This window comes from Diadema antillarum, unplaced genomic scaffold (genome assembly GCF_040938485.1).
Source record: "Diadema antillarum isolate AM-2024a unplaced genomic scaffold, OU_Dant_1.0 scf00000109, whole genome shotgun sequence".
Lineage (NCBI taxonomy): Eukaryota > Metazoa > Echinodermata > Echinoidea > Diadematoida > Diadematidae > Diadema > Diadema antillarum.
This window is the reverse complement of record NW_027270998.1, coordinates 1063903-1114484: the sequence shown is the minus strand read 5'-3', so window position 1 is coordinate 1114484 and position 50582 is coordinate 1063903. Positions and strand designations below refer to the sequence as shown.

The 50582-nt window shown below is 38.7% G+C and overlaps 1 protein-coding gene across 1 annotated transcript; it reads right to left on the bottom strand.

Moving 5' to 3' along the window:
- Positions 1-6129: 6129 nt before the first annotated feature.
- Positions 6130-45121, bottom strand: LOC139719358 (uncharacterized). Its single transcript, XM_071630772.1, has 5 exons — positions 44686-45121; positions 24552-24657; positions 17414-17537; positions 7727-7901; positions 6130-6623 (listed from the first exon to the last, which is right to left on the bottom strand). The coding sequence occupies exons 1-5, from the start codon at positions 45119-45121 to the stop codon at positions 6130-6132; spliced, it is 1335 nt and encodes a 444-aa protein (XP_071486873.1).
- Between the last annotated feature and the right edge of the window lie 5461 nt (positions 45122-50582).

The following is a 50582-nucleotide window of genomic DNA, read 5'->3' as shown; positions in this document are numbered from 1 at the left end:
CTCCACACTCAACAGAGCGATGGTACGGTTGCATCATGTAATCTTCTAAGAACATTGGGTTATAGCGTGTGCAAGCTGTACTGTGCTTGTGAAGATATGGACTTTCGTAACTTAAGAGAAGGTGGCATTTCAGAGCCCAACTGCATTGTTTCGCAACATCTGGATCCAAATGCTTTAAACATGTAATGAAAAAGGGTTATGCTGTGTTGTGCATTTTTTTTTTTTTGAAGTTTGATTTATTTTGCAGGGAAATTCACTTGTAAGTGCATTTCATTAAATATACATAGGGCATACTGAAGGAATGGCATTGTTTCAGGAGAATCTAATGTTAACGTGGTAGTCATGTTTTCCACAGTATTCTATGTTGTAAACATGAGTGAGAGTGGTGTATTTGTTGCAACCATTAATATAAGATAAATGCTCTCCAGTTTTTGCCACTCTTCCATGTATTTGTCATAACCTACTTTGGACAGCAGTGTTACAAAGTGCATTTTGGTCAAAGACCTGCATCATTGTGTTGGTACCCTCTATGTTGGACTGAACAAACTTTACAGCTAGTACTCTGTATAGAGGATAGAGTTTGAACCTTAACTGAAGCTCAGAGAAGTGAACCAAAATGGAATGATACTGAGGACAGATGAGTGTGTGAAAGAAAACAAGAAATGCTTTGGTGCTGTACTCTCGCATATGTGATGGTTCAGTCTAGTTTTTGCAAAATGTGAGAAATCGCTTTTTTAATCATTCTCCTTCCTCCTTTCTTCCTTTTTTATGTGGATTGTTCATCACACACTCACACTCACACATACAGACACAAACAGACAGACAGACACACACACACACAACATACATGCACACACACAAAGAGTCAGTACAGTATTTATGTGTCACGGACATCTGATGATTTCTATGTCATGGAACAGAGAGTATCATTGAAGTGGATACTTATCAATTCTCGTTTTGTTTTGTTTTTTGTTTTGTTTTTGTTTTTGTTTTTGTTTTGCTTTGAGTGTAATCTCATGGGCAGGAAGGGTGCTGTAGATAAGACACATTCAACAAGTAACATTTATTTGTCCCACATCATTACCAGGTTGGTGCTCTTTGAATGAAATACAAGGTCGCAAACTTCCAGCGAGACATTGATTTTTTTTTTCTCATGAAATTAGCATTCTTTGTGAGATACTATTTCGATGCATATTTCTTGGATTTTCGACAGCATGTCATCCTGTGTTAATGTATGAAATACTTAAATTTCATATGATTGTGATGAATCAGTTATATTACAGTATTTGTGCCAAACTATCATGCAGAATTTGACGAGTCATCAATTATTGTTTGTGTACAATTTGTTTGTTGGTTTCATGGATATGTATATATTATATTCATGCGTGATAGATAAGAGCTCATAGAGGGAAGATCATATTTGTAAGCAAATACGTGTATATGTGAGAGAATATGAATAGTTATATGCACATATGGAGAGTAGGGCAATAGGTGATAGATTTAATGTGAAGACTGAGATAGAGAAAGATACATCCACCAACGTGAATATATGTGTATGATATATACATATTATATGTTCATATATAAACATATTATATTTTCATATATGAATATATATTCGCATTAGTGTATGTATCTTTGTATTTCTGTGTGTGCTTTTTTACAATGTATATGGAGTTAGGGGAAAGACATTATTCAAACAAACAGTAAGGATTCATGCCAGTGCCTCATGTCATTCCTTGTTTTAAAATGATGAATGCTTTCTGTCTCTTCAAAACAAGATGCAAAGCCTTACAGAACATTAATACACGTAGGTAAGATTAGTCGTAGCTCCTACAACAGCTCCAATGCGATTGCTTGCTCACCCTGCCAAACGTACAAGTACACTTACACTCACTTTTTTTTTTGCTTTTCACACACACCCACACACACACACACACACATGCACACACACACCATACACAATACATGCACACACACCACACACAGTACACACACACACACACACACACACACACAGAGGAGACCGACTAGTTACCTATCGCCCCTCACCTCAACATAACATGCCATAATTGATAACTATATTACAATCATTTTACGTACAATTTGATTTAGCTCGGCCAAGTGGCCCGTCAACACGCACTAACAGCCCATTAACTTCAATGATGACACGTTTTTTCATTCATGCACGTCCGCACTTTTATTCTCCAGTACCTCAATTTCATTTCTTCTGCTGCTGCTTCTTCTGTCATTTCCCCTTTTTCACTTTCCCTTTTTTCTTTCACTTCAACTATTTTACATCAGCAAGACGTCCGTGCCCAATAACGGAACAACCCATCAATAAATTAATTTCACAAACATCAATTACTACCACAAACGTGTTGGACTCGGCAAAGAATTTTTTGTACGCAGAATAATACAAAACATCGTTCCAAGAGGGCATAGTGGAGATGCTCACCCCGAAAGGTTGGCGGGGTAACATAGAACATACCATATCGTCTGCATACACACTTGGGGAAGATACTGAATATAATGGTTTGCATGAATTCGACATATCGTACTTTTCCTCGGTCCATCAGTTCACAATTAGAGTTTGGCTAGCCCCTCTCTTCCTGCCGTTAGAATATCAGGCAGAGAGAGATCGAGGGGGGGGGGGATGGAGTCGTTTTTTATTCTTATTGACATTATTTGAAGGGGAAGCTTTCTGTGAATAAGGTTCTACGATTTCAATTTGTTGGTAGCCATCGTGATTGTTTCATCTGAGATGACATCACAGAAGGCAAGGGGAAAAAAGGGTTTGTGCTTAGTGGATGCAGAAAAGAAGATTAATTATAAAATGTATTATAAAAGTGTGATCATTTTGATCCAAATAGGCCTATTTCTGAATTTGTGATGTGTGGATATTTTCATATTAGCAGAAGTCATCATTAGTTTAACTTCAGGGGACCTTTTAATCATATCTTCTTAAGTAAGATTGTTTGGCACCCTGATGTAAATACCTTTGCTACAAGCCACACGTCAGCCGCTGACACAGAGTATGAATCGAGTGTGGACCCTTTGTCAATTCGTAGTTAGCATTATGACGCACAAACACACATTACAGAGTTTGAATAAGCTTCGCATGATGTATACATGCTCGCAAAAAAAAGTACCCTCTACAAACTGCGGAGACATCGCTAATTCTCCGTCAGTTAATTTTCTTTGAAGTCCACGGTATTTTTTTTTTTAGTTGGTTAAAGATGTCGTGTACTTTCATGTTCTGTTGCATGTCTAGAATTCAGCGATAATCCACTTTTCTTCCGATTGTTCAACTTGACACTCAACTTTCAGAAGCAAAAAAAAAAAAAAAAAATCATATGTAAAATATTCACATGAGACCCGGTCTCTTCTAGACATGGTTGATGCAGAAATTTTCTGCCGAGGGGTGGACTGACATGTTGTCAGCACATCCACAAAATCAGGATTAACAGATAGGCCTAAGTTTAGAAGGTGTTCTTATTATAACCATATTCCAAGTCAGCCTATCAAAACCTATTCATATTTACCAAGAGATCAACTTATCTTGCCGCTTCATACCTGTCTTAACTCCACCGCGCCCGTTGCCGCTTCGATGCCTCATCTTTTATTTTTCCTGCGTGCTCTGTGACTTGGCATGATAACGTCTAATTTGCAGACGATCTCAGAGCCGCCCAAATTGAATTGAGGCGCCCCTGCCCCCTCCCCTCCCTCCCCTTAAACCTCCTTGCCGTCAATACACTGCAGTGCGCCCCAAACAGAAGAATGAAAATCGAGTTTATCGGAGATAGAGATGGAGGGAGGAAGAGAGAAAGAACGAAAGAAAGAACTACGGAGAGAACGCCACGCAGTCACGCCAAGCTTGTTACCATTAGTAACATTCCCGACTTTCACACACATCGGTGAGAGTTGCGGGAGCGTAGGAGGTATCCTTTACGCATCGGACTAGTGACGTGTAAAAGATGATTGTAAAGGGAATAATAAACTTTATTTACATCTCCTCGTCTGTTTAATTTACCAATATCACATCGGGAGCACGGCTTTTTTGGCGGTCGGTGGTCTCCATTCAAGATCGGTCGTGTCGGGACTCATTAGGCAAGCCATGCGCGAAGATCCACCTCGTCTGGATGTGTTCACAAAGAACCAACGATATCATTTTTTTTATTTCATTACCCTCTCCAACAACTACGCTCTTTCCTCCGATGCTATACCAAGCACAAGTTTCGGCGTTACACGATTAACTAATTATCACATGAAAGGCACCACCGCTCACAGTGGGACTCCACTCGAGCTTTGTCCGGCGACATTCCTTTGTCATTTTTTTCTCTCTCCTCCTTTAACTTGATCGGTCATTTTTTACGATAAGCAATCTTGCCAATATCAAAGTGAAAGTGGCCAGTATCAGAGACCACGTGACTTTGTACGTATCTCCGTATTAGACGTTGTTTAGTGCAGTTTGATACAAGGTTGACATTTTCTCGTATGGAGAGGAGAAAGGTTGGTTTCTTTTGTTCCTGTAAGAATTATTTTTATTATTACATTATGCTACAAGACATGGAAAATATCTGTCATTGTATCTAATAACGTTATTACTTTAATTTACTATGTGTAACTCGGTTATACTTGACTTGTTATCTACTGTGTGTAATTCTGTATAACTTTATAATTATATGGATAAACAGCGAACCAAGAAGATGGAATTCCATCAAGGTTCGAACCCGAGACCTCCGGGTTGCTAGGATAAAGACCGGTGCTCTTACCGACTGACCTATGGAAAGTCCCAGTGGTGTTAGTCCCTGGTCAGTTTCCCTTTGTTTGCTTTTATTCTCTATCAGAATAACTTGTTTCTTGATGGCTTGAAGAAGGGTCAGTCCCGGTGGTCAATTAATATCCTATGTAACAATATGCCCTCAAGCTCCCAGCATTGTATGAATGCTCCGTTGTTGCGATCACATAAATGAGTTGACACGCTGATTGCTATGACCTCATCTTAAATAAAGGTATTACAATTTGATGACAAAGTGAAAGTGTAGGCTGTGAGGTCATGATCACGTGGTTGCTTGCTCCACGAATATCATCGTTACAACTTGGTAGACCATTCCCAAGGGGGAAAAACACGCACAGACCAAGAATACAATATTGGAGAGGGATATCGACATTGTATCACATACAGAGGAATGAAACAGTTTGACCACTATAACACCCATAAGCAGCGCTTTACATACTCACATTGGCAAGAAATGTAATATTTGCGTAAACGTACTTCTCAAATTCTCTTCAGAGTAAGAACTAAATCTATATTTACTTTATACAAGTGAAAACTGTACATATCATTTATCTAAAACATCTCTGACAGTCTTAATTACATAACGTCTAATTCTACAGTGCGTATATAATTTTGGCGTGGATAAATATCAAACAATATGAATATGATATATACAGACAAGGAAATATACAATTCACATAAGTACAGACAATATTTGCGGAATGGTCAATTTGTAACAAGTGTGGTCATTTCCGCATTTCTTTCCATCGATGTAGTTTATCTTGTTCTCATGGACATGCACCAGCAATAACAGGACATAAAGTCAATTTTACAACAGAAATCAAAACTTGAGAAGCCAAATGAGGGCGCTTTTTCTGGAAAGCACAAGACATGCGCAAGTGGTGTAAGAGAACTTTTTGGAGGTAGTGGCTTCCATGTCATGTGACTCACATTCATTTTGTGTATTTCATAAGCTATTTAGTCCTTGATGTTCGTTTGCAATTCAGGTTGCATAAACGTCCATTTTTTAGCATTTCACTGCGTGTATTACCAAATTGTCGTTTGTATAGTGACAATATTCAGTGGAAAGTAAATTTTGATATTCCAACCGATATTGCGATCATCAAATCAAGGAATATACGAATGGCAAGAATGCATGGGAAAATCTGTGTGTAAGCCATTACAGGGTAATCGCATCATAGACTCCATCAATCAATCAGTCACCGTATATAATGAGAATCATAGTCAAAAGGGTTCGTTTGAATAGAAAGTCATGACGATCTCCACAAACCGACTGAGTCAGCCATTCTTTATCACGACTTCTGCCGTCAATTTTGAACTCTACAGTTTCATGAATCCACTTCAATTTCGTCACCTATCTCGTCGTCTGCATTGTCATGGCTTTCATCACTCGACGAGGAATCTTCCATCCACTTTCTCGGTTGTTCATCTTCGTCTCTGCATCCCCTGTTGCCATGGTGACGATCGTCTGGCGAGTGGCACTCCTCGTCAGCTGACCACACCCCACTGTCTCTCGCATCTGCCGTGGCTTCACGACCGAGCTTGGAGTCGGACACGTCGTGTGGGTAGTGCTGCGCGCATTCGCTGCCGTTCGATGCGCGTATGCTATTGTTGTTTTGGCTGAGTAGCCTCGCGCTGTGTTCCTGCGCCTTTGCGCGTAGTGACGCGATACTGTTCGACCGAATCTCTTCGGCGCCGGTCATCTTTGTCTCACCACGTGATGAGGAGTCGCTCGCCATCTTTCCGGGACCCTCCCTTGTTCCTACTTCCGAGTTGTTGCTTTCCGGCGTGCCATCAGTTTCCAGTGATTTTTTATGCATGCCTATAAAACACGAACAACACAAACAAGACAAGTTACAAATTAGTACAGTGATTATATTTTGTATCAATGCCGAAAGGAAAATAATGATTATTCAGTTGTCATGCATGGTTGATTCAATTACTAGATGAAAAATAGAATTTCGAGATATTTCTTAAAAACCACCTGAGAAAGGGACAGACTAATGAATCTTGGAAGCTTGGTGACATGAAATACGTGACTCGTAAATTCATACGCTGAACAGAATAAAAAAAATTGCAATACATGTACTACATTCAACGTTTCTTTCTGACTTTCGGTCGTCTGCTATCATTTTTTAAGCTGAAATATAAGTGATTATGCTACTAATTATATTGGGACAAAGGATGTTTTAGCCAAAATTTGTAGCTCTTTCTTGATCAACGCAATTTTCGCAAATTTTCGTCAACATAATAACGTATTGTTATCAATGCTTAGATCTAAAAGATATAGGCCCTACATTCATGTATCAGAAGTAGCTGTGCAAAAAAAAAGAAAAACAACAAACAAATAGATATTCTGCTTTTATTCATCAAGCCATCACTAGGCTACCAAAAATGTATACAGCCCGAAAGTTATGGCTAAATTAAGATATTTCTTGAAATTCTAACATAAAGATTCTCCTGTGTCTGTATGTGTGAGTGTGTGTAATGTGAAGTTTTGCACGAAGTGTATAATCGGGCCTATCAATCTTGTTTGCGTCATTCTCTTTAGTCCTCACTATCTGAAGAAAAGGAGGGAGAACAAAATGAAATAAGAATTAAGAAGAACAAGAAGAAGAAGGAGAAGATGATGATGATGATGATGATGATGATGATGATGATGAAGAAGAAGAAGAAGAAGAAATAAGAGAAAGAGGAGTAGGTTGTGGCACAGAATGGTTCTCGAACACTACGATATGATTATCATATTAGCGTATGACAATCATTCTATCAATGTCGCATTTTACAGTGTGAAACGGATGATTAATTTATTGAGTAAATACTCCCGCGCCAAATACTCTCGCTTTTGGGTTGTTCGGAGTCTTTTTTTTTTCTGCTTAGATACGCCCAGTTACCCATCGAGTGATGATGACATGATGGATGTACCTAGGAGCCAGGGGGCGCAGCTCTCGCCCTCTTTAGCCGCCTTGAGGATGCTCTCCGGTAGGGGTAGCGAGTGTCGCACCATGGCCCCGTACAGTCCGTACTCCGCCATCACGCTGCTACGGCCCCAACACTTCTCCTTCTTCCTCCACTTGGCCCGCCGGTTCTGGAACCACACCTATGGGATGCGACACGAAATAAAGAAGTCAGACTTTAATTTCATTTTGATTTTGATTTTGATGAGATTGGAATGTATGCATTGTTCTTCAAATACGACAGCGAATGGAATCAGGATGAAAAGCATTGTACAAATTTTGTAGTCCATTCTCATCACGTTGTGTTCATTGATATACCAGGGCTCGACATTACCAGTGGCCTGGTAGCCCGGGGCTACAACAAAATGATGTGGGGCCACCAAATTCCCGAAAAGGCTATCATCTGGTGGCCCTATCCGACGACTATAGAGTCAGAATATATTGTTATGTTTCCTTTTATTTCGGTCTGCTATACATTTGTTTAGGAGCCACTAAAATTTGAGATTTAAAGATTTTAGTGTCCTTATTTGGCCATGAAAGAAATAAGTTAGTGTCGAGCCCTGGATGTACACTATAGAATGTCAGTAGGAAAACAAACTGTCCATTAAAGTGATGGAAAAGAAAGAGGCCCTCATAATCAGAGTTTGACCTGGATGGCGACCTCATTTGAAAAATTAGAAAAAAGAAGAGATAAGAAATGCGATACAATGTATTTGGTGGGAAAGAAAAAATATATCACTAAGACAAAAAAGGTGAATACGGGGAAATGGATTTCTGGTCTTTCCCTTCCCTTGTGTCTATTTACAGATTGTTATGTCTTTCTTATAATCATTATTGCATCATAATGATCGTGGTAAGTGCAGATCAAAGTAGTGCATGGTCAATGAATAATATTACGATAATTCATGATTATGATGTTGACAAGGACTAACAACTATGATTGTGGTATAAGCATAGTGCTGATGATGATAAAAATAATGATGATATTGACAATGATAATTTTGAGTGAAAAAGATAATTTTAGGGGGCTAAATGGGAAAGAAGTGTAAGAAAGCATGAGCATTTGCAATTATTCTGAAAACAAACAATTCGGCCAATGAACATAAACTCACGTCCATCGGAAATAACTCTTTTTTTTTCTATGATACATGCAGCTCTGGCGATAGCCCGCAGCACTAATAACACACGCACACATACACACACACACACACACACACACACACACAAACACACAATTTGGGAAAATTTCATTCAGTTTTTTTCCTTGTACAACACCTAACATCTTAGAAAGGATTCTGTAATTATATAGGCTGTACTTTCATAAACTTTTTTTTTCAGTTTTTTTCTACAAATTTCACAAATTATTCCAGGTGCATAATGACGCAAAAATTGTACCCTATAACTCTTTGCTCTCAGCAGGATTAGTGACCAAATCATGCAGAGGGTTTCAAATAAGGAATGCTAAATGAATCATCAAAAACAACAATGCCTCTGATCGGGTTACTTTTAAATCTGCAGAAATGACGCGATTGCTTTGGATTACGAGCGACACTTCCTTGCATATGATGGATATAATGCGTTCGTAATTACGAAACATTTAGGAGGGAGCGAGAAAGCTAAACATAACACAAAAGGTGCCTGTCATTTCGCGTAAAGTTGCAGTCACTATAGTCTGTGTGCGCAATTGATTGTTACGTCAAAGCACAAAACCATTCACTCCTTTTCTTTCAGGTTAGATTTTACTTTAAAGTGAAACGTGGTAAATAGTAAAGTAAAATCAGTAGTAACAACTAATCTGATTTCCAGACCAAGCACTTTTACATAGATTATAGACATAAAATGAATGTATGTTTTATGCTACACCATGTTTACGCTGAATCATATTCACAACTACACACACATACAGTCATGTGCGATTATCATATGAATATGATTGTGTAATATATGCATATTATATGTCTCCAATAATAGATTTGTTATGTGTAAAACAAAGTAAGTTTTGATGTCAGTCATCTTATCAGACGTTAATCCGTCAACATCGCTCTTCAAGTTAAGAACACAAAAGAATCAAAAAGTTTGGACAGCTAAACTTCATCAACCTGCATAGAAATAGAGAGTCACCGTTTGTATATGAAATGCTATTATCGTCTCCGCATATATAAACTCAGCCACTTTATTGCCAAAGATGATTATTGTCTTTCAGTATTGGAAAAAAAAGGCTGTTTATTGATCAGTGTATAGATTGGAATCTTCGCCGGGGTTCTGCAATAACTGGTCGAACAAAGAAAGTCATAAATTAACCACTGTCCGTTGATCGATAGATCATGATCGATAGATCGGCAATTACGAGTTTTTATCAATTACTCCACATCTAAAGCTGATTGTGTCTAGCACGCCTACCCAACTTACGCAATCCTTTGATCATTGTACTCTTCGTACTATTGATAACGAACAAGGGAAAGAAAAAGGACGGAAGAATGGAGACCACAATATAAACGGGTACCTCTCAGATGCAGGTATGAAATACGCAATTCAGATCACAGTCTTGTCGTTACTACCACAGTGAATGGAAACGTGGTACATGAGTGTCCTGCATTTTTAAACGCACGGTCCGCCTGTCTCCGCAGAGGTTCCATTCATTCCCGCACGCTCCTTCGATGGAGTAGCTACCATCGTCACTCTCCACCGCTAATTGCCTCCCAATTAAAAGTCAAACACGGCAACGTGTACGTTGCCTTCGCCAGGTAAGTTCCCGATGTTAGATTATTCATAAAGTCATTGACAACGCAGCCTCGTCATTAAAATGTTCAACAGTTTGGTTTCATTGTTACAGCAGGCGTTCTGATTGAAAGGGAAATGGTTGTAATTGTAATTGGCCATTCAGGTTCCTCATACGGTAAACAAGGCGAGAGAAAACGTTGGTAATGAGTTTAATGATCGAAACGGCACGCTTAAGGCATCCTTCTCTATCTTGGCGAGAAACCGAAACTGTTGATAAGTTAACCAGAAAATGAACTACTCTTTTGGTGAATAATGTAGTCGTTCAAAAAGCATGATTCATTTTAACGGAAACTTGATCGGCCAGGAAAATTTTAAAGCAAAGTGGCCATTCATGTTCCAGCGTATGTTTCACTGACTTCCCGTCATCTTATTCTGTGCTCATGTGTGATTGTAAACTGTGTACGTGTTATGTACATGTATCCACGTATTTGTGTAAGTTGTGCTCTCTATATATTCAAAAGTATAGCTCTCTCTCTCTCTCTCTCTCTCTCTCTCTCTCTCTCTGTGCGTGTGTGTGTGTGTGTGTGTGTCTGTCTGTCTGTCTGTCTGAGTTTGTTTATCAGGCCTCTGTTGACCTATTCATCCATGAGGAGCAAATGTTGGCTACACAGCATTTCGTCAAGAAATGTTAGATCTGCAACCGAGATCAAATGCAATGGATTAACTTGAAGTTAAAACCGTAGTAATTGAAGCGGAAGTAGTCAGTCGCAATTAAAGCATTGGCAGAAGCAACATTTTAAGTTTAATATGAGAGGTAGTTACAGCATCGGTGGTTAAATAGATCACTATCGCCTACACTATGAGATGCCACAAACGCCAACAAAACGATGGTAAATTAATAATAACTTTTACCGGAAATCCTCTCAAAACATATTGTTTCGGAGGCCACGGTCATTATACTACTGACTCCGGTAGCATTGCTAGATAGGGACTTCTTTTTTTAGGTCAAGATACTTATGGACCTATTGCACTGCAATTCCCTCGATACTTTCCTATTAGTACTACAAGTGGTAGCTGTACATGTATAGTTAAAGTTGCAATAGTAATAGTTGTATAGTAGTAGTAGTAGTAATCGTATAGTCGTAGTAGTAGAGTAGTAGTAGTAGTATTGTATAGTAGTAGTAGTAGTAGCAGCAGCAGTAGTAGTAATAGCAGCAGCAATACATTGCGGGAGAATCCTGTAGAGGTGGAATTGGTGATCGTTGTAGGGTTTTTGCAGTGATGGCAGTGGTTGAAGCAGAAATTGGTGACTATGGAAGTTGCAAGATATATAGGTGGTAGTGGCAGAAAACAGTAATCATGGTAATAACAGTAAAAGTCAAGTACTGGAATTGTAATATTAGTGGCGGTGGTGGTAGTAATAGATTTAATAGTCTTGTGATACAAGGAGTATATGAGCAGATAAGAAAGTGGTATCTTGCGTCATAGATAATCTTCAAATCACAATAGGCCTGTATACTTTCCACAATTTCCGCTCCACAGTATTTATTTGTAGGTCGCTTATAGATAGATTCTGGCCCTTTTTAACCTTTCTCGTGTCAGTGTCAGTTGTTTCCTTAATCCTGGTCATGCCCATTGTGGGAGCCGGGCGCCTTTGAATGTTTCTACAGATAAATGGCACTATATAAATGCTGTTTCATCATCATCATCAAGCAAAGATCAGGCTAAGACTTTGTAACAAGTGTAAGTGTCCAAGCACAATAGATATTCGAGTAATGTTCATTCAAAATAGTTCCGTATTCGTCAACTCCTGCTAAGTTTGTTTGTTTGTTTTTTGTTTCGTTGTTGTTTTTTGGTGCTTCGATCATGCGTTGTGTCGATTTCGGCGCAAACTCTATAATACTCTATTACAATGCACCTAAGAAAAGGGAAAATCAGTACTTGCGATGGTTCAATTATTGAAAATAACTATATGGAGTTTAACCATCCCTCTTTCCTTTTCCCATCAACCGAGACCACCTCTCTAACTCTTGTTCTGATTTTCTCCAATCACAGTTATCTTTTTTTACTTCTTCACTGCTTATATGGATTACCTCTTATCAAATTATTCCTAATTCGCGCAGTTATGACGTCTGCGTCATCGGTGCTTCTTCACCAACATGTCGCACACGATGTTGAGATCGTGCTCGGCCAGCGGAGCAGCAAATTTGTGTCCGGATAACCTCTTCGTTACCCAATACATCAATCCAAACTCTCCATCCCCCGTCCCCTCCCCGTCCCTCCCCCTCGTCCGTTCCGTCTGTCGCTGGGGCGATCTTCACCTTCGCTCCATATGCATGTCTTCCAACGAAAACAGACAAATTTGCAAATTAAATTTTCGGCACACACAATGTAAACAAACACAGCGCAGGGGAGGATGAAAATGAGCTGGAGGAGATGGAGGAGGGCTGTAAAGCGGGGAAATAAAAGACGAAGATCCCAAGAAGGAACGATTTTCTTTATCTCTTCTTCTTCTTCTTCTTCTTCTCCTTTTTTTTTCTCTCTCTCTGAGGGGAGAGGTTGTAACGAATTAGACGCCAGGTCCGAAGGAAGGTACGGTCCCCGAGCAAACACACCCCAAGCGCAGCGCTGAGACAACAAGCATGATCCGAGTTGATTTCCCGAGCGAACTCTCTCGCCATCTTCTTTCTCTTGGAGTCAAATTGTTTTTTGGGCTTGAGTTATTACAACGAGTTAATCAAGCGCCCGAGTCGGACCTCATTACGACAACTTCGCGTCATTTACTCAAACACTGGAAAATTGTTCATTTGTCAAATTAGGCCCCAAATTGGAAATTAAGTACGTCACGCTCGCTGTGCCTACGGATTAGCTTTTTTCTTTTTTTGGTCTTCCTTTTTACCTTCTTCCTTCTTTCGTTCTCTGTGTTCATGTAACCACTGGGTAGCTCAGGAGGATCCTGCGCACAATTCAATCGCGTCTTTATCTTTTTTCCAGCACGACGGGCCTGATTACAGTCACGCCTACGCGCGTGCATTTCCCGCAGACGAGGACTGCTGGCCTCGAACCTTAAAACTAAAGGAATCCCCGAGGCAGCGTGCGAATCATCAGCGAGTCTCTCCGAAGGGCATGATTTCAACTGTCCCTCAGCGCCTGACTGAACTTTAACGCTTGGTTATCCTTGCGATTAGGCATTAACATCCAATCAGAGACCTTCCCCGATCTCTCCATCTCTCCTCCCCTTCTCCCTTTCCCCCTCTCTCTTTATCGCTTTATCTATCTTTCTACCTATCTTTTTCTCCTTTCCTCTCTGTATCTCCTTCTTTCAGATGAGTTTCCCCGTCGCCTGTATTTTAATGCGCGCGGGACTAGGATGCGCTACAAGCATCGAAGTTCCGGTATAGTCCGGCCCCGTTGCCAAGCAGCAACATCCACCAAAGCCCCTTATCCACTCCCACTCCACCCCCTGCTTGCCTGCCTGTCCAACACCATCATCACAAACACAAGAAAATGCCTTTGATCAAAATCAGGTCAGAGACGCGGGCGCACACACCTTAGCGCCATTTTGATAATTAATTTGATATTAAGACCTAGTAATCAGCTTAAATCCCGATTGGTAATAAGCCGTCCCGGGGATGTCATGCTACGCCGAACCAAATCACACAAATGCGCAGTCAACACCAGGGGAAAGGCGGCGGGGAGGGTCGCAGGGGAGCTCCGCGTAATTCCGGCCCGAAAATCGAATCCCGTCGAAAACTAGTTTCTAGTTTATACATTTGCAGAAAATAGGACTTTTGCCCTATCACCTTGTCCGAATCTCTCTCAGTGACAGAAAGTGACTATTTCTTCTTCTTCTTTTTTTCTCCTCCTTCTTCTTCACCCGTTTTTCAGTCATCACATCCGTGCATTATTTGAGTAACTCCGTCGAGCGTCGAATTCGGACACCGAATCCAACTTATATGAAACGATTCTGACCTAGTTACATATTGCATTTTCATAAATAACATTTAGCATTACGTCAAACCCAATCCCCGTCATCTCACGACTGTCACACTTTCCATTTCAAAAAAAGGACATTACCAGCCAGATTACACACCAATGAGTGATGTCACTTGCGAGAGGTCATCAAGTTACATTACCCTTTGTAAGGGTGCATGCTACTTGAAAACTTTTATGACCCACCGTGGAACCTTTTCACATTCTAAAGATGACAGAACGTATAAATATGACATAACATCTCTCAAATACGAGATATTCCGTTTTATTCAGAGGCTTGTTTCGTAACATACCTTAACATATACCTTGGAAGTGGGCGTAAATTTAAACCAAACTTATTTGCCCCTCGGTGTCGTTATAATGTGAAATTAATAACTTATTGGTAAGCGCTGTGCAATAATTCACCTCTGCGCTCGTGTTACTGTGAAAACTGTCTTCCCCAAGTAGAGTTATTACGGATTGAAAATACAATGTCATGTACTGTGGAGGAAACCTGATTCAAAAATCGACTGTTACAACTTCATATACCGGTTTAATACATTGGCATGAACTTGATTAATATAAGCAAAATATGAATTGATGATTTCTGCGTCGAGTTGGTTTTTGTGTGTGTGTGTGGTTTTTTTTTTTTCACTGCAATTGATTGAAAGATTGCCCTTTATCGACGTAAATAGGTCTGGTCTTGTGAATATAACGCCTGTCTGGCAAACAGGAGCTGTTGGTTAGAATCCCAACCGAGTATGTATGCCCATGATTAATTTTCATGGATACTATTCAAAATACTGAATAATCGGGGTGTATTTACGTCGATGAAGGGCAATTTGTATGTAACTTGCAATAAAACATACAAATCACTTCATGTTTAAGGACATTACAAGTATTACAGGAATGCATATAATATGGAAGATCTTTGACTTGTTCTATTATAATGAAGACATGATGGATTCTGTGTAACACTGAACACAATGCAGACGATTGCATGTGAGATATGTATTCAATTATCTCTGGATCATTTCTTTTTCAAGAAAGAATTGACGTTTCCATATCCTCAAACAGTGAATCTTTGTCAGCTGTTTGTGAAGAAAATTAATGTTTGGGGCGTTTTTGCTTCAGATATCAACTTGATGTCCACATCGAAATGATCACAAGATCTCAGCAATGTTTGATTCTCATTGGAACATCACCTTTGTTGTTGTTTTTTTATAGTTCATGTCGAATCATGGAACAGTAGACAAGTTAAACTTTATATCAGCTTCATGGAACATATACGTGTACATAATATGGTGAGTGGGTGCAAAAACTGCTGTATCTAGAACTCCTTTCATTCTTTAAAAAAAAAATCAAAATCAAAAGCAATGGATTTCCTTCTCCGCAGCGCTGATATCTTGAATCACAGTAAAATTTTGAAAAGGTAAAGTACTCCTTCCTATACCTTTTTCTTTTTTGGCAAAGAAAAGTCATTCCGTCAAAAGATTAGGTTATCATGATGTGTTCGTGTATGTTGGGTTTTCTTAATCCTTATTGTGAAGATGAAGGTAAAAAGATGTTTGTTTATTATCAGAAGAAGGATTTGACAGATAAACAGTCAGAATTCTCAAGGAAATATCGAGAAAAGAACACACACTCGCACATGTTAATAAAACAATTCTAGTTTTCTATCATATTGTGTTGTCTTCATAATGTCGTGATGGTGATATGTGATACATTTTATTTTTTCCTACCTGATATGGTGGAAGAGTCTTAGGACTCCTATAGGAGGGCTGCTCATGTCTTTGGAGTCATTGCCATCACGTGCTCTATGTATGCGCAGATTTAGCTCAACTCTTTCCTGCTGGAAAGAACACAGTGTCTCACAGTGTGAACACATTGTGAACACAGTGTGAACACAGTGTGAAATCTCTTCACACTGTTAAATTCGAGCGTTCTAACATTGTGAACACAATGTATTGTGAATCGTCAATTCACAGTGAATCATCAACTTACAATGTGAAACACAACTTTACGATATGAATTGTATGTGAAAAAATCACGCCACATTGTGAAATCATCTTCACATTGTTAAATTCGACCGTTTTCACAAAGTTGACAATGTGAACACATTGTGGACACACTGTGAGACACTGTGTTCTTTCCAGCAGGGCTTGTTTCAGACAAGTGACTCTAAAGGCTTGAATGCAGTGGTGGTTGTATACCTTCCATCCAACCTTTTAAATAAATTAGCCTTCAACAGAAACACTGCAACTAACACCCGTCAGAGCTGGCAGTCTAACCAGGACAAGAAAACGGCGCCAAGCTGGACTCCAAAACGCACCATCCCAAAGTCAAACAATGAGTAAGACATGACATTCATTTATTATTTGCAATAAGCCAGTTCGGGGTTCAAGTTTGCGCATGAGCAGAAAAAAGTCATTTGTACTGAGAGACAGGCTGGTTTTTAAATTCAATGAGATCATATCAGCATCTGTGATGCAATGATTATTCATGTAATCCGTATTAATGGTGCCTGCCAGTAAATACACCTGACAGCATCAACGTTGCAAGATTGGTATTTGGCAATGTTAACAGAAAAAAAAATGTTAATGCATTCAATACAGACAATGAAATAGATGCTTCCCAAAGTTTTTTTTTGTGATTGACGAACAATACTGGTCACTAGATATTATACGCAGATTCATCCTTTGTTTGAATACGAGTTCCATAAATTGCTATGTTGGGCAAACTGATGCATTATGCCGCTTTGAATGTGCCTAACCAACTAACCAACTGATAAAAATGAAAGGTCATTTGTACCCATGTGCACATGAGCTATCTCCGAACTGGCTTATTGTTACAGTTATATACGATGTACTCAATCCCGATCTGAAACATTTTGGTCGGGGTGAGTTTTGTTCTGCACTCTCTGATGCCCTATGTTGGATGGTGCTACCTCCCTAGTACTCACCTGTATTCTGTCCTCGGGAAGGTCTGTCTTCAGCGCCAGTAGCTCCCGGGCGTACACGTCGGGGTAGTGAGCCTCATTGAACGCCTTCTCCAACTCATCTAACTGGTATGACGTAAAGATAGTCCTAGTTGGACAAAAAAGAAGAGAAAAAGAAATACATGGAGGAGGAAATGACGTATTGCAAGAGCATGAAGAGAACAAATAACTCACGTATACGGTTGCAAGGGGGTTATTGATCTGTGGTAGATTTATCCAATAATGGCCACAGATCAATATGATACTGTGATTCAAAGGACACGAAAGTGCACGGCACAAACACAAGAAAAGCATAGTTTAGAAAAAAAAAGTATCTTACACAGAAAGTGTATTAAGTGTCTGACAGGTTCTTCTTTTTTATTGACTGTTTGTGATATTTTACTTCACATGATATATGACAGATATCATTGGAAAATGACAATATCATGTACACTGAAAATATGCAGACAATATCGCAATAACACAAAGATATATCGGAATGATCGATTTTGACCAAGTACGCGCACACACACACACACACACACACACACATACATGTATATATATATATATATATATATATATATATATATATATATTCATTTATGTAAATAAACATATAACATTATATATATTATATGTTTGTTTGTTTGTGTGTGTGTTACATCAGTGCTCCGAGTGACAGAATGGATAGCGCTCCTGCTGTATAATGACTTGCATTTATCTGGATATCTTTGTTAGAAACGAATTCGGACTTTAGAATCATTACTACGACACCGTGTGCATATTTCTTTTATTCTCATAGCAGTGACTAGCTCGATTCATTAATATTTCAATTAATCACGGTGACACCCAAGCTTAGTTTGAATTTTGAACAAAAAATAAAAGCGAAGCAGAAGGAAAAACTGTGCGGGAAACCCACTGGCCCATCGTTTGCTTCATCCTTGCCCCCCAACGAACGTTTGGACATAATCCACCGGAAAGGGAATTGGGTGTTAGCGAAACGATTAGCGAGATGACATTCTTGCAAACTTCAGGTTTCGAGAGAAAAAAAGAGAACGTAAGGTACACCCGCATTATTCATGATTGTACTCCACGACTAATCACTCAAATCTAAAGTATCGAATTTTGATGAATTCTAGATGCCCCTCCCTCGAGAGGAGGGGAAAATAGGCCCGATGGGGGTGGAGAGAAGTTCTCACGTTACCCCTTTGACAGATGGCTGGTCATAACTTGGTTACCAATCGCACCCGGGCGATAATTTTGCGTGTCTTTAAACTTTCTTGCCGTGACATCGACCCGCTCACCGAGTTGCCACGGGGGCCTAGCCCATTGGATGTCTGCTCTCGACTCCGCTCGTGACATTGGTCTTGGGATAGTTTTCGCGCCCATCCGGACGCAAAATGAGATCACTATTTTGGCTCTTCACCCCCCTCCTGATTGTGATAATTATCGGGCGCATCCTTTCGACCACGTGACATGCGCCAGGGCTGATGATAATTTCAGCAACAGATCTCTGTTGCATAGGAAAAATCAGAGCAAGAATTGTCATGATCGCACGCACCGTATCCAATTTTGGACCCTTTATACCAGTTACAACTTCACCGAATACTGTAATTTTCAATTGAGAGGGAAAACGTTGTCTTGTACATGAGAGAAGTACAGATGATATACAATGATATTTTCCCACATATAGTTGAATTGTTATTGACTATATTGCACGAATTTCAATTAATCATTTCAAACAGAAGGTCATGATAAACCACAATGCAAGTTTCAGGCTGGTATAGGATTATGGATCACTGCAATGTAGGCCCATGTTACTTTGTTTGTTTTTTTACTTTAGACACGTTATTTTTACTTGGTGACTCCTACCTCACAAAAAGAGTTTAAATCATTAGCATTTCGGATCGTTAGCAATATCTTTGAGTGTGTGTGTGTGTGTGTGTGTGTGTGTGTGCACTCATTCTGTGCAATTATAGCAACTACACGTGGTGAATTCTCGCAGCATTTTACTCTATAACTCTCCCTATATCCCATGAACATTTTGTATTGTCTATTTAGTTTTCATCCCTATTTGTTTTCTGGTAATATAGGGCCTTAGTTTTGCAATCTGATCTCTATTAAAGCAATATTTCTGTATATTTTCTAATAGTACATGGCACTGTGCAACGTTTTGTCAGTATGAGACATCGTGTAAATGTCACATTCCCGTCTATAGTGAGTTTATACCTAAAACAGCTTAATCAATAGTCAATAGTCAATCAATAGTAAAACATCTTACTTGAAAAAAAACCCAACAATAACAATTACAGCATTGTATGTAATTACCTAATGAAACGCGCGTTAAAATAATAGATGCTGCCTGATGCACTTCATTTACTATCTCTCAAGACTCTGAAAATTATGTATAATATTACGCTGGAGGTGTTTATAAATCACTTGTAGTAATTGAAAGGGATTTGCCTATATACCAAGTAGATTTTATGTACACGAGACACCATGTAATCCGATCATATTCAGCACATAAGCATCATAATGTCATCATTGAGAATTGAAATTAGTTGGAACTTCAATTTTTATAGATTTCGATCACGTAATAATGATTTTGAGCTGTCCTCGACAGAGTACCTCTGTTTTATAAAAAACAACAACTTATATTGATCATGTCAATAGGTTTATCGTTTAGCATTAGTCTCCTATACAATAATCATACCAGTTTTTATAATGTGAATATATACATAATCTCCCTTCAATTCGTTTCTCCGTTTTAATTGAAAGACTGAAATAACATCAATCAGTATCCTTCCTTCATTCGCAGTGTTCCTACCAATGGGATCAAAGTCTTCGCATACCTCAAATAGTACTCTTACTTATGAATCCTTGTTTGCCTCACGTGATCACTGGTGATAGATTGAGTTCAAACATTGAAAGCAAGGAAGAGATTAGCCTTGAGCAGCATTAGCAAGAATTCGTCATTTGCATTGATCCAATGTTTGTTGTTTGTTTGTTTGTTTTGTTTGTTTTTATTGTGCAGAAAGACCTGAAATGTTGTAGGTTTATTTTTTCTATATGATAACTATATTTCAAGGCTATTTGTGGCTTTATCACACCAGACACAAGGGTGTTTACAATGTAACGTTTATGTTTCTTAAGTAATATTTTCATGCTGTTGACTGCGTTGTGCTTGCATTATATGCATAATTTATGGGTGTATATCTGAGAGTGTAATACATGACTCATGATAATAACATGCGTAATTTTGAATGCACTTCGAATACGTGTAAGTGTTTAAGACATTAGTATTGGTGGAGGACAGAGTAGTTGCATTTTGCTACAAACAAACATTGCCTGGGAAGTTAGATACTGGTGGTCAAAATGTTTTATGCGTGTTTGAGTTGTGTGTATGTGTGTTGTGCGTGTTTTTCCTTTTGAGTATTACTCTATCTCTATAGTGCATTTTCAGCTTCATTTCCTTCTTTATTTCCCTTTCTCTCTCTCCCTCTCCCTCTCCTTCTTCCCCTCTCTCTGGTCCGTCTCAAAAAACATAATTCTGCCAAAGTAGCCTTGACGCATACAGCAATCACATCAAATCAAGTCGTCTGATTTTATTATCTCATTAGTGAGAAGCCGGAAGAATACGCCTTTCTTCAGGGAGCACATTTGAAAAGCCCGGTGTCCACAAGTTGGGCTATTCACCATTGTGAAGAAAGTACTATTACCCCCCTCTGATCGAACTAATTGGTTTACGGCTTGCTTCTCATTGCTCGTTACAGACATCAACTCCTTGCAGCGGACGCGTAATGGACAGAGGGTGTCTCGCCAAGTTGACGCACGCAACATCCATGATTGCGTTATGTGTACAATTTGGTATTTGGTAAACTTGGTGTACAGGAAAAGTGTGATGATACAACAGAGTATACCGTCGCTCCATTTCAACATGCAACAAAGCAACGGTCGAGTCTGCTCGCTGGGGAAAACGTGAGTTATGAGAATTCACCAACTGTGCTTTGGCGAGTTCGATCAATTTATCTTGTTTTGGGTATCTTTTCTTTTCTTTTCTTCATGCAAACTACAAGCTTTCATACTGATTGATGAAAAAATAGTCTTTTATATTTTTGGATCAGAAAATGATGATGTTCATTTACTTCTTTTTTTATCGTGAAGTTATTTGGATAGCAATCAACCTATACAAAGATCTGATGATGGTTTCGAAAAATAAGTAAAATAGAAGTCTAATTATTTTGTAACTTTTTCGAGCAACGTTGCTCAGACTAACAGCGCTTAATGTGCTATGTTTACGTGTGCTTTTCCAAAAATGGCATACAAGTATCCCGGAACTGTCGTTGCCTCTATGAGAGTCCGAATCAACTGCCAGCAACGGAATGAAGATTTGATTGGCTTTGTTCAGCACGTGGATAGTGAATGATACAAAGGCATTGAAAAAAGAAATGATAAGTCTGAGAAAAATCTTGGTCAAATTCACCTCACATGAATTGCAGTTTAAAAAAAAAGAACGATAACTTTGGAAGCAGATGGTATTGTTCGTATTAATATCACTGTACATTATATAGTGACTATACAGTTTGGAAGGTAAACGTAAAGGTGACTCCACCAGCAAGGGGAGGTAAAGGCGAGGTAATATAAAGAACCGTTTATAGCTCTTCAATATAATTTCAGATGTCTCATCTATTTTTTTTTATTACATTTGTTGGAGGATACCACTTAACATTTTAGTGTATGGCAAAGTATCGTTGAATTGTGGATTGCGTCGAAAGCATGATAATGACTTGACCGGTGGAAAAACATTCAATGACTGCACTCATTAACCCTTATACCACACAATATTATCACGACGAATGAATTAATTACCTGCTATATGCATTGTAGTAGCAGAATCAAACTTGATTTAATTAACATCTTGAGGTCTACATGCTTGCAATCGACAAATGTTGTTATCCCTTTAGCAACTGAAGATTCCGTACGCAATGGCCTATTGTTAACTAGAAGGTAGAGCAATATTACCCTTATTTCGACAACTTTCTAAGTTATGTAAAATAGCTCACTGCAAGTTTATCTTGTCTATTATAAGTGATGTTTATATAATTGTATTTGAAAGCCTATTCAGACTTTACCAAGAGAATTGCGGGTCACAGAAGTAATTCTGACATTCTTTTGTTGACTTTCGACCTCTTTCAAATAACGTAATTGTATATTCTATATGAAAAACAATAAAATGATAAAGCATAAAGCTATACAAAAGCGGACGGGCGGTTTTGGGCGGTTCAGTTACTAATGGTTATGCTGTTTTGCATGTTGTTTTGTTGCTCTTCTGGAGAAAACGGCGTAACATAATAATAAACAATGCTAATTATCCTCCTCAGATTCAATGACCACGGACCACCTGGTGAGATCAGATTGAACACAATTTTCGATTTTTTGTTCTAATTTTCCATAGTTTCTTTCAAAGACAATGCCGGACGACATAAAGGACTCTCTAATTTAAGACTTTTAAGCAGCGACATTGTGGTCAAGGGAGTAATCAGTACGGACTACGTGTGTTTCAGAGTGATAGGAAAAAATAGAGTACTAATTATATACTGCCATTCCCATGTCCGTAATTGCCAATTTAGAAGCCAACTGTAATCAGACCGGAGATGCATGTAAGGGCCGATTAAAGAGTGTTCCGAAATATATCCCTTTGACGATTTAAATGGTAAAACGTTACAAAACACTGATACTAAATATAATTCACCAAAGAACTATAATGAACCATGGTACCCATGTGCAAAGCTGTGTTTTGTGCGTATACACAATGCCGATCTTACATTCTAAATAAATGCTTTGTTCCCAAAACTCATGGCTAAAAGCAAATATTATCGTGATTGATTGGAGAAAATAAGTTGTTGAAGTATTGAGTAGGAGAAGTAACAAGAGTACCAGTGACATCGGCGGAAACTGAAGGCTTATTGATGCTATTTCAGTCCCCATAGAATTGATAATACCGACGATGGCCACAACTTTTCCCTATATTACACAATATTAGCCTTCACACTATACTCCTCGTTTCCTGCACGCCTCCATCACAATAAGTTATTAAATAAAGAGAAACGACAAGAAAAAATATCCTTAGAAGAAATCAAAGCAGGTACCATCGTTCATGGGCGGACGGAAACCAGAAAGTCTTCGATGTCAGTGGAGACTGATTAATCAAAGCCGACTTGCTTGTCGAACCTTTGACCACCGCCCCTTTTGTCATACGGCGCTCAGCGGTCAACAAGTTTGGGATGTAATTTCAAAAATTATCCAATTTTCAAATCACGCGCTTCTCAAGTATTCCCCGGCAAACATCTCAGGATAATTACAAAAAATAAAAAAGCAGCAGTTCGTCCGTTTTCTTTTCTCGGCAGAAGGAAAATAATCAATCAATGTCAGCAAAACATTTTATCTAACCTTTTCTCCCTCTCACTTTTGTTTCGGCATACATCTATAGGCTTGAGCTCATGCTTGATTTTTTTTTCAGTGAACATAGTCGACATCAATTTAAGGTGTTGAATAATACAAAGCGTGATGAACACCATATCTAACGTTCTTCTTACATCCTATGCCACGTATAATGTTTCCTATAATTGGCAGGGAAAACACAGAAAAGTTCATATATCATGTAATATAATCATATTAATACATAATATGTTTTAAGGTCTGAGTTAATCGTATCAATGAAGAACAGAATCATTATTCTATGGGTACCTTGTATGGGTATGGCTGTTAATGCCTTAAACTCACAGAGATGTAAGGGTCACATAAAGAGAACAGGACTAAATTTGAAGAGTTTGGTGGCAAAACGAGTCAACTCCACTCTTGTCAATTTGCAATATACGATTAAGCCTGCAGAAAAAAAAAAGAAGAAAAAAAAAGAAAATATAATGTATATAGAATATTTGTGATCGTAACTTTAAGAATGTTCCTTGTTATGCAACAAGTGAGGTAGGTCTTCCATTGGAAGGTTTTATTTTGCACTTTTTGATGAGCGACTTACTTTTAAAATGTTATGAAATGACGCTAAACCCGTTTTTGAAAACAAACTCTTCATTTGTAAACTCGTACCACACGCTGAACTAACCTATGACGTCTCTTCTTTCTTTTCTTCTTTCCAATCCCGTTCACAGAAGTTGGTGACTGCTGGCTGAATATACTGCTTCTTTCGACGTTGTCTTCCATCAGGATATCTACGAGGAAAATAGAGAGATCATTTGAGATTATTTGACTTTTACTCTCTTATTCTCCCCCAAATTTAAACACGAAGAAGATATGACATTTAAAATAAAATATTTGTTTTCATTGAAAGTCGACTCAACAATAATTGATGAATAAATCTCGCAAATAAAATCAATGTATAAGGATTTCATGAAAGAGAGGCAGAGGGGTTTGAGAATAAGGAATTCAAATTGATAAACCTTATTCTAAAGCAAGTTTTGTAAAGCTAATGACCTAATATTAGCGCTTCAAGAATTAAATAAATCATACGACGGAAAATGCAAACAAAAAGATGGTAACAGCTATATAGCTAATAATTAACCTTCATTACTGTAAGTTATACCTTGAATTACCGTGTGTGCATTTGAAATTGTTGATGCAGATCTGTCTTTGCTGTACATATCGCATCTAAAACCATCTAAAGCAAATACAAAGCTATCACGTCTGAAGCAGCGTGTATATAACATTATGTGCTTGTTCTGTGATTGTAGCTTGTGTTCGTATTCATCGTATTCGTATTCATTTCATTTGCTCAGTATTTTCTGTTTTATCAGTGACTGTAATAACTAGGTCATGATTGATGCCACATTTCCTAATTACTTATAAACTATAAGTACGAAAATTATTTTGACAAAGAAAGGAGATCATGAAAATATAAAACTCATAACGAGGCAAATAATGCAGAAGACATGTGCGGACAAAATATTCCAAATGAGCACACAGTCATACAATCACACACACACACACACACACACACACACACACACACACACAAACATGATACATATTTTCCATGAACAACGTCCTGTCAGTTAAAGAAAGAATTGGTGATAACTTGTAATAATTCTCGTCTATTTACATTGTAATTACTTTCTTTACCAAAAATAGATTATACAAACATAACTTTTCAGACATAAATCATATGTTAGAATGATGATGCCAAATAAGAATGTCACAGCTCAAAGTGCCAGAGGTATACATTAAACTTTAAAGTATCAAATGAAAAACGTCAGAGATAAAGACACCATGATAGATTTATTAAAAAAAGAACAGATATTTAGTGTTGTAATATAAAGAATAAGAAAATTGAAAGGAAACATCATTCCAGCTGGTGTATCTTAAATCTTTTTTTTTTTAGATACACCAGTTGGAATGCTGATTATAGTGTATAGTAATCATTGTGTATTGATGCACGCCATTTATCTCATTCATATTTCAAATGCATCAAATGAGACGAGTATAGCAATGGGTGCTTATTTTCTAACATTTTGAAATGAATATATTGTCATGACGTAACAGATGTGAAATATCATATTTTGTGTGTGTGTGTGTGTGTGTGTGTGTGTGAACTAATAGGAAAGATACGGGAAACGTTACTAATTACGACCAACTCAGTGATTAAGTAAGATAAACTTTAATGAATTATAGAAATGAAATACAAGTAGAGGAAACCTATAAGTGAATTTAAAAGATATCGGACTTATAGCGACATTCAATGTATGAATGCTAGAAAATCTGTGATTCATTCGATTGTATATGGATGGCACGTGTGGCTATAAGGGCAACTGTCACAGTTCTTTGATACCCGTGCATAATGTATGCAAACTTGCATGCCTAAAAGATACAGCATACACTTGTGCATTGTCTTGGTCTTTTATTTTGTTTTCGTTTGTATCACTCCGCGCTAGAACACCTATAGGTAAAAATGATACTATATGCGTATTAAATTTTGGATAAAACATTTTTCCCCTTTATCCGGTACAAGTGATTGGTTGAAAAAGCTTCACGTGATTATTTCATGTATTTTCAACTTTTTCCTAATGTTGGTCTGTCCTACACTCAGTGGACTACTATTTGGAAAATGACGTCACTTTTTATGATGACGTTTTCCAAGTAATACACTATTTGTGAAATGATGTCACAAAGCAATAATTGTGACATCATGCACTGCTTCGTTAGGTCGCTTTGTAAAATGTCACAAAACAATAATTGTGACATCACAAAGCGGTTCTCAAAGCGCGCACTTGCTTCGTATTACATAATATACGATCGCTGTAGGATCCCTCCACACAAGATCGAGTCTCCTACCCGACTTTTCGCCTCATTTTCCCCTTTTGTTTTAATGTTTATCCATATTATAAACAAAAATATACTCTTATTTCGAAATTCTGTTTAAAATCATGATCCTCGATGTCCCCCAAACTGCCCCCAAACTATTATTTTCATAGAGCACCTCTGTCCATAATTTTAATGAGAGACTCTCAAGGGCTAAGTATATTTTGATACAGTATAACACATACTATGACATGCATCTTCCTTTGATAATTCATACTTTCATGATAATCTTTTATGCTTGTTTTCTTTATAGTATCCAGTTCATTTCATATGTATTTATCGCAAGACATAATGCCTGTTTTGATGTCATATGTTTTTCATGAAGTCAATGTATTGTAGTCACTTAACATCTAGACGTTTTTCTGCACGTGCAGGGTTGCATTTGTTGTATACCTTATCAATAATGGTTTTGAGGGGAATACATATTACAAGCTCTACTTTTCAGCTTCCCCTCCATATTTTGATATATTTTTCAGCAATATGCGGTAAATATTGTATTTATCATGTTCTATATTTATCGTGTTTATATCATATTTCGATGTATGGAAAATATGTATATTGCTTTCTTTCATGGTATATTCTATACACTGACACTCTTTGTTGAAAATAACTGAAATGAAAATGAAATGAAATGAAAGTCGACACAGTAACAAATATTCCAGAAATGTATAGCTGAGTTCTCTATTCACAAAGTAAAATAGGGGCATTAATTGACATTGACAATACATCATGAACACGTAACCACGTAATTCTTAGCTCCTTGTAATTTCTTTCTCTTTAATTCAAGTGATTACTGTCAGTTGTTTCAAGGTTCTGTCAAGGCCGTCTAAACGTCTGCATGCGTTTCACGGATTCTATTCAATGATACTTAATTGTATCGTTCGGATGAATGCCCCTTCAAAATTATTTACTTGTCGTTGCATGAAATTTATGCACATGAAATAAGAGAGGGCCCCTGAAACACAAAGCCAGAGTTTGAAGGAAAGAGAAAGTGGTTGACCACCCATTTTGAGAAATATTTTTTCATTGATAATTCGCGGCATTTTCCAGGAACTATTGATTCAGGTATATTAATTAAAACAGTCGTGTCACCGTGATCAAAGTGAATATTTACGACAACACAATGTCACTCAACGGGAAAGTTTTTAAGTAGGTCCTATATCTTTTGATACAGTATCTATAGCGACCATGTCACAAGGACACGAAAGAGTGAAAATAGGCTTAACAAAATATTCATAGGTCATTCCCCTGCCCTGGATAACAGCAGGGGAAGCGAGTGAATTCATCAAACGTGATAAAAGGGAACATATCAAATTTGACAACACTCTGTCCATCTCGATCCAGGAGGCACTTCTCTTCGTTACACGTTCCCCTGCGTACAATAATCACCATTTGTCATTACTTTTCGCCAGATATTCTTGATTCGTCTGTCGAATATATTCTGCCTCCGCCTTTCTCTCCCGAGTCTCCGCCATCATTCACGTGGTTTGGGAATGGGTGTACCTGTCGCAGGCGTTGATTGCAATTAATCTCATACAGCTTTTGTGCCCACCTAACATCGAATTAGTCCAATTTTGCATGCGATGCCCCGTCTTCAGGGACCCCATCCCGATACGACGGGCAAATTGGAATTGTATCGCGAGCAAAACCCGGCGATTGCAAGCAACTGCAATCCGGGCCCCGTGTACCGACTGTTAAAAAACGCGACAGGATGGAGAACAAGGGTTGAGTAAGACCCACGAACCGGTTGCTCGTGTAGAGATTGATTCGACTGGGAGGGCTAGATGGGGTCCGCTTACTCCGCACCACTTGGAACGACTGGGATCGGTTTCTAGCCCGCAGCGGAGCCGTGTATTGCGATGTACGCCGTACGAGAGCTAATTTTCGAAATTGCCTTACTGAAGCTGAAATCGCAGTATCGGTGCTAAGCGTATATTGCATTCGTGGGCGCCGTGTGCGCTTCGTAGACGCGCGCACATCAACACACACACACAACTCACACACATGCATACACACAACACAACACACACGAGACCGAATTACTCTTATGAAAATGACTTGTCGGAATCGGCAGCGCACGCCAATTAGCGCGTTTCGACCATTTTTGAAATCCGATCCGCCCTCTCAGATAGGTTTGCTACTGGCATGAATACGTTTCAGTCTCAAAAACGGAAAAAGTCGTTCTTTCCCCTGGCCCTCCCCAAATGGTTCAATTAATGTTAAAAGCTTCCCATTGAAAGGCCCAAAACCGATTCCCTCCCAGTCGCATCACTCAAAATTACTGAAGAATCTTTGGAACCTTAAAAAGCATGTGTTTCTGAAACAAGCGCGATGCGTCATCCAGATGGGGGAAAAAAAGAAGCGGACAATGTTCAGGGATCGCAAGAATAGTTTTTCAAACTGTTTCTTCGCAAAACTCCTGTCGTAATTAGAGGCAAGGTGGAAATTGATTATACATGCGAGTAGAGAATCATGCTGATATAGCGATCACCCACGAATGGCTTGTCTGAGCGGGCCTGGACTGCAGAAATCAATGCTTGCGTTATGAAGCCACTGCATGTAAGGGAAGAAAACGGCGTCCAGATGAAATTTGCGGGAACCCGAGCCTAAAACTCTGCTGGTTATGCGGATTAGGGTCGTAAATTCGCTACAAGTGGCTCTACATGCTATCAGGTTTGGGCATTAGTTTCCCGCCATTCGATTTCTACACTGTTATTTCATCCGCTTGTGTACGCTTCTTCTCGTCTGGCTTTAACTCACATCTTCCTCTTCCGCGTCTTCATTTCTCCGATCCTCACTCTTCCCCCCTCTCTCCCACTTCATCGGCCCATCTGTATAGCGTCAGAGTCTTTTATTTTCCCTTTTCTAAGCTCCCAACACCAAGTTCGAAGCTAATTCAATAATAAATCCGGTCGAAGAGAATCTAATTATCACTACATGTTTCAGTGGCATAAAATGTCTTGCCCGGGAGGTGGGGGTAATTGGGCAAAATTGTCGCAGCAATATCGTATTGGCTGTTAGTGGTGTACGTTAGCGTAGCGGGACCGAAGCACCCGATCTCACCGGCGGGAAGTATCGAACGCCTGTGACCGCTTCCTTACTCACCGCTACACGCAGGAAAATTGTGTGACGAGTTTCGATTCTTTTTTAGGGTATCGCTTCTCAGAAAATGACTTCTCGACTAGTAATGTGCGAAAAACGGGATTGAAACAATTTAGATTGAAGAGCGGTGGAAATATTAAGTGGTCATTCATCAATTACTGCACCCAGTTAACTCTTCGATGCACTTTTGAGAAAAACGAAAATATCTCGTCGAAAACATACGTATCTTAAGTGATACCTGCACATGAGTATAACCTCGAAGAATGCTTTGCATTAAACAAAATAGCCGATACAACACGTACATTTCTCATACTGCCTTCACAACTCGAAGCATAAGCATCTTCACCATTGTGTATAACAGATATGTACTAATCTTATCCGACGTAGATTGCAAAAGATCACAACAGCATATTATATCATAATTATTTCCGACTACTGTTATTCGTTTGAAAAGGCAATAATTCATTCACCACGGATCCAGATGTTACTCTCTACATCTAAACATTTTATGCGAATTAATTCAGAGGGACTAGACATTCTAATGACTTGGTAAATCTTTACCACGAGAGATAGGCAAAATAACTATAAAAGTTCGTTTCCTTCTGACTAATTCTATTCCTTTATTCCTCTGAGACTGAGTTTATCATCTGGTACGGTTAAACCAAGAGAAACTGTCTTGATGTACACACTACTTGGTTAATTATGACCACGTATATATAGAGACTATAAACCTTGTTTAAGGTCCGCATGTTGTAGCGATGCTTATTTTTTTTCCTCCTTACCTCAGTCGCTTGCTCACAGCCCCTGAAAATCGAATTTAAAATCCTGGGCCGTAATATTGAGATTAGTTTAATCATCTACATGTTAGCACTCACTGAGGGTACGTTCCCACTCATTGGAACAGCAATTTAATTATCCCGATTGCAATGAGCTCTCGTTAGGCAGAGCGTCTTCTCGCCCGTGTCCTCATGTTAGAATGATGATATCCTAACAAAGATTGTGTGTATTTACGTGCTGCCGTCTTCTGCTAAGGCGAGTTGGTTGCCAAGAGGAAGCGAAAAACTTTAGCTTTATACTCCGCCTCAGAAAGATGAACAATCTATTGTACAATAATGTTATGAAAACTGTTGACGCGCATCTTCCGTTCTTATTTTGACATCGTCATAATTGGAATATTCAAAATATGCTAGTTTCCAAAATATCTTGATTTGTGTCCTTGCGACAAACTTACTGAGAAAAGAGAGCAAAATAAAGCCGCCTATAGACGTGTTAATACTTTGATAGACTTGAAATTGAAATAAAAATGCCGATAGGCATTATAAACCGATCTAACTATACACGCTGTCGGACGTGGACTAAAGGAAGATGTAAAACCATTGCAAAGGAAAAAGATAAGGAATTAGATATAGAAAATGTCATTAACAATAATTGCAAAGCTGAATGCAATTAGCTAATTCTAATATCATAAGTATAGTGTATATGCCCAGTCTAAGGCAACGAAATTACGTCATGGCGAAGGTTCTTGCAAATCGATGTGCTTTGTGATCGTTTGTGAACGAGGAGAAAGTAAAACAAAGACATTCCCGATATTGGTGTTTGCTTCGGAAAATCATCACATGTAATCAATGTGACTGAACATCTAGTTTCTGAATTCCACCCCCCCCCCCCCCTTTATGACCACCTTAACATGCTCAACCCATTTTTGTGTTGTTGTTGCCCCTTGACTCACGGAGAAAATTCACAGCGAACGCTGCAATGAGAGTATTAGCAATCTCCCAAAGCTACAAAGCAGGGTGCGTATACTAATCGGACCACGCTGCATGATTTTGACAACAAACTTTCTTTTTCTTTCATTTTTTGTTGTTAGAAAGATATTTCTGAGACCTTTCTTTGTCGCGTAAGAGTCAACTTCAGGGATCAGATTTTCGTAGTAATCATGACAGCACATTCGATCTCCTAACTACAGGACATTATATACTCCGTATTCATTACGAGTTAATTTTTCATGAGCAGTTCCAGGACTTTCTCCCCCCTCTTCTCCCCCTCCTTTTTTTCTCAGTGCAAGCATACGATAAGACGGTGTTGGTTGAAGAACCTAATCCAATTTTGCCACGCGACTGTCACTCTCGTTGCGTCCACGTGTGTTCGAGTACACAATTCATTGTTCGCCGTAACACAAAGTGTTGCATGCGAAAGCATGCTCGCCGGGGCTGCGCTGCTTGTATTATTAGTTAGTTTCTAACTTGGTTATGCAGTTGGAGGTGTCATGAGGAATCAAAAAAGCTTTTCCTTGATGGTTTTCATTTGGCGATAATCCAATTTGAGGGTATTGTCGGTCAACACTCGTCCATGCCCGTGCAAGCGCTCGCCGGGTTGGGGGCGTACCATTTAATTCCGCGTTGCAGGAGTGATAGGAGGCGCCACGGAGTGCCGGGTTTCATGGCGTGCAGGTGTGGCGTCCCGCTGTATACACTGGAGGCAGCTCTTTAATGAAATGAACGACACAGACAGAAGAACTAACGCCGTGACGCAACAGTGTCATGACGACTTCTTTCCAAACCGGTAATGTCTACTAGATCATCCTTTAATGCATCTCTGCCTAATTGTTCTCGATCGGCTTAAGATATCTCTGTTGCCATCGTTGAATCAGATCTAGGGTGTCACTAACAATATGAAACATGAAAACGCCGAAACATCACACTCATCTTGAAATGAATTCAGAAATTCGAATGCATTGTAAGCACACACATACACACGAACACATTCTGACACAGTCGGAAAAAAAACCACACACACACACACTCTCTCTCTCTCTCCCTCTCTCTCTCTCATCTCTCTCTCTCTCACACACACACACACGCACACACTCACTCACACACAAATGTATGTAGCCTACACAATCAACACCATGCACTACAATCAAAACGCAACAACTATCAAAACACACACCAAATCGTCATCTGAAAGGTTGTTCTGAATAAGCCATTATTCAAGTAGTATAATGATATTAATAATAATCCATAATAATCTTACAAAATTAATCACAGTCATACTGACAAACTTGCATAAACCCTTTGTAAGCGTAATACATCAGGTGCTCAGTATGTGGCTTAATAGCTGCCTTTATCATAATTATGACGTCATTAATGTTATTTTGCCTCAGCATCCTGATTCACCATTCATACAAAGTATCACAAAACTAGACTGTAAATTGTATAAAGAGGACTCCTAAGAAGATTCCCACTATACTTCATATTTATCATGCCAGATCGTTCATGTATGATATGACAATTCATGACACATTAATTCTGAACAAAATCTAAGAGAAATTACTGAATGTTTCACTGAATGCATTTGAGGGAAAATAATGTTTTTTTCTGCAATGAATATGTATCCGATGTACGCCGACTCAAGTTCACTGCTTCCATTAAAACTATCATTTTCATGAATTGAATTCTCCTGAGAACATACGAGCAGAATTCGGTGTGATCATTGTGATTAGTCGTTCTGTGTTTTCCTTCGAAGAAGAAGCCCAACACAACTATTGGCTTACCAACTATATCTAAAATAGAATCTAAAGGCAAATACATCATCACGTCAACCAAATCACCCTTAAAAAAATTGTTATGATTTAGTCTTTCTACATTGTCTTTCTCATGTGCCTTGGTTAGTAGAGTGTTTACCTCCCAATTTGTCAGATATCCAAAACAAATTAGATTATCAAGCATAAATCATGGTTCATTATATCATTAATGTACATTGTACATGTATTTCATTATTCCCTCCATGAATGTCTGCGCTCTGCATAACGGCAAGAATATACTTCTACCAATAAATTACGAAAACAGACTAGTACTACATAATTATCATATTGTGCACTAACAGGGTGATACTTTGCAAGATAGTGCTAAATATGTCTGAAAAGCTTATGGATCAAATGTGGCATATAACATAGCAATTATCACATACTTAAAAGAGTTTTTTGGTTAGTTTGTTTGCTGACATTATAGAACAATTTGAAGCATTCCAAAATGAAACAAAATTAATGATATACCCCTGGGAATCACAATGGCCATTTCTTTAAAATTTTTCAAACTGTGAACTATCTAATAATTGAGTGGTTAATTAGTGATTACTGTTGTCATAATAGAAAAAAAAAAATTATTCAGAGAAAGCCAATTCCAGAATTTCGAAAAATCCTCATCGAAAAAAAGAAAGAGAAAACTACTATGCCTGAAACAACCAGTACTATATAATTTTAAAGCACTTCGGAAGGGATCCATAGCACATAACAGAGTCACTGATAACGCAACGGTTTCCCTACGCAGTGATATGATTTCATAACTTTGCCCTTAAATTCACTGACCCCTTTCCCTCTCCTCTGATACATATCTTCTTTTTCTGTTTGTTTTCATACCTGATGGAACTAATCTAGTTTTGGGCGTTTACTCCCTCTGTACACCTTCGATAATAGGTTTACACAATTTTGCTACTTACGCCCCTCTTTGTTTTCACTAAGCGTGAGTGCATATGGAGCTAAGTTGCTACAAACGAGATTATCTGATATTAGGATAGGATGCTAATGGAAGATCGCGGGAATAATTAAAAGAAGGTTATCTCGGGGAAAGTGTACATATTTGTTTTTTGTCGTCCCACGGGACGGCGTTATTGTAAAGCTCTTTAGTGGAAACCGTAGGCAGTATTCCCGTTCTATGCCTCTTTTGCAACAGCAAAGCGTACTCAATGAACTTGTATGTACCTTATAGGTCTTGACTTGCTTGCCCTTCATCTCTACGTTGGACCAGCTGATACAAAAATGCCAAGGAGCAACTTACACCTTGATTATTCCAATTCACGTCCGCTAGTGTGTAAGAACATGTCACAACGTAGTCAAAATAAAATGGATTACTGCGTATACAAAGTCGGCATCTTAAATACAGCACACTACACGCACACACCCACACATCCACAACGCACACACTTTCACATTATATTTTATTATAATGACATTGTATATTTTGTATGTGTATAGACGGTATGACTTAGTGCATACATGAGTGTTGCTATTGAATGATAAAAATATTCTCATATGAATAGGAGAGATACATAATATGCAATTGATATTTCATAGTCATACGAGATTGTTTGACCAAGAAGACATAGTTATCATGGCTTCACATTTCTGTATGGAATACTTGCCCAAGATGTGCCTCCTTAACAATTATGATTATTAAAAACAACAATGATGATGATAATGATGATAGGTTATGAATAAACATTAATTTACAGGATCTATATTGATAACGACATTATTCATTTAAAAAAATACTAATGATGTGTCTTATTAACACACTATGGCAGTTTTAGTGGTAGCATTGATGTGCCAAAGGGTCCTGCCTAGGTTATTTAATTTGATTTTTGCATATAAATTTCTGCACGATATGATCTTATATTGTTATCACCCGGCATTGCCGGGTATGTACCCACTATTTGCAAATTATCTGGGTAAAGAGGAAGGGCTTGGGCAACTGAGTCTCCTCGTACGCGATGCGAAACTGGGGGTGTCATATCTAAAGGAGAATGAAACCCAAATCCATGTATATTATGAGGATTGAGGGAATGCAGAAATATCAGTAGAACACAATCAGCGAAGTTGAGAAAAATCGGACAATCCGTTCAAAACTTATGAAAGTGATACTAATTTTTTGGTGTTGCCATCTCTTGATGAGAGGACATGGGGGAAATAAATTTACCCTCAATATATCAGTAACAAGACAGTGGGAGGAATGTGTGCTTTTCAAAACATGTAAAATTTGATGAATTTCTTCTTTATTTTCTTTATATCGTTTCTATTTGTGACCGTGTGACATCACGCATTGTAGTATAGTCTTCCAGCGATTGCGTTACCGAAACTTAACGATTCCTAACTTTTGAAATAACTGTCCAAATTTCCTCAACTTCACTGATGTGTTCTACTGATATTTCTGCATTCACTAAATCCACATTATATTTTGGGGTTTCATTTATTCCTTGAGAGGTCAAAGCTTTACCCACTTTTTCTCCCGTGATTCTCATGTACCGTTGGCCTGTTATTGGTATAGTCCAAAACGAGACCACGATGATTATGTCGAATGATGTTAATGATTGTTTGTTTGTTTTTAATTAGGCACTATATGGACATGCAAACTTTTGAAGGGGACCGTCAAAATCTATGCACATCAAAATCTATCTCTGCAAAGAACGAGATAGAGATTATTGAATTTCCAGTAGCAGTATGTTAGTTTCAATTAGATCACAAGTTTCCAGACAGCGTTACAGAGACACAGTGTTGAATGACGCGGAAAATAATGTGGTATAGTCCCTGTCTAACAACGTCGAGATAATGCGATGTGTGATCAAAGGAATTAATCACAAAGTTCGGTTAATCGTAGATAGCTCTCAGCTGAGTCACAATTTAAAAACAAGAATCTGCCTGTCAATTTAGCCAATTTCCACCAGTCCGAGAGAAACTCAGTCTTCCGCATTCTGGTGTTGAAAGGAAGCCGATCGAGCTCTTTCTTTCCCATGCGGCGCTTTCATTCCCTAACAATGACCCTGTTGACAGTGATTACGTCCATACAGATTAGAATGAGGGGAGCTGAAAACATCCTTTTCTTCGAAAGTGACAGTTACGGTGATTGACACCGTTTTTTTTTCACATGGACCACCTTTGGGGAGAAAAATCAAGTTAATTGACCGATTGGCGGCGCGCAAAGTCAAGAATAACTGTCATAATAGGTTCGGAAGAATAGATGATTGGTTCGCCTTCTCCCGTTTCCCCGTCCCGCTTCTCACAGTATTTCAAAAAGCGCCGTAAGATAAGGCGGTCCAGAAAGCGCTTAGTGCTAATGACGCCACTTTCTTACGCAGCGGTCAATGGGCGCCTCTCCTCATTGGACTCATTAGCCATTCGCGCTTGTAAGCAAGATTCGGCCGGAACAACAATGGCTTGAGCCGGGCTAGGTCTTTTGAGGGAGAGACCCCGTGAGAGTCATTGTGGAGACATTTTTAGCGCACAATCTTTATTCCCAAATCCCCTTGTTGTTTCCTCGGTTGTTGGCGAAGAAACTTACTTATTAGTTTAAGGCCATATCGTATCCATTAATATGTGTATGTATATAACAAAAAATCATTACGACATCGAATATTCATGAGTTGTTAAGATCAAGAAGAGAACTCTCTTGTTTTTCACTTTCGAAATTACTTTATTTGAATGTGACATTTGGTTTTACAACTGAAACCTACTAATTCTTAATTATGCATAACTACAAGCGGACTTAGCTTATGTAGCTTTCTATGAATTTCGCGTATAAGCATAAGGGGGGGGGGGTGATAACCTGGTGGCATCTCCATAATTATTTGCCACTTTATATAACTATTACTTCATGAGATAAACGACACATCGTATGCGGATTGGACTCAATTGTGTAAGGTGTAAAGGATGACGTCAGCCACAACTCATTCTTTTTAACAACCATAATTTTTGAAAGAGATTTACAGGAAAAGGGTTTTGTTTCACTTCTTGTACCCGAGAGTAATTCACTAATCAACTTAACTATTAAATGAAGAAATTGTTCACGTTTTTATGGAGAGGACAATTGTCTTTTAAGACTATTCCGGATATACTTCTTTTCACCTCATTTCGATCAAAAAGAGTCATTTTCCGTCAAAAGTTTATTCATTAGACGAAAATTAAGAAAATCGCAGCTAAAGTTCGTGAATATGCACTTTTTCGAATTAGCGAACCTTGTTTCATTTTCGAATTAACGAACCGTCGGAACAACGGACCTCATTTCATTCTTGGATTAACAAAGCTTCGGAATAACGAACCTCATTCCTTTTCAAACTATCGAACCTTCGGAATACGCCACAATTAGTGTTTAGATTAACGAACCCTGCAACTAATTTTCGGATTAACGAACATCTACAGGTACATACGGAATTCGTGTGTTTCCGAAGGAAGGATCTTCGGAATTATGAATCTCACTTCATTTTGGGATTGACCAACTTTCAGAATAACGAACATCCCCCCGGATATTGATGATGATGAAGAGGGAATTTGTGATGCGTCAAGTCAGATCAAATCAAATCAAAACAACAAGATAGTTAAATGAAATCTTGAATGCCGATTTTTTAGTCAGAGCGCACTTTTGAAAGTTGAACAAATTGTTCGTATCCGAAGAGAATAAGCGTAATAATTGCATAGAAGCTGTTTGTATACCCAGTACAAATTGGCCAACTATGCTAAGTGTAAATCCCTCTCAACTTGTGGTAGTTTGTAAACAGGAGATTCACCCATGCTTAGGATTTTACCTTTAGCTTTGCCAACTGTCAACTGTCAGCAACATCTAACGGAATCAAGGAGAAGCAGTAGGGGAATTAATGTGCGAGTTACTTTTTTCTTTTTTCTTTTTTTTTTCTGTCCCGCTTCAACGCCGTGCATGTATTCCTTTGCCCGTCTCTCTTTTCATGGTACTTCCCTCCCAGCGGCCTTCTCTTCCCTCAGCTGTCCGTTTCTCCCGCAGGGCTGTTTGGATCCAATGGCGACAATGTCTACACCACCCCGATGCACTTTTGGTTTAAACGCGATATATAGTCGGGGACACCAACAACACCGCGGTCGACGTCGACTGAAAAGATGCCAATCATAACTGACCTTGCTTTGCGCTCGGTGACATTGTTTGGTAAGTTTTTGCAGCGCGATCAATCCTCTTTTAGTGGCGTGAAAACGAAAACGGATTGTGTGTGTATTTGTGTGTGTGTGTGCGTGTGTATGTATATATACACACACTGTAATGTGATTATCGAGTGCAATATGGGTTGGGGTGCATTGGAATAGATTAAAACTAACAGGTGATATGTCAGGTTGTGCAGAAAGAGAACATAGTGTGTCACTTGAAAATATACTAAATCCACGTATATATACAAATGGAGGCGCTAAAGGGGTAGGATATTAATCAGAAACTATCGAGCACCAGTGAACACATTACGCGAGGCTCGGGCCGGGGTATTCAAAGTAACTTTTGCCAAACGGTGACTTCCCATAATCGCCAAACACCGCACTACCAGCCAATCAACTTCAAAGAGTCCTACTTGCTGGCACGAGTGTTGCTGACGTCATAAGTAACACCATAAATTAACGTGACCAGCAGGGCCCTGTTGCATAAAAGTTCAGATCAAACATATGTCAGAAAATTAAACATAAGTCTCTGAATATTCGGTTCTGATTGGCTGATAGCTGACTTACCTATGATTTTCTGACTTATGTTTGATCGTATCTTTTTACGCAACAGGACCCTGGCGAACAAATTGTCATCTCCTTCAATCTCCGTCATTGACTACCGTGTCATATCAACTCTGATGATAGTCCTATCGTCCTCCTCTCACATTGAGTGATATTATTTCAAAGGAGAAGATGTTACATAATATTCTTCTCAGAACATCCTCTCTGTGAGTTTAATATCCAAACAAAGTCGATATCGTTTGATTATTCATATTCATTCTCTCAAAGTCGCCTGCATAATTTGTTTCTTATAATTACCATTCCTTAAATCTTCAAAATCTTCAAAATTCAAAATTCCAACTCCTATATATCTTTGAAATCCCTATCAGTTATGAATTTCATTTCATTTACGTTATTTTCCATTTCCAAAACAAATAGAATGAGATGGAGTAAACTGTGGTTGACTCCACACTTGGCAAACGACACCGAAAACGTGATGGAAATTTATCATGTATATTTTTCTAAAGACCATTCCTTATCTCCTGATTGGCCTGCTTTTCTCAAGTTTTCCTCTCTTTTTCGACATCAGACCACAATCCAATAAGATTGGATACAATGCCACTCTTTTTCTGTTCACTGATTCCATGGAAGAGAGAGATGGAGAGAGAGAGAGAGGGAGAGAGAGCGGGCGAAAGAAAGTATGCAAGAAAGAAAGAAAGACAAGAGGGACATACACCATTCACTTCAACAAAAGAAAATTTTCCTCAGGTATATACATTTGGAGGCATTACCGTGCGGGGGTTCAGCGCACTAAAGCGACAAAATGTGTGCATATCGATGATTCGCGATTAGGAAAATGAAAGCGAACCCCTCCGATCCGCGAGACGTAGATTGCATCCACCCATACCCACTGCTAGCAAGACAAAGCTGATGAATTGTGCGGTTACCTGGACGCGCGAGGCTCCCACCTCGCGACCAAGGAAAGCGGAGAAAGGCGGGTGCGGCAGGAAATTACCGCCTCACTCCAGAGATTTTAAGCAAATTGATGCACGACGTGGAAATGTATATAAACAATTATAATCGCGTCGGGTTTTTCGCCTATTGTTTAAACGCTAATAACATACGCACATTTTATTCCATCAATCAAAGGATTTCAGATTTAAATCCCCAGCTCATGTGCACTTATGCAATCAATCTGTTGATGCTTGAAAGGGAATTCTGGGACTGTGGGAAAATGAAAATATAAAGGTATTCTAACTTCTTGTTACACAATAGTCTTGAATTCTTACGCGATGTAAAGTGTGATTCACGAAGCCGTCAGTAAAGGGATTAGATAGAAAATACTCAGTACCAGCACTTGGGAGCTAAAATTAGTCCTTTGCTTGTCACAATATATTGATTTCCCAAAGCTTGTTGCCATTATTGCGTTAGCAGGAAGAACCTAGAGACGCGTTCAATCAACATCAAATTGTAAGCCTGTCATAATCCCACATAATGGATCGAAAATACGAAGTACCTTGATTTTACAATTTCGTTTGTTCTTCGTCAAAACTCAAATAACTTGATAAAAATGCACTTGAGATTGTGTGCAATTATTCATGCGGCTAATGAATAACTAGCACTTCCTACGTTTGGGGTAAATGACTTCTGTTGTAACGCCATACAGGAGATGTTATAATTTTTATAATTTTTATTTTGTTTAAATTCCAAGTTTCATATTAGTCACTGGAGTGGCTTGAAAAGTTCAAGCAGCTGTAAGTTGATTATCAAGTTACGATTTTATTTCTTTATATTATTATGATAAAATATGAATGCTCAGCCTATATTACTTAATTCGCGGCCATACACTTTGAAAGATGTGGAGGCAATTTTGCTTTCACTTTGTTGAGATAGATATACGAATAGTTTAAAACCGATTCATTAATCTAAAATGAATTTAATTGTAAGTATAGGCTATAAAGGAAACCCTCAGTAAGAAAAAACAAGTTTCCAGGAGATAAAAGCTGTCGTTTTAACGGAAATACGGTTAACATAGTGTGGTTTGCTTCACTTAATGGACGTGATCAATGCCCAACTATCTTTCGCACATTCTCATCAATGCAAGTACCATAATTTGTTTCGTGAGGAATGTGTATTGATGCCATGAGCAATACACAGATAATCAAACCATATATAATACGAGAATGTCCTGTTTGAAATTACAAATGAAACGCATAAAGCTTTTACTTTAAAAAAAAAGTCAGCCGAATAACTTACAATTACATCTTCTTCCTACAGGCTTCGACATTAAATACTCCAGATCACTGCAGAATTCCTGGGGGCATTTCATGAAGCATTTTGTCCGACAACTTTGTCGGACAAATTTGCTCTCAGCCAATCAGATGCAAGGATTTCAGTAGCTTTTTAACAGTTTGTCAGACAAAATATTTGACAAAACGCTTCATGAAATGCCCCCTGATGTCTCACGGCCTTTTTATTTTGTTTAAATTTCTGCAGCTTTTGAGTCATTAAGCAATACTGCTTTTCTGTTGTTGACCTATCATAGGTGCAAAGTCTAAGATATCATTGCGCGGATTGAATAATTTGTTTCCAGCATTTCCGTATACTTTCAATATTTCGCATCTTTTATTTTACATTGTAATGCAATTTGTGCAATCATCTGTCTGTAGAATTTTTTTATGTTTCTACTGGAAATGGAATGAATGAATTACTTAAGGAATGAATACGCTCAAAACGTAAGTGAAGTTTACTATGTTCACATTAATTTCGACTTGTATGTTTATCTCGGCTTTCATTTCTCATCTTCAGGACACATTGTGATCTAGAATGAAATTGTTCTTTAAAAAGTCTCCTCAAATGTGAAGGAGAGTTAAGTTCCATGTATAGCGGTTTTAGACATCGGGTGTAAGATCGATATGTTATGATAGATTGCATGCTTCATTTAATTTCTTGCATTTTGTCCTTATCATTATTGTGAAAACAATGCTGGAAGCTACTCGCTATGTTTAAGTTTGAATGACAAGTCACATATTAGATTGAGGAAACTGGCCGGATTATCTATTCTTTAAATAATATTTTGCTTGGAAATGACGAAATCGTTTAGGAAGAGGTGAGTTTGGCAGTTAGGCTTCTTTCTTAAGATGTTCCAGAAATATATTGTGACTATGATGATTCAACTTTTCGGAACTCATATTATTTTTTTTTTATTTAACCTAAACTTTTCCACAAGCAGAACAAGAGGAATAGGACAGAATAGTGCTGAGAAAAGGAAATTATCAATATCACTTTGAAGTTACTGGAGTGTTAAACAACAAATAATAGTGAGCAAGGTACCAGAAATGGTTACAGGTTCAAAACTTCTTTTTTCTTGTTACCATCGACAACCCATTTGTACGAACAATGTCTATGCCAGGTTTAGTTGATGGACTTTTGAGGGTATTACCCCGATGGGGCAAGGGATGTGAAGACGGACAGGCTAGTGTGTCATTCGTATGGGCGACAAACGCAAGGAGAACTTGGAGAACGACACAGGCGTTTGACTTTGCGAGGGACTCGCTACCGGAGGCTCACTTCCCTTGATGCATGTTTGAAAACATTCTGGTATCATTTTGTTCCAGATACAAGCATATTCTCTAGTCTTTTAAATGAACCCAAACGTCAAGAGCTGCTTCTTGGTATAACTTACATTCCCACATGAATATTTCTATATCTACAAGGACATTATTATGAATCGTGAATTTTATTCTGCTTTCAATTCGTTAATTACGTCTAATTTTCATCTAACAATTAACCAGTGTTCACTCAAGACCATTTGTAATTTTCTTATATTATGCTCTGAGGAAGAAACAAATGAAAAATGAATTGAATTGACCTGACTTAAATTGAATGGAATGAAATATCACATTATTTCATCATATTTTGCTAAATAAAGTATTTCGGACGATACCATCGATCACCCTCGATCACTCATCATTATATCTTAAACATTACTTGCAACCTCTATGATTTCATATTAATCCAATCCATCTAATCAGCTGAATGGAACACACCGAACTTCAAAAAGAACTTGTAAGACGAGATCCATGATGTACGTCACATTATAAATTCTGGCTGTCTATCATAAATAAATGTATGTAATACGTTTTGTCACTACTCTTAGGAAATCACTGATCTATCTTTCGTTAACACGATTATGAGTTATGGAACATTCTATGTTGTGCCTTTCAGTCGATGTTGATTATAAGACCACAGTAATAAAAAGGAAAAACAACATAACGATCATATACATGTATAAAAATTATTATCCAGAAACTACATTGTCCATGTCGTAATTGTGACAAACACAAGACAGTCAGTGTGTTGACAGAAGATTTGAAACAGAGGATGAACCCCAAAACATTGAACTCAAGTCCAAAAGACGTCATGCGCCCTGCGCGTGAGGTTCATTCCATTCACACCGTGATGATGGCCTGAAGGCCCCTGTCTCAACAAACACAATGGTCACGTGCAAACAGCAAAAGTTTGATATTGTAAGATAAGTTCGTGTCGATCGATTTAAAACAAAGATGGCTGTCTACCCAGCTGAAGAAATTAATGTGAATATCTGCCCTTGAACTTGTTTGTGTGGACTATGAAAATTAAACGCATAAATCAAAATGTTGGTAAAATAAAACAGATAATGACGAGCTCTGATGACTCTGCAAATTTCCTTTGTGAGCCATCTGTTCAATGTAAACATTTCATTATGTGAATGTATGTACATGCGTCAATGTTTGAAAACAGTAATAAAAATTATTCCATGCAAGGCGGAAAGAAGTCAACAACTTTCATATTTGTTTCAGTTCCCTAGATACTGTAGAAATAATTATACGCATTTCTACATCAACAGAAATGATGAAGTATCAGCATTTTGGCAAGAATATGTAAATCGCTTGGTGTGCTTGTCATTCTTAGGAATTCAATACTTGTATAATGTGCCTGTTTGTCAAAGAAGCAATGCGTGTATGTATGTGTGTGTGTTTTATCAAACAGTCAGCATGTGATATTAACCAAGGATAGCTGCTGAAACATCCTTTGAATCAAATACAAAATAATTATACTACAGAAACCCTCAACTCGCCAATTCCATCTCGACATTCTAGCTGAAATAGCAATGACCTGTCCTCAAGTATCTGCAGCCTACGGATATTTTTGTTTTTAAATGTCAGCAAGATTATTGTTTTTATGTATACAATATACAAATATATACATGGCTACAGAGTAATACTAACTTGCTCTCTGCATTACAACATATACCTTTGCACAGTTGTCTACATCTTAATTTCGGATCTTTCTCATTTATGTCATGTTGTTTTGACCTCCTAAGAAGGATTGTGTCTGTCTGCTCCTTTGAACATTGTCACTTTTTACATCCCAGAAAGTGGCCAGACATTGATATTGTGCGATAGTTAGGCCCTATAACCAGACAAGGATGTTGATTACAAAAGCGAAATGAAAGTAAAGTAAATCATTTGTATCTTACCACTGCGCGCTTCAGACAACGTCGGGAGACCAGTTGGACTTCGAGCTTGCTGCACGAAGCTGCTGTGCATCGCCAAGGCGGCCAGGGTGGCGTGATCGTATCCCGCCGAAGCCTTGGCGGCGGCGAAGTAGAGCGAGGCGGTGGAAGGATGTATGGTTGGCAGACAGGACGCCACGCTAGCGATGGTCGGATGGCCCGCCGCGGCGGCCGCCATCAGCGGAGAGATGAGCGGTCGGGGAGGGAAGATCTCCCGCGTCTTTGGTTGCTCTTGGCGACCAAGACCCAGCAGCTCGTGGATGGCGAAGGAGGACCGCTGGTGACCCGGCGACGTCCCGTGGATGGGAGACGTGGCCGTCGGAACCGACACACGTGGTTGACCGCCATGACCACCGGACAAGGTGATCGATGACGACGGACTTAGTGTTTCACCTGTCATGATTACGGGTTTGATCAGTTGTCACTTCAGAGCAAATGTTTCAATTTGAGACCTCTAATTATTGTTCATGTGCAACTGTCTGATGTTGAATCTTGTCAACATTTCCCTCGAGAGTTGACAGCAGAGTCCTCGCTAAAAACTTGTATTTTCTCAAGAAAACGTTGCTAATGACTTCTATCCATAATATTAGGCCTATTGTAAACATCTACAGTATGTCCACCTGTGTATCGGGATTAACAAATACGCTGCATGGTCTCGATCACACGGACAGATACCCTCAATTGAAAGTCACTCGCCAGAAATCCGGAAATTGAAGCACTTCGCGATTTGTAGCCCTCATCAAAAAATAATAATGCCCCGTCGCTGAATCGAGACGCTCCAATGAGAATCAAAGAGGAGGACGAGGAGGAGGTGGAGGAGAGAGAAGGGGGAGGTGAAAGGAAAACACTGGGAGAGTGGACAGAAGTACCGGGCTGGAGTGATTTATATAGCGAGTGATTGAGAAGAGGCGCTATTGTGGCGGCACTGCGGGGTGGCTCCTTCTTGGTGTGTGTGGTGGAATCTTACAATGATGTCCCCTCGGTGTGCGCGACCAATAGAGGAACACACCTCTTAACTCGTTGACTCCAAATAGTTCTTTTAAAGATTCTGAAGAGGGAAAGGGGGTAGGAGCTGAATGTCTTCTTTATTTCTCTTCTGATCGGGCACTTACTATCGAACAGACGTCTCCAGCTAACAATGGGAGGAAGAATCGTGAATTGGTGTACGACTGATCCTCCCCGTAATTAGCTATTGTCTAAAGTTTGCTAATGAGGACAGCAAGATATTTGACAATCCCCGTCGAGCCCACCCGTACTGGTGTCCCGCTACTTCTCGTGGTCCCTCTTTTTTAACCCTCGCTGTTCTCTTTCTGATCTCTGTCAATCAAACTTTGCCAATCAAACCGAGCGAGAGGGAAGAGACTCGAGGCTAGATTTCTATCCGACGCAGCGATTGGTTGTCGAGAGAATGACGTGCAAGCTACTTGTGCGAGAAGCGTCCAGCTTCCACCTCGTCAGGGGATGACGAGAGAGAGAATATTAACCATTCTTTATATCTCTCTGCTCTCTGTCTCTCTATCTGTCTGTCTGTTTCTCTTCGTTTCTCACTCACTCTTTATTACAAACACATACACACACATACGCACAGTCACACCATGAAAATATTTAACAAGATCCGGGTGAACAAAATGAACTGGATTGCGTTCGTGTGTATAATCATAATAAATTATATTTCTGTTCCCATATACCTTTGTTCGCGTTTAAGGTCACAATCAATCGTCGGGGTGTCTTGATTCTAACCTCATGCTGTTGATTTCAAATAATGCTGAGAGTCATTTCGAGCACGAAATAGACATAAAGCAATATTGTTGGTCAGTCTTCTCGTGCGACATGAGCCAGGAACTCCTCTCTACGAAGAGAGTGATCTGATTTCATATTTCCTGCGAACAAGGAGTGTTCGACCGGTAATCTTGTTTCGTGAATCCAGTTATACTTTACTACGTACGTGGTATCTTTATCTCGTTAGCCGTGATAACACGTCGTTATCCTGAGACTGGTCCAATACAAGACGTTGCGCCACGAGTACTTACTCGGGAAATGCTTTGATTCAGGCGTGAAAGTTACAATAAATTATTGATTTCCTGTTATCAGATATCACTGTGTAAGTGTGATAATTTATTGGCAGCAAGTCATATCGTCATAAATTATCATCAAATTACCAAAATAAGCACAATCACACACACACACACACACACACACACACACACACACACATATATATATATATATATATATATATATATATATATACATATACACTCATAATTACTTATACATTATACAAGGAATGTGCATTTAACAGTGCATACGTAGAATGTGCATATTGATTAAGATCTCATGATACTAATTACTTTAACCGATGAAGGCACTTATAAGGGCTGAGAGTAAAGGTTTGAATCGAGATAGGGACACTACAAAGAGTCATGTATCCAAGCATGTGGATCTTTGTCTTTGGATACTATAGCATACCTCTTTGTGTTGTGAGAGAAGGGTTTTCATGAATGGAAACTCTGAAGATTTTCGAGATTTCGCATATTTCCCCGCCTTTAACACCAGCAGTGTTTTGACAGAAAATTTAGTCAGTGCTACATGGAGTGGGTGGAAGATTTATTTAAAAAAAACAACTACAAATTTATCCAATAGTATTTTTGTCACTTCAAAACAATGGATTTACAGGGTGTTGGCTATTATTCGCAGATACATCCATCTAATTAGAACCATTAACTATATTTCATTAGTCATTAAAGGGTGCAAAAATATTGCTGTGGTGTGGACCAAAATATAAATGCACTCAAGAGAATGGGGGCACTATAAGATGTAAAACGGGAAGCTATTACGGATTCACGTGTAAGCCACCATTTTGCACGCTTGACCTTGCGATGATGAAATCAATTGAAATAATGATGAAAAATTTGGTTCATCGCACCTCTCTATAAAAAGGAACAACTGAAACGACTGATCAGTTTCTAAGAGGTAGGACCAATCATAGAGAGGAAACAGGGGGAGAGGTTGATCTCTCGCGCTCCAGATCGTTGAAAAGACTGGTGCTAAACGTTGATGTGATTGTTTAAAAGGTCGTACAGTGGTGGAAGATAGATTGGAGTTTATCAGTGCATTCCAATCCATTTCATCGCATGAAAACCCCAGCAAGTAATTGAATCATGGCCACAAGTGCGGACCCTCTGTGCTCAAAGTCAATCGGGGTCCAAGTTCACGGAAACATTACGTATATTCTAACACTGCATCCCATCGGCATCTGGGCCAGCGTGGTACAGCTTACTGTTTATATGAAAGAATATTGTAGATAATGTCAAAGGAGGGGTGAAAAGTAGATGAATATACACCAAAAAGAGCAAGAGAGGGAGAGGGAGGGGGATAAAGGGCTGACAAGCGAACAATCTAAGGTGCAGAAGACATGACAGCGATGGCCTTGACGCGCCTTTATGATTGTGTGAAAGAGAATAAGAAAAAGAACAGCGATTTTTGTTAGAACGACCTTAGATTTCTAATCAAGCTGAATAATATCGATCAACACGCGATTCAGGTGATAGATCGATATCTGTTCAGACAGCCATCTACTTTCTTTTGTGTCATCTTGTATCCGATCTTGTGTACGTTAGACCTCCATCATTTCAAGTGAACCCTAATTGCTGTACACCTATGTCGTCATAAGGATCTATCGGGCGGCATTGGCGATGCGGAACTCATGTTAATGTAAAATGCTGACATCTTTCACCCTAAAAGTACTTTGTTGACATTTTGCAATAAAGAATCGTTATACAGCCAACATAACGTCAATGAAACGCTCTTCATCGACATGGATGGAGTCTTTTTGGGCGGACTGTCGTGCATATTTCTTCGCTCTGTCTATACATCACGTCTTGTCTGTTCCTGGCTTAAACCTTTCCAAGATATTATTCGGTATAGTCTTCATGTCGAGTTTGCGTCAGGATTAATCTCTTAGAAGCTAAATCCAAGATTACTCGCCACCTTCTAACTTCTTATGTTAAAAAAAACCCAGATATGATTTTTTTCGTTTGTTTTCTTCTTGTTTTTGCGAAATGATAGGTATTCCTACAAGCCCCTCCAGCTTCTGCACGTCCAAGCATTGGACCTTTTGGAGAAGGGAAAAACACACCAAATTAAGAAAAAAAAAAAGAAAAAAAAAACCGAGGTGGGGATGAAAGTGACAATAATTGTCATGGTAATACATGTCAATTTGATAATTTGAATTTGTGTTATCAGACTGACAACAAGTTTGTGATAACAAGGGATTCTTTATGCTTTATTTTCAGATTTGACATAATGAAGCTCGTCTATATATATATATATATATATATATATATATATATATACATATATGATTGTATATAACCCCTGACACTTTGGTCTTAAAATGAATAATCGTGATACAAGAAATAAAGCAAAGACACAATTGATTTACGCATTGATGCAGTTCTATTTTGTCAGACTGGAAGGAATAATATGTCAGCTCAAGTCATGTAGATTTCTTGCTAGCAAAATATTGTAGTCAGAAGCTTAGCAGTTTCTTTTTAATGACCTACTTACCACTATATTGTACTTGATTTGGATTGCATGTGACGCTAACGTGTTGCTAACACAAGGTGAGAGTTATACAGTTTTGTATACTTACATTTCTTATTTCATATATTTCGTTGTGATATATGTATCTACTTTCATACCCTTGGTAGATTTGAAGATCATGCTCACATACTACTGAGTATGTTGATGACAGAATGACAAAGATGGGAAAAGCAGTGAATATTATTATTTTCAATGTCTCTTTTCAACAATGGATCGTGCGCGCACCTAATTACTCAATTCAAAACTTTGACTGAGATGCGTCACATTTCCAAAGGGCCACCTCGGCATATGTGACTTTAATATGCCCAATTGCACTGCCTCGTTACGTTCCCCCGGCAAGGGTGAGGCAATTAGCAGCGCTCAAGCGTTTGTGAGTACAAATAATTTCCCGCCAAAATGTAGCTCGGGGGCAAGACAGACGATCGGGCAGAGATGCTCGAGTCAAGTGGTGTTATGTCTTGCTGCCGCGACAGTGTTTGTATGTTTTCGTGGCCGGTTGTCATCTCTAAACTGGCGTACTTAGGTGATCAGTTATGTAGTTTTTTTTTCTCTCTTTCTCTCTTTCTCCCCTTCAAACCATGCCCAACCAGTTCCCGGAAACGCTCTGCGAAATATTGTGAGCGCAGGTTGTTTCATGGATGCACAGTTCTCATAAAGCAGCTCTCCGCATTGCGATTGTCATGCTATGAGGAGGTTTTCACGTCAACAACTAAGGACGGCCTCCTTACATGACGTGCTAACATTCTGCGTGTTTTTTTTTTTGTTGTTGTTTTTTTTTTTGTAGCTCAGTTTGGCTCTTTCGAAACCTTACCGGCTAACTGTCAATCATTATAATGCTTATAGGAAAGGTCTCAACGCAATTACTGCCATGTCTGCTACCAAATTTGTAATCCAGAACAAAAATGATAGAATAACTTGTAATGCAGGTATGAAAAGTTAAATCAGATTAACGGGGAAATGATATCTGTGAAGAAAATATAATCCATATTTTTATTGTCAATTAAAAATGGTCTAACAAGGTAGTAACTGAAACGATGATGATGATGATGATGATAATAATACTAATACTAATACTATACTACTACTACTAATAGTAATAGTAATAGTAATAATAATAATAATAAGCGCTTACAGATTATACATTTTTAATAAACAATTGACTGTATCAATGCTATTAACTTTAAGACATTGCTACCCCTTTAACTTGTTTTTATTGTTTTACGGAAATAACAAAATCAAGCGGGAGGAGAAAACTA

Bases quoted from the DNA above. Each gene is read 5' to 3' on its own strand.
- LOC139719358 (XM_071630772.1), bottom strand. From the start codon at position 45,121: ATGACAGGTGAAACACTAAGTCCGTCGTCATCGATCACCTTGTCCGGT. The intron at 24,658-44,685 runs GTAAGATACAAA...TTTTCCTCGTAG, and splicing joins GTTGTCTGAAGCGCGCAGTG to ATATCCTGATGGAAGACAAC. The intron at 7,902-17,413 runs GTGAGTACTAGG...CGCATCCCATAG, and splicing joins TTCCCGAGGACAGAATACAG to GTGTGGTTCCAGAACCGGCG.